The 70,459-nt window shown below is 46.6% G+C and overlaps 1 protein-coding gene and 2 long non-coding RNA genes across 3 annotated transcripts; 2 read left to right on the top strand and 1 right to left on the bottom strand.

Annotated features, from left to right (window-relative positions):
* Positions 1 to 25,923: 25,923 nt before the first annotated feature.
* Positions 25,924 to 46,784, top strand: LOC133259483 (uncharacterized). Its single transcript, XR_009740421.1, has 4 exons — positions 25,924 to 29,819; positions 30,302 to 30,386; positions 33,426 to 33,619; positions 42,323 to 46,784. It is a non-coding gene; the product is annotated as an uncharacterized LOC133259483 (long non-coding RNA).
* A 1,564-nt stretch (positions 46,785 to 48,348) lies between these two features.
* LOC133259484 (uncharacterized) lies at positions 48,349 to 50,895 on the bottom strand. Its single transcript, XR_009740422.1, has 2 exons — positions 50,259 to 50,895; positions 48,349 to 48,521 (listed from the first exon to the last, which is right to left on the bottom strand). It is a non-coding gene; the product is annotated as an uncharacterized LOC133259484 (long non-coding RNA).
* ANKRD60 (ankyrin repeat domain 60) lies at positions 49,054 to 60,361 on the top strand. Its single transcript, XM_061437053.1, has 4 exons — positions 49,054 to 49,780; positions 54,630 to 54,760; positions 56,485 to 56,650; positions 59,571 to 60,361. The coding sequence occupies exons 1-4, from the start codon at positions 49,348 to 49,350 to the stop codon at positions 59,870 to 59,872; spliced, it is 1,032 nt and encodes a 343-aa protein (XP_061293037.1). The 5' UTR covers positions 49,054 to 49,347; the 3' UTR covers positions 59,873 to 60,361.
* The last annotated feature ends 10,098 nt before the right edge of the window (positions 60,362 to 70,459 follow it).

A 70,459-nucleotide genomic window follows, 5' to 3' on the forward strand; every position in this document is an offset into this window, starting at 1 on the left:
GGTGATGCCATACAACCATCTCAGCCTCTGTCGTCCCCTTCTCTTAAATCTTTCCCAGCGTCAGGGTCTTTTCCAATGAGTTTGCTCTTTGTATCAGGTGGCCAAAGTATTGGAGCTTCAGCTTCAGCATCAGTCCTTCCAGTGAATACTCAGGGTTGATTTCCTTTAGGATTGACTGATTTGATCTCCTTGCAGTCCAAGGGACCCTTGAGAGTCTTCTCCAGCACCACAGTTCGAAAGCATCAATTGTTTTGTGACTTCTTTTCAGTCCACCTCTCATATCTGTATATGACTACTGGAAAAACCATAGCTTTGACTATATACTTTTGTCAGCAAAGTGATATCTCTGCTTTTTAATACACTTTTAAGGTTTGTTATAGCTTTCCTTCCAATGAGTAGCATCTTTTAATTTTATGGCTGCAATCACCGTCTGTGGTGATTCTGGAGCCGGAGAAAATAAAGTCTGTCACTGTTTATACTTTTCCCCCTTCTGTTTGCCATGAAGTGATGGCACCAGATGCCATGATCTTTAGTTTTTGAAAGTTGAGTTTTAAGCCAGCTTTTTCACTCTCCTCTTTCATCCTCCTCACGAAGCTCTTTGGTTCGTCTTAACTTGTCACAGTACCACTTTATACTTCCTCTCCCCGGTGCCACCTGTTATGATCCAGTGTCTGTTCATGACTGTCTGGACTGTCTCCTTTCCCAGTGGTCCATTTGTCTCCCCTGCAACCAGAACCACACCGTCTTGATTACTATAGATTTGTAGTAAGTCTTTATATTTGATAGAGAAAGAATTCTCACCTTGTCTTTCTTCTTTGACATAACTTGTTAATCTTGGTCCTTTGCATTTCCAAAATCAGCTCATCAGTTTCTAATAGAGCAAAACAAAAATAACACCTATTAGACTTTTGATTGGGTTCACATTGAATCTTTGTGGATTTGGGGAGAATTGCCCTCAATACAGTACAATATTTAGACTTCCAATCCATAAACATGTTATATCTTTCCATTTACTTAGGTTTGCTGTAAAAATTTGATCATTTTTCTGTAGAACTTTTATGTTCTTTTGCTAGTGGTTTAGTCACTATGCAGTGTCTGACTCTTGGGATTCCATGTATGGTAGCCCACCAGGCTCCTCTGTCCTTGGAATTTTTCAGTGTATTTTAAAGCAAATCTAAGATATTATATAATTTTATCCAATTAAAGACATAAATTTAACTTCAATATCATTATCTATCATTATCACAGTCCACAAAATTAACAATAATGCATCCCAATTTCCCCTGACTGTCTCAAAACGCCTTTTAATGGTTGGTTGATTTGAATCCTGATCCAAATAAAGTCCACACATTTCATTACATAGATGTCGTCTCTCAAGTCTTTTTTTTTGTTTATAGTTTTTTTTTTCCTTTTGATATTAAATCTCTTTTACCCTCTCATTGATTCTCCCTCTCATCTTCCCCCTACATCACTTATTTGTTGAAGGGATTATTGGTCTTGCAGAATTTTTCGCATTCTGGATTTGTGATCATTATTCTCATGGTGTAATTTAACGTGTTCCTTTGTTTTCTGTATTTTCTGTAAACCGAAAATTAAACCTGGAGACTTGATTAGATTCTGCTTCAATTTTTTTTTTTTAAACAATACTTCGTATGTTTTTTTGTGTACATCTTATTAGAAAACACCGTGAGACGGGGCCCCACTCTCAGAGCTGTTAATATTGAGCAGTGGGTGCAGGTGTCTGATTCTTTGTTACAAAATTCCCCACCAACCTTTCTTCTAATGATTTCAGTGGTCACAGATAATCATTGCTTACATCTGTTATTTCATTGTCTGTTGGAAATTGGTAATTTTCTTTCTATTGTCTAGGAAATCTGTAGTATAGCCCCATTTTCCATCCTGTTGTTGGCTCTTGTTGCCTTTTCTCTTTGCTTTTCCCAGATAATTCTTTCCAGAGGATTATCCATTTTATTAGTTGTTTTTAAGAATCAACTTTTGCCTTTGAATTTCTCTGTTGTATGTTCATTTTCTAGTTTTGTAATTTTTGCTCTAATCTGTGTTATTTTCTTCCTTGGAGTTTTTTTTTGATGGGGATTTAACTGCCATTCTTTTTCTTACTTCGTCTGAGGGATGCTTAACATTTTGCTTTTATGGTCTTTCTTTTATAGCATTTGCATTTTACATTAAGTACTATATTAAGTATTATGAATACTTAAGTATTGTATTAATTGTGTCCTCAAGTTCTTATAATATTTTCATTTCCTTTCAGTATAAAGTATTTTTAACATCCATAATGATTTCTCCTTTGACCAATGAGTTATTTAGAAATATGTTGATTAATTTTGAAATATTTGAGAATTTTTCAGGCGTCTTTCTGTTACTTGATTCTGAGTGTAAGTCTTTTGTGGTCAGAGAACAAACTTTGTGTGATTTCTGTTCTTTAAAACTGTTGAGACTTGTTTTATGGTTCAGTGTCTACTCTTACTTGTTGAATCCTTCACATGTGCCTGAAAAGAATGTGCAGTATTTTGAGGTAGAGTTATCCTATCAACGTCAACTGGGAAAGTTTGTTGAAAAGATTATTCAGGTCTTATATATCCTTATCTATTTTTGTTTTCTTGTCCTGTCAGTTACTGAGAGGGATCTTGGGATCTGTGACTTCCTGACGTTTCCTAAATGAGCGTATGTGTATGTGAGTGTTTTTGTGTACATGTGTTGTACATCTGGTGAATCCCATGGACAGAGGAGCCTGGTAGGCTACATTCCATGGGATCACAAAGAGCTGGACAAGACTGAGTGACTAACACATACACACACACACACACATTGCACGTTGATGTATAAACATTTTTTTGTTAATAAATGGGTTCATACTATATGTTATGAAAATAATATAGTTCATACTATATTATTTTTCTTGTTTTTTCTTTTTATATATCATGGGCAGCTTTCTAACTCAGTGCATTTCTATAGGTACCTTTAATAATGATTGTATAGTATGCCAGTGTATAGCCACATCCTAATTTATTTTAGCTTCCCTCTTCTGATAGGCACTTTGATTGCAATTCTTTGCTATATAATACTGATTGATGGCTGACTTGCTAGAGGGCTCAGCGAAAGCCAAATGCCAGACTGAGCTTCATGGACACAATCTCAAGATTTCATTTAAGCTTCCTCACACTTTTCTGAGGCATACAATTGTCCTGTGTTCTTTCAGGTCATCAGCACAACAAGCAGTGAGAAGTCTTGAGGTTTATGCCCATCCACTGTGACCTCGCTAGGTCATTCCAATATCGAGCAGCCAGGTTCTCCAAAGTGCTGGTGCCAGAGCACCGGTCTGTTTGTGTCTTTACTCACTCACATTCTGTATTCACCGCAAGGTCTGTGTCTCTGCTCCAGGGCCCTCTCTTACTGCTTTCCTGGCTCCCCTTAAGAGGGCAGGGCCCCTGGGACCACTTAAGGCTGGAGGCACTGCTGTATATCCATTCGGTGGCCCTACAAGCAGATTGGCGATCTTAGCTGCTTAATTTCCCAGGGGAGGCTGCCATCAATGTGGTCCAGTGGAATGTAATCAGGGGCTTGACTGTCTGTTTCGGCTTCCCCAAAAGTCCCAGCTTCCAGATCTTGGCCTTGCATCCTGGGGGCGGGGGATTGTGGGGGTGCTGTACACCTCTCCCTGGACAGGCCTATTCAGGTGAAATTTCCTCCCGGACTGCCTCTTTGCATTCCACATTTCCATCATCTTTTTCTGAATATTCTGGTGGGTTTTTGACTTTCCCTGTTCTCCAGTGCATGGCCGGAAATGAATCAGAGACAAGTATTATTTCTAGGCTGTCAGGGACCCAGAGGAGCAGGCAGAGACTCCTTTCCATTTGCTCAAAGACACCTCACAGGGAGTCCAGGCCCTCCTCTCAGGCATCCCATGGCCTCCGGGCCACCATTAGCCACTGCTGATTGCATTGACTTCTCTCATCAGTGTCTTTCTTTAAAATGCCTTTATCAAGGCATACTTTTCATGCAATAGAACCCACTCACTTAAAGCGTGCCCTGCAGTGAGTTTGGGGTAAATGTGTGCACTCACGTCGTGCGCACCCATGGTCAGGGGTGAATATTTCCATCCTCCCTGTGTCCTTGTTTGTTTCTGCTATCCATCTCCCCTGTCTCACCACCGCTGACCCAAACAACCACTGATCTGATTTTTGATGCTAAGGTTTTGCCAGGTTTTGCCTTTTTAAGAATTTCCTGTAAATGGAATCACGTGGTATGTAGTCTTCTCTGTCTGGCTTCTTTCACTTAACAGAATGCATTTGAGATTCTTTCTTGTTGTCCCCAGTAGTTCTCTCCTTTTTTTTACTGAGTTGTGTTCCATCGAATGGATACTCTGTGTTTTGACGGACATGGAGATTTTTTCATTCTGTGACTATTGTGAATGCTGCTAATGTGAACACTGGCATACAAGTCTTTGTGTGGACATATGTTTTCATTTCATTTGGGTAAATACCTAAGAGGGAATCTCTGTGTTGAATGATAAGTGTGTATTTAACTTTTTGAGAAACTGCCAGATTGTTTTCTGAATAACCTGTGCTGTTTTGCATTCCCACCAAATCTGTTTCTATGGTCCCTATCTTTGCCCAGCACTAGGTATTATTATTATAATTTTAGTTCTTCTCGAGGGAGTATTGTTACCTCATTGCGGCTTTTTCTGGTCTTTGTGTTTTGTCTTTAAACCTTCTTGTGAAGTATGTTTAGATTCATAGGATTGTTGTCAACGTCATAGAGAGCCAGCATCCTTTAACACGGTGGTTCTCAAACCAGGGTGGGATTTTGCCCCCGATAGGCATTTGACAATATCTAGATGCTGATGCTGGGAAAGACTGAGGGCAGGAGGGAGAAGGGGACAGCAGAGGATGAGATGGTTGGATGGCATCACCAAGTCAATGGACATGAATTTGAGCAAACTCTGGGAGAAGATGAAGGACCGGGGGGCCTCATGTGCTGCAGTTCATGGGATTGCAGAGTCAGACATGACTGAGAGAGTGAACAACAGCAACAATAGCCATTTTTGATTGTCACATCCTGGGGAGGGGCAGCCAGGGGGCAGTACTGACACTCAGGGGGAGGCCATTTGAGATTGAGGTGGCTATCAGATGTCCCTTTGGACCTTTTCCTTCTGCATTTGCTGGTCACCTAATTCCCTCCTGCTGTCATGGGACCTCTTTTCCAAGTCTATCTAGGCCTGAAGAATCTGTTGGAGAAGGAGAAAAAGGTTTTCTTTTGTGCACGTGGACAGTTTTGACCTCCAGAGACTGCCGGCCTGGAGGATATGGGTCCCCTTGCTAGAGGATGTGGACCCATGTTGAATGACCGCCTTCAGACATCCCTTGATGGGGTTTTCTCCCTCTGGATGTAGGTGCACCCTGATTGCTTTACCTGCTCGGAATACATGCCGGAGTGAGCACATGTAACTGTGTGGACCCTTTCTCATCTCCACTGACAGGTTATGGCCCAAGGGCTCCTTGATATCTTCATGGACTTCAGTAACAATGAAGAAGACTTCCTAACAGTAATGGGGATCATGGTCAGATTGTCAGAAGACTCAGGTTTGTACAAGGACTGGATGCGTCTACTTTTACCATGTGCTTTTCCAAGAAATTGTGTATGAGTTTTGGTAGCTAATTTAAAGTAAAACCTGTTTATTAATTGGGAAACTATACACAATGTCTAACCATGAGTAGATTTTTGTCACGAAGAATGGCCTCTTAGTTGGCATCAGATTATCCTTATTGAAAATCAGAATGACTAAGGACATGGAACAACAGACTGGTTCCAAATCAGGAAAGGAGTATGTAAGGCTGTATATTGTCACCCTGCTTATTTAACTTATATGCAGAGTACATCACGCAAAATGCCAGGCTGGATGAAGCACAAGCTGGAATCAGGATTGCTGGGAGAAATATCAGTAACCTCAGACTTGCAGATGACACCACCCTTATGGCAGAAAGTGAAGAACTTAAGAGCCTCTTGATGAAAGTGAAAGATGAGAGTGAAAAAGTTGGCTTAAAACTCAACATTCAGAAAACTAAGATCATGGCATCCAGTCCCATCACTTCATGGTAAATAGATGGAGAAACAGTGGAAAGAGTGGCAGACTTTATTTTTGGGGGCTCCAAAATCTCTGCAGATGGTGACTGCAGCCATGAAATTAAAAGACACTTGCTCCTTGGAAAAAAAGCTCTGACCAACCTAGACAGCATATTAAAAAGCAGAGACATTACTTTGCCAACAAAGGTCTGTCTAGTCAAAGATATGGTTTTTCCAGTGGTCATGTATGGATGTGAGAGTTGGACTATAAAGAAAGCTGAGCACTGAAGAATTGATGCTTTTGAACTGTGGTGTTGGAGAAGACTCTTGAGAGTCCCTTGGACTGCAAGGAGATCCAACCAGTCCATCCTAAAGGAAATCAGTCCTGAATATTCATTGGAAGGACTGATGCTGAAGCTGAAACTCCAGTACTTTGGCCACCTGATGGGAAGAACTAGCTCATTTGAAAAGACTCTGACACTGGGAAAGATTGAAGGCAGGAGGAGAAGGGGATGACAGAGGATGAGATGGTTGGATGGCATCACTGACTCGATGGGCATGAGTTTGAGCAAGCTCTGGGAGTTGGTGATGGACAGGGAAGCCTGGGGTGCTGCAGTCCATGGGGTCGCAAAGAGTCGGACACGACTGAGCGACTGAACTGAACTGAACTGAACTGAAGGACTCTGAATGCTGTTTATCCTGGCAGTTAGGACTTATTGTATTTTGTGAGTTTTGCCAGACTACCGGTTGCTAAGAAATACCAAGTCAAAAGAAGTCCTTTGGATTAGAACAATCCCAATCATTAGTTTCCCTCACGATCTTTGTAGGCTAATCTTGATTTTTCTTTCTCTTTGTACCTCTCCATAATTGCTAGCTTGGAAGAAAAGCACACTGCCTTATGGTAGATACTAAGACATTGTCCATCTACCCCGCCCCCCACCCCACCGCCTCAAACACACAGAGTTGCAATTAGTAAGATGAGCGACTAGTGGAGTTCTAGTCGCTCATCTTACTGCCAGTACTGACGAATGTTCTGTACCCCCACTTGTCCTCTGAATGGATAATGACCGGTGAACAGCTTCAGAAAGTTTCCAAAATCTTAGGCTTGCTCTAGATTTTGATCCTTTTACTAGAAAATAGAAAAATAAGCCTTTCATATAGCTCTCATATTAGTTTAAAATATTCATATATTTTAATGTGATACAATGCTTTTAAAAAGGCCCAAGTGGATGTTTTGAGTCCTTAAATGGATTCTCTTTGTAAATGAGTCACCATTTACAGTGCTGAAGCAATTATACATTTGTGTTAAATTTAATGTGTTATATTGGAGCTGGAGCTGCTCTTTTGTTTAATGCTGTGCCGCCGAAGTAATTGGGATGCGTGGATTGTGGGGGAGCACATTTATGAAAGGATTGTTTATAATGTATACATTCTGGCTAGAATTTAAATAAGCACAACCCATAGGTCTGGCGTATATGCCATTAGTTGTAATGGGTTTTGGACGCTGGCCCGGCACGCAGACCTCCTGTTCCCACCTCGATTTATATACGGCTTGTTATAATAGAGTTGTCATTCTCTCTTTTTATGTTTTTATATTGCCCTATAGCTTACTAGCTTTTTAAGCTTGTCTGTAGCATAAGCACTCTAAATGGGAAGTGATTTTTAAACTGCATTTGTCTAATTTCCTTGATGAAGTATTTTAGTAAGAAAAGCTTAGAAACTATCAGTATATACTGTATAAGATGCTTGGCTTATTCTTATATAATTCTTTTGCTCATTTTTTTTTTTTTATTGCTGCAGAGCCCACAGCGCGGACTGAGCTGATGGAGCAGATTCCTCCTCTTGCCATTTTTCTATAAGAAAACAGATCAGATTTTCCAGTTGTGCTCTCTGAATGCCTCATACCCATCATGGTGCGGTACCTCACAGATCCAGACAATCAGGTGTGAAAAATTACAACCTGAAGGTCTCTGCAGCAAATTCTCTTTCGTCTTACTTTAGCTGATATTCATAATTCAGAAAACAGCTACTTAGGATTTAGTGACTCTGGAACAAAAGGTCTGTTTTTGCTCAGTTTCTTTAATCACATAGGAAAATAGAAGGCATGCATTCTTATTATCATGAGCTATTTCTCTTTAAAAAAAAAACAAAAACTTTTTATTATGGAAAATTTCAACCACATCCAGTAGTCCGAGAGGTATTAAAATGAATGTCCACGTACTCTCCACCCAGCTCCAAATGTCATTAACATTTGACCAATTTTTCTTCATTTTTCTTACCCAGATAAAAGCAGTCCCCAGATGTTTCAACTATACATGCATTAGTATTGCTCCCTAAGAAATACAGACACTTAAAAAACTCCCATAATGACAGCAGCATTATCACAAGTACAAAAATTTTCAGTGGTTCCTTAATAATATCATCTAATATCTAGTCCTGTTCAGATTTTCCCAGTTTTCTCCTACAGCTGCTTTTTGCAGATATTCTGTTCAAATCGGAATCAGAAGTTTCATATGCTGTTGTTGTGTCTTTCAAATCTCCTTTAATCCGTAGTGGTTCTTCCTCCCCTGCTGTTTATTTGTTTAGGATACTAGGTTATCAGTCCTATAGGGCTTCCTGCATTTGGGATCTGGCTGATTGCATTTCCAGTGCCATTTGAGAAGTTCCTATATTCCCAGTGTTCCCTCCAAATTGGTGAAGTCTAGAGGCTCAGTCAGACTCAGATTTTTGTATAGGGTAGTGAGAACACTTTTTAGATGTTGCTGTGTTTTCTTGCTGCGTCAAATCAGGAAGCACAAAAGCCATGTGGTCACTGGATTAGGTTCTGTCAGCCTTAGCTGTTTATTATAAAGTTCCTCATCAGCCTCTAAGCAGCCACTAGTGAGCCTTGCCCAGATCTAGGATTCTGTTAGAGGTTGCAAAATTGCGATGCTCTAATTCCATCATTCCTTCTTTTATTTTTAATTTTTATTGAAGTCCAGTTGATTTACAATGTTGTGTTAGTTTCAGGCGTACAGCCAAGTGATTCGGTTATACGTGCATGTGTATATATATAAATGCATTATATATTCTTTTTCAGATTCTTTTCCCCTATAGGTTATTGCAGAATGTTGTGCGCAGTTCCCTGTGCTATACAGTAGGTCCTTGTTGGTTATCTATTTTATATATAGTACTGTGTATCTGTTACTATCATTCCTTCTTAATTTAATAGCTGGAATACTTCTGTAACGAACTTCCCCGCAGCTATTTGGTAACCCTAAAGAACTGTCTAGGGGAGACAAGTTAAATGCATCACTCTCCCCCTTTATCTGCCAGTTTTTAGAAGAATTAGTTGGTGTTCTTACAACCTTCAAGGTTACCAATTAGGTTTTGAAAATTTATTTTGAGCATTATTATGAACTCCTGTACCTTAACATATTGCTGCTGCTGCTGCTGCTAAGTTGCTTCAGTCATGTCCGACTCTGTGTGACCCCATAGATGGCAGCCCAACAGGCTCCCCCGTCCCTGGGATTCTCCAGGCAAGAATACTGGAGTGGGTTGCCATTTCCTTCTCCAATGCATGAAAGTGAAAAGTGAAAGTGAAGTCGCTCAGTCGTGTCTGACTCTGAGCGACCCCATGGACTGCAGCCTACCAGGCTTCTCTGTCCATGGGATTTTTCCAGGCAAGAGTACTGGAGTGGGGTGCCATTGCCTTCTCCATCTTAACGTATTAGGTATGTCTTAATCCACCGTAATTGTTATTCTTTTTGATAATCAAATTGTCTTAGTTTGACCAGTGGTGGAACCCTTCCAGGTGGCTCCTGAATCTTCTTAATGTGACCCAGTAGACTTTGCTACTAGCTCACTTCTACCTGGAATCAGCCATTTCTCCAAGGAACCCTGGTTCCTTTATGAGGGAAATGATAATACGAAGCCAGAATGTGGATACCAGAGGTACTCGCTATTACAAGATTGGTCATGGCTTTTAGTGACAGGGCGATTTATATTCTTAAAAAATAAAAATTCCTCATGAGTTTATATTGATATTTCCTACTCAAATTTAGGATTATAGGGCTTTTGTACATGTGTGCTAAGTTGCTTCAGTCATGTCCAACTCTTTGTGACCCCACGGACTGTAGCCTTCCAGGCTCCTCTGTCCATGGGATTCTCCAGGCAAGAATGCTGGAGTAGGGTGCTATGCCCTCCTCCAGGGGATCTTCTCGACCCAGGTATCGAACCTGGGTGTCCTCCATCTTCTGCATTGCAGTCAGATTCTTTACCACTAAGCCACCGAGGAAGCCCTATAAGGGCTTTTACTTACTTAATTTTATATTTGTATCTTTTTATTTGATTGTTTTTTTTACACAATATAAATCTGCCTTCTTAATGGTATTTATGTGTGTATGGTGTATGTGTATCTAAAATAAAAATAGCAGCATTATTACTAACAGCCTGGTAGAATTACCGAGTATAGTTTATGATTTCTTTGCAGTTCTTTTTGCTTTCAGGCTCTTTCCTGCTGGAGATGCACAGGCATATCAGCGTGCTTTAAAGTCACTTGCACTAACACTTCTTTTTGTGGTTAAGCTGCCATCTTGATACACAGTTAGGCTCATTTGTTTTCATTTATTTTTCATTTTTAGGGATTGCTTTGGCTTTTACATGTTGATTTAATTTAGATGTGTAATTATTTAAAATGTTTTTACATGATTCTAAAGTCAAAACTGTAAAAGAAAGTACATTTAGAGAAATCTGATTTCCACTCCTGCCTCCCTCACCATCCCCTCTCTCTCTCCCTGCCACGGACGGCCATTTTTATTAGGTTTTGGTTTATCCTCGCCTTTAAAAAAATTACCCCCCCACACAGCTCATAGCAAACGCGCATGCGTCCATGTGCCCTGTGCCGCCTCGCTCCTTTCTTAGGCGTGAGCAGGGTACTGTGCCTGGCACTCTGCCCATGGCCTTCCCCATTGTCGTGGGGTCCCGAGGTTAGCCCGGGTTCGGCTGGGGAAGGCGTCCCAACGCTTTCTCGTCATCACAGTGCTCCACTGTGCTTTACCCTAGACCTGCTGCTGCGCCTGCCCTTTGACATGTTAAAATTGTTGCAGCAAGTAACTTTGTGTCATTTCTATTTCTGTCAGTTTATTTGGGGGATGGATTTCCACAAAGGCTAAATGTATTTGCAGTTTTTTACATGCCAAGTTTTTTTTTTTTTTTGGTTACTGTCATCGCCAAGAAATTATGCATTAAAAAAAAAATTGGTTTTATTTATTTTATCTGGCTGCGCTGGGCATTCATTGCAGCCCATGGGCTTCTCCAGCTGCAAGGGTAGTGCTGAGTTGCCCTGAGGCACGTGGGATCTTAGTTCCCCGACCAGGGATCAAACCATGTCCCCTGCACTGTGGATTCTTAACCACTGGACCACCATCGAAGTCCCAAGAAATTCTGCAGTTTTGACTTGTATTTCTTCCTTTGATCCAAGCATTTTTAAAGAGCAAATAGTCCCCTCTAACTATTAGACAATGTGCTAGGATTAGGCATAGTTTTTAAATAAGTAAAGAAGTCATCCTGCCTGCACTCTCCTAACATCAGTATTTTGATTATTTTTGCATTTTCTCCTCCAAGGGCTTACTTTTTTTTTTTTTTAATCCTCCTGCATGGGTCTAATCATAATGGGATGCAGTTTCCTCCATCCGTTCATTTGTTCAGACAGCTTCTGAGTGCCTATTATGCGCCAAGCCTGGCGCTGCGTGCTGGGGATGAAGAGATGAGCAGGACAGGTTTTCTACCTGAGGAAGCTCATCTGCGTGTCACAGACATTATATGTCTTCATCATCTCCATATTTTTAATTTTGTTTTGAATGCTTAGCTTTCTTTCAGCTTTTTTCTTGTCCTGTAGATGCAGTGAGCCTCATAAAAGGTGCAGTTTCATTTTTCTCTTGTTTTCCCTTTGGATGCATTCTTAAAAACGAGGTTCTGCTGGGTTGGGGGGAGTTTGACAGTCTTGTTTGCCTTTATTCCGTGTCATGGTCACATATTTGACTCCAGAGCAGGGAGTCAGGGACTGTGTTTCGGTTGGTTTTTTTTTAAGATATTTATTTATTTTTGGCTGTGCTGGGCCTTCTCCAGTGCGGGCGAGCAGGGGCTGCTTTCTAGTTGCGGTGTATAGGCTTTTTGCAGAGTGCCTTTTCTCTTGTTGCAGAACATGGACTCTAGAGCGCAGGATCAGTGGCACAGGCTTATTCACCCCATGGTATGTGGGATCTTCCCGGACCAGGGGTCGAACCAGTGTTCCCTGCATTGGCAGGTGGGTTCTTAACGACTGGACCACCAGGGAAGCCCAGGGACTGTAGTTTTGATCCTAGGCTCGAGTGTGGTTCCTGACACTCAGCCTGTGTCTCCTGAGGAGTCATGTCCATGGCCAAGAGTGAGCACTACTTGCTGTCAGCCTGTGCTGCTCATACACCCTCACTGCCCTGGGTCACTGCCCCCGCCCTGCCCCAGGGGCCCCACAACTGCCTTCCCAAATGGAGATGCCATCCACTCTCTCACTGTGACTTCCCACCACCCTGAGCTTGCCCGCCCTGGAGACCTCTGTCTCCCGACTCCCTCCAACCCTGCCTTTACTTCCTGTTGTTCCTCAGCTGCTCCCTCTCTCAGCCCACCTGCCCTTTCGGCCTGTCTCCACCATCACTCTCCATTTTTTCCCTGTGGGCTCTGCTCCCATGCTCACAGCTCTGCCCGCCCCTCCCCAGCCCGTTGCTTCTTCCATCCCGGTTGCCGATGGTGCGTTGATTGGTGCCATTGCAAATATATGGGCTCCAGTTGGCACTGCAATTGCGGTGCTGCCCAGCAGCCTGCTTGTCCCTCCTCAGCTGCTTTCCACATCACTGTGGCAGCTCTTTCAGACCTTCACCACTTCCATCAAGCCTCCTCCACTCGCCCTGCCTCACCCCTGGCCCCTGACCTTGCCTTCCCCTTCCCAGAGAAGACAGTGGCCTATGGTCTTCATCCGCTTTCGTGAGGAAGGGAACCACTGTCCACTTTATTCAGTCCCCCAGAACCACACCTGGGGATCGTCCACATCCTTCCTCCTCTCTCCTCCCAGGTCTAGTCGGACCCAAGTCTCCTTTGTTTCTGTGACAAATACAAAACCCTGTGAGGACACCCCTCTGCTCCCGCCTGTCATCTTTAAACACAGAAATGAGATGCAGTCATAACTTACTAAATAGTCTTCAGCCTCCTTACAGCCCTGAGGCACAACCCCGCCTCCTCCATGGGCCATCCATCCCCAGCACACTGTGGACACCGCAGGCAGCCAGTCCCCCCCTTCTGCTCATGCTGACCTCCCTGCTCCTTCCACACCCCTCTCTGCTCCCCACAGCAGATACTACTCCCCGCCCCATGCCACAGCCACCCCGTGGGCAGGCCCGCAGGTCCCTGAGGAGGCAAAGACGCAGGTTTTGCTGCATGCGTCGGGGCGTGCCAGCTCCCATCCGGCCTCTGCGTTTTGGGCCTGCCTGCGGTTCTCTGTTCTTCATCAGGTACTTTTCATGGCCACTGAACATGCAGTGACTCCTGTGAGGTATGAAATTCACAAAATTGGGCATGATAGCAGTATTATCACCATGACTGCTGCGATTGCCAAGAGCTTCAATTTCTTGAGCTCTCACCGTGTGATGTACACGGTCTGGTTTCCCCTTCCTACCCACCCCAGGGAGAACGGGCCCTCTGGGAGTTCATCCTCGCTTTAGAGGTGAGGAGGCCAGGGTGCTGAAGTGCGCGCTCATGTGTGTTGGGAGTCTGGGCTCCTGAGGCCCATCTGGTGGAGGACGACTCTGGGATCTCCCATGGTACTGGATATCCTAACCAGTAGTTTCTTTCCCCGGAGAAGGCAATGGCACCCCACTCCAGTACTCTTGCCTGGAAAATCCCGTAGACAGAGGAGCCTGGTAGGCTGCAGCCCATGGGGTCGTTAAGAGTCGGACACGACTGAGCGACTTCACTTTCACTTTTCACTTTCATGCATTGGAGAAGGAAATGGCAACCCACTCCAGTGTTCTTGCCTGGAGAATCCCAGGGATGGGGAGCCTGTTGGGCTGCCGTCTATGGGGTCGCACAGAGTTGGACACGACTGAAGCGACTTAGCAGCAGCAGTAGCAGCAGTTTCTCTCCCATCCTAGGCTCTGAGCCCCTGATACCAGCATCTGGATCATCTTTATCTCTGTGACTGGGCACAGGGCCTAATAGCTGGTGGATTTTCAGAACTGTGTTGGCTACGAACTCTCCCTTTGGTGATGTAGCTGTCCTGGGCTACTTGTCTCTGCTCAGGGTAAGAGACGACCCACCCCCCTTTCCGGTCTGATGTCTTCCTTCCCCTCTTTGGTCCCGTCCCTTGTTCATAGCTTTTCAGTCTCTCCCGTTGACTTTTCTCTTCTGCTTATAATCATGCTTAAGGCTCCCTCCTTTTTGTGGTCTTGACTCCCGAGTGGGTGCACCATCACTCCTTTTCCAAGCGTCTGTGCTGCAGCCGGGCCCCCCAAGGGGGCTCCTGTTTAAGGCTCTGCTCTGTGGCTGGTGGTGCCGAAGCCAGTGAGAGGTCTCTTCCCATGGACTCAATGAATCTCATTCTGAAATCTAAGGTTTTTACTTTATTTCAAAAACAGTTTTAATTTTTTTTTTTAATGTTATAAAATATTTTAATCATGTGGGAGGATTATGTTGTAAACACCCATATACTCACTGCTCATATTCAGCAAATGTTAACATTTTGGAGTTTTGCTTTAGACCTTTTTGTTTTTGTTATAGGTCACAGATATGGTGAGAACCACAGTGGGCCCTCCTTCACCCCGGTCTCCCTCTAATGTAGGAGACGCTGCCCTGGCTTGGGGTGTCCCTCCCACGCAGGGCGTTATGGTCGCACCGCACGTGTCAGAATCCCTGAATAAGAGAGTGCATGTGGACACCTGGACGCTGCTTATCAGCAGGTCCCTGACCTTGCCCTTCCCAAGCTCAGTGACTGGCTTTCCCTAGACGTGCCCCGTACAATGTGGAACTCAAATGCTCCAGCGCCCAAACCTATTCTCTTCACCTTCGGTCTTATCTCTCCTGTTTTCTCCATCTTGGGCAGAGAGCCTGAGTCCTCTTTGGGTTTCTGGGACCACGTGCATACAGGGGCACCTTCTCCTCTCTGTCCACCACCCCTGAGTCCAGGCCTGGTCAGAGTTAGAAGCGTCACTGCCCAGCAGCCCCTCACCTGCTCTCAGCATCTAGAACCCTTGGGGTTTCTGCACTTTCACCCTCACTGAGGCTGAGAGGATCTTGTCACGCCTCTGCTTTTCCTCCCTGGACTCCCTGCCACACCTGAGTGACCACCACAAATACCAGTGGGACCCTGGAAACCTTATCCATCTGATTTCCCTGGCCCTTCAGCCTTCGCTTTGCCATCCGGCCGCCGCCCCCGTGCTGTTCTCCGGGACTTCTCTGCCGGGCTCATTTCTGCACATGAGTGTGCTGTCCTCCCCCCTCTTCTTGCTTGATGGTTTCCTGGGGCTACCTGAGGACTGTGTTGCAGACTGGGTGGCTTAGAACAACAGAAGTTTATCCTCTCACAGTCCTGGAGGCCAGAGACCAAGATCCTGGTGTGGTCCAGGTCATGCCTGCTCCGGAGGCTCCAGGGGCTCCATTTCTGCCTCTTCCAGCCCCCTGGCAGCTGCTGGCTTTCTTGGCTTGTGGCCGAGTCACTCCAGGCTTGGACTCCATCTTCACACAGCCTCTCTCCTCTTGCGTCTCTCTCCTCCCATCTTTCTCTTCTGGAAACACTTGCGGTTCAGGTGATGACATGCCCACCCTGATGACCTTGGGTGATAGCGGGATCATCAGCTTAGTCACATCAACAAAGAGCCTTTCCCCAAAGGTCACCTTCAGAGATTCCAAGGTTTGATAGGGACAGAACCTTGGGGGCATCACCCTTCACCCTGCCACCCTGGCAGGCTTCTCAGTGCCTTTGACGTGTGGCTCCACCCCTGCTTGGGGCCTCCCCCTGAGACCCCGGCTGCTGCCTCTGGCCTCTCTGCTGCCATGTGGGACTGTGGCGGGTCGGGTACTTCTGCTTTGTGGTCTCTCCTGTCCCCACTCTTGGCAGGTGCTAGACACTCAGTAACTGTGTGACACCTCAGAGTGATTGACGGCTTTCCGTGCCTGTAGTTAGATACTGAGTACTGTCACGGGTGCTGAGTAATACTGCTGGGGGTTCCCTCCCCGCCCCCACCCGCTCCCCCTGGCTTGTTGCAGTGGCCGCCTTGCTGACCTTCCCGCCCCAGCCTTTCATCGCCGCCACTGCTGGAATGATGTTTCTAAAACACTGTTTTCATCCTGTCACCTGCTCAGGAACTTGGATGTTGCAGCCTCCGGGGCTTCAGTCTCTCAGGCTCGCCCCGAACCCCCACCTTATAATCACCTGCGACTCTGCCTGGCATGTTTCTGGGTCCCGTTGCTGTTTTCCTGCTCTCTATCACTGCAATGAGCTGCCTGTTTCATTACTTGCTTCACAAATTGGAGCTTCCTGTGCTTTCACGTCTCCAAAAAATTCCCTCTCCAGCTCCTTAGGAACCCTCTGAGCTCTGGTGCCTGCTCACCTGGTGCAGAGGACAAGGGGCAGGTAGCACCCCCCCGCACCCCCAGGTTTCCCTTCTCTGGCCTGAGGAGCCTTTATGCTTGTGTCCTGCCCCAAGGGGCAGATCCTCCTGGCCCTCGCTTTACAGAGTGTCTGGGGACGGTGCTGCCTTTCCACCCCCTTGCCTGCATGGTACCCACCCCCAACCTACCCACTGCTGGTTCACTCTCTGTAGTGGGAAGACAGGCAGCAACGTGTCATCGTACAGGGAAAATGCGTGTGTGCGTGTGTGTAGAACTCTTGTGTAGGAGATGTGAAGGCGGAGTGGGGCCTGGTTAGGCCATTAGAGTACAGCTGGGGAACCTGACCCATACGGGGAGGTGACATGTGACCTGAGCGCTGAGGAGCAGCAGGCTGCCAATTAATTGGCAGCCTAATTAATCTAAGGCCTCAGGGAGGAAGGGGGACCGAAGGAGACCTGCGAGCTGCAGGGGAGCAAGAAGGGGCCGGCTCGGCACTCGGTTTAGGGAGTCTGGTCTTGATCCTGGAAGCGCTTGGGCTCACACTGTGCTGCTCCTTTTCATCTCTTCCAGGTTAGAAAGTCAAGGCAGGAGGTGCTGTTGATGCTGCTGGAGCAAGGGCTCATCTTTCACGACATTGAAAGCAAAGTGTGCCCAGTGCTGCTGGCGCTGTTGGCCCCCAGTGGTAACGATGAGTGCAAAGCAGAAGGCATGAACGTTAGTCTGTGTGGGAACAGCAGCCCCACGTCTCTGCCAACTGTCCCAGAACTTGGCATGAGTGCGACTTAGAGTGTCCTGTGCATACAGTGGTGACCAGCACTGTTCCCATAAACAAGGAAGCTGGCAATGCGGACTTGGTCAGAGAAAGTTCACAGTTCAGATCCAAGTGATTATCCTTATATCCAGTTGTTTCACGAAGGCAAAATTTGGGACTCAGCATGATTCTGGCAGAGGTAGGCAGCTGGCGAGGTGCTGAGGTTTCTAGGTAAATCCTTAAGCCACCTGGGATCATGGGCCCCTTTTCCCAAAGTGAGGACCCGAGGTGGTATGGGAGATGCTTTTAGGTGCTACTTGGACAATTTTTAAAAATGGAATAGATGTGGATATCTGTTTTATAAAGTAAGATGAGATTGAACTGGGCATGTCAGCAAATAAGAAAGAGTCTGGAGAAGGCAGGGTCCTGTTCATCTCAGTTTGGGAAACACCGTGATATCTGTGCTTTTACCAGTAAAGGTATACAATGAAAGGATGAGTATAAGCACTGACCGTCTTCTGCTTTTAGTAGCGAAGTTTATGGTATCCTTGGGTTTGTAGGATTCTACACCCATTATGAAGTGATTATATAAGCAAGGACTTTATCCTTGCTTCCAGAGCCCTTATTCACAAATGAGCTGCTGAGGAGGCAGTGCTGGCCTTCACTGGCCACCCTTGGACTAAGAGCCCAGCTTGTCCCTGCGCTTATCCTTCACGGCTCAGGGGAAGGTCATCCAAGGCCACCATGTGTTCTGTAGCTGCTGCTCCCTCCCCAGGGACTCTGGGGACTGCTGCACAGTTCACCCCTTTCTGTTGGCATCACAGAACTAAGGGTGGTGCTAGAGATAAAGAACCCACTTGCCAGTGCAGGAGAATCAAGAGATGTGGGTTCAGTCCCTGTGTTGGGAAGATCGCCTGGAAGAAAGCATGGCAACCTACTCCAATACTCTTGCCTGGAGCCCGGCGGGCTACAGTCCATAGGGTTGCAAAGAGTGGGACACAACTGAAGCATATACACACAGCATAGAAGTAAATAGCTCCAGGATTATTCCAGCATTTTGAGGGAAATGCACAAGGATTTTAAAAAATCTTAAGCCTTAATTATGAGTACAATAAGATACAGTTGTTTCCTTGGTGGCAAAAGAATGATGTTCAAGAAAGGAATTCTAGTGTGGAAACATTACACATCATGGAGCTAAAAATTTGTAATACAGCATTAGAACATTCGATCATTATTCTTCATTTATGTAAAAGTTGTTCTCAACTATGAGTTAAAGGTCCGGCTTTTTAAACTAATTTAATTTTTTGCATAATCCATATGTTTATAAGATGAATCAGGCTGAAGAATAATTGATTATTAAAATTCAAATTCTCCACGGTTCTTTTATAAATTTCAAGTTTCCCTGTAAGAAATTAAATTTATTTTGCAAAGTGAACCTAGATAATATCATTTAGTTGGGATATCTGGCAGCTGAGTGGTGAACTTTGCCAATTAGATCTTCGTTTTTGTTTGAAAGTTGGCTAGGCGAGTTTCCAAGGCTACAACTGACAACCAAATACCTTATCCCTAAAGACTGATAATAGCATGACAAATAATTCTAAAGGCATTTTTGCATGATTTTTATTTTGTTTTGTTTCCAGCCACTCCATTCTTGTCAGCAGTATTCTTCTATTTTTTTTTTATTTTTGGCGAAAATATTTGGAAAATATAATGTCTTCAAAAAGCTCTCTTCACATGTCACTTGCACAACAAATAGTTCACATAAATTGTATTTTTCATTCAAAGTGGATTGCCAATTTCATAACTTGAAATGTGCAGGCTTTTAAACGTGGCTGCAAAAAGCAAAAATGATCTTGACCTGTGCCCAGGTGGAGGCATATCTGCATTTTAGAGGACTTCTGGAAGGCTACCCCTTCTCTTCCCTTGGAGCCCCAAGGGAAGCAGGACCTGGGGTGCCTTGCCTGGCCTGTGTATACTCGGGTTGGACTCAGAAGCTCCCTCCCTTGTTCCTTGGAGGCCAAGAGTCTAGGAGCAGTCTCACTCCTTGGGACCCCAGAGCCCTGGAGCACAGAGATGCTGTTCTCTCTTTAGCGAGGAAATAACAGTAGGATAGGAGTGGATTTCATTCTTCAAGGAACAGAGACCACGTGTGTGATTGGCAGAGCTCCCTCGGGAAGACAGGTTCTCATTTAGCCAGTCTGAGTGACACCTTGAACACCATGGCTATCGATGGGTATTTGTGAGGAGGTGATAGGAGAGAAAAGAAGCAAATTGCAGTGCTCCGATGTTCTTGTGTTTTGGGCTTTCTTTGCAGCCACGTGGTGTGAATATTGCTACATCCGCGTGTTCACAAACACATGCACTCTTGGAACAGTGCTGTTTTGAAAAGATTGCTTCTGCTCCGAGGCACCTGCACGCCTCCATAGACAAAGGCGTGTGTCTATTCATTAGACTTTACATTCTCTCTGGAAGTTACAATGAGTTGATTCTGATGCCAGCAACCGTAGTGTACACATGACTGGGGGTATGAGAGCTCGCCAACGGGCCGCGTCCTGGGCATTTAAAACTGAGTTATGCACTGCAGATTATGTGTACTGTGCGGTGGTTTCCTATGTCCTGGTTTCTCGCATAAACGCGGTTTGTTTCGTGAAGTCTGTCTAATATGCCAAGTGACATTAGCTACTCCCTCCTTCACAGTCAGAAGACTGGGTTCCTATCTGTCTTGTGTCATTTAGCAATCGAATCGGAAACGTCATTTGTTTGTTTATTTCTCCTTCGAAATGGTGCACTTTAAACACAGGTAGCTTTCTATCACTGGCACCCAGCACAGTGCCAGGCCCAGAGTCAGCACTAAATAAATGTTAGTTGTTGAATGAATGAATTGGTAAAACCTGGAAGCGCCGTATCCTGTAATTATATCTCGACAGCATAAACAGGCCACCGGAGACCAATTACAATTCCTCTTGTTTGCAGGAAGGCCATTAGCATTCTGAGATTATAACTAATTGTCAGAAGCCTATTTTTCTCTCCCAACACGTTTTTGCATTAAGGCTTCCTCATTTTTTTGTTGTCATTCCTATTTTTAAGCTCATTTTTATTTGTGCATTCATTTAAAAGGAACGTTGTGGTTCCCTACTGTAAAGAATAGCTGGGTCCCAGCAAAAACGTGAAGGTGGTCATTCCACACACGTGGTTCCCAGGGCCAAGGGAATGTCATGGTTCGTCACGCGGTGTGCTGACTTTCTAATGATTGTGAATTTGTTTTGTACGGGCAGTAATAAGGTCCTGTGGGTGTGGCCAATGGAGAGAGTGGATGGAGATGCCAGCCTGTTGCCCGTTACCCTGGATACGGAGCCTCGTGTCTCATTTCTGTGGCTGTCACTCCGTGCAGCTCTGCCGAGCACCAGATCAGCAATACGTGTCTCCTCAGTCCTGAAGACACAGCCTTCTCCTTATTTGAGTTGTGGGGCGAGTTCCCTCTCCCCGCCTCCCTCCACCCCATTTGCTTCTCTTTTCCCTCTTGTCTGCTGGGTGCAGATTCCAAATAGAATAGCTGGTGAACTGCTAACCAGGAGCTTGCTTGGCTGTAAAATACATAAATAAATAAAGGCAGTGCTGTGCAGTGGGCAGAGCAAATGAGCGATGGGAAGCCCTTCCTTCTTTCTTCTTCCCCTTTTCTTTTCTTCTTTTATTTTGAGGAGGATGGGGGAGTTCTTTAAACATTTTTTGGAATAATTTTTCATTCTGTCTTAATTTCAAACTTGTAGAAGAGCTGCAGGAGTGAACTGCTGTATACCCTTTGTCCTACTTCACCCATGGTTTATATTTATCTCTGTTTGTTTAATCACATCCTCTTTCTTTACACATGTGCACACACACACACCTCTCTCTCTATATATGTATGTATATATATATATATACATATATACATGCGCATATGTGTGTATATTTTTCTGAGCCACTTGAGAGTAAATTGGAGACACTGTTGCCCCTTTACTCCTAAATACTTAAGTGGATGTTTCCTAAAAACAAGGAAATTTTCTCTTAAACATCCACAGTACATCGATCAAAATCAGGCAGTTTAACCCTGATGCAATACTAATACGTCATCCACGGTTCATGTTCCAGTGTTGCCGTTTGTCCAGGATCACCCCTGGTACTGAATGGCTGCACGTCTTTGTCTCCTTGGGCCTGGGATGGATGTGGAGTCCTTCTCTGAATTTTGTAACATGAACATGTGGGAAAGGGACAGGGCAGTGCTTCCAGTGAAAGAAGAAAAAGTGAAAGTGTTAGTCGCTCAGTGATGTCTGACTCTTTGCAACCCTATGGACTGTAGCCCGCTGGGCTCCTTTGTTCATGGGATTTTCCAGGCAAGAATACTGGAGTGGGTAGCCATTTCCTTCTCCAGGGAATCTGCCTGGCCCAGGGATCGAACCTGCATCACTCACGTTGCAGGCAGATTCTTTACCATCTGAGCCACCAGTCTCGCAGTTTAGGCTCATCTGACGTTTCCTGGTGACTGTGGAGTCCAGCTCGGCGTTCCTGGTGGGAAATGGAGGGTTGTGCTCTTGTGTGTCACATCAGGGGGCCCAGGACTTCGGTTTGACCTGATACTGGCGGTGTGAACTCTGGTGACTTAGAGGGAGGTGGTGTCTGCCCAGCTCCTCTGCACTTCTTTTCCCCTCTGAATATAATAAGGGGAGTTACTTTGCAGCCACACGAGTTTGTTGTTCATCAGACTTTTACCCACTCCTGTTAGCGCCCATCGATAATTCCAGCTAACATTGCTGTGAAGTGTCCTGTCTCCATTATTTGCTAACATTTTGTTGAGATTTTCACATCTATATTCAAGAAGACTATTGTAGGCAATTTTCTTTTCCCATTATGTTTTTGTCAGGTTTTAAAATCAGGGTTATTCCAGCTTCAAAAAAATGAGTTGGGAAGTATTCCCTGCTCTTCTATTTTCTGAAAGATTTTGTTTAAGATTGGTGTTATTTTTCCCTTAAATATTTGTTAGAATCCCCCCAGTAAAACTTCTGGCTCTAAGGTTTTCTGAGATGGTTTTTGATGACAGATTCAACACAGATATGGCCTGTTCACATCTGTTATTTCATCTGTGTCACTGGGTAAGTTGTATATTTTCAGGAACTTATTAATTTCATCTGAGTTGTTAATTTATTGGGATAAAGTTGCTTACAATATTCCCTTATTCCTTTACTCCCTGGGAAGATCTGCAGAATTATCCCTTCCATTTATGATAGTGGTAATTTCTGATGTTTATTATTTCCTTCCTTCTACTTACCTGAGTTCAGTTTGCTTGTAGTTTTCCGGTTTCTTAAGGATAAAGCTTAATTTTTCTCAATCTAGCTTCTTTTCTACTTGAAGGGTTTAAACCTACACATTTAACGTTAGTGTCTTTGTCATGTATTGGCTTTTACTAAAAAGTGACTTTCTCTATCACTGGTAGTAATCTGTATCTTGCAGTCCACTGAGATAGTACGATTAATAAATATAACCACTCCAGCATTCTCGTGCTTACTGCCCATCACAGTATATCAGTTTACATCTGTTTACTCATATGTCTGTATATGTCTTTACATTGAAAATGTTCTTCCTTTCGTTGGCACAGAGTTTGGTCTTGCTTTTATATCCAATCTGATAGTTTCTGCCTTTTAATTGGCGTGTTTATTGCACTTATGTTTAATGGAATTATTGATATATTTGAATTTAATTCTGCCACTTTGTTTGTTTTCTATTGGTCTCGTTTGTTCTTCTGTTAATTTTTTCCTGCCTTCCTTGGGCTAATTGACTATTTTTGTAGTATTGCATTTTAATTTCTCTATTGAGAATTTTCAAAAAATATAGTACCTTGCTGCAACACAGTTCCCTCAGCCCCCTCCTCTGTGCTGCTGTTTTCACATACATTATGACATGTACATTACATGACAATCCCAGTAATATGACATTACAATTTTTGATTTGAACAATTCTAAGTTTTAGAGCAAGTAAAAAAAGAGAAAAAAAAATGAATCTCCTTTTATACCCACATTTTTACCATTTTTGATGCTTTTGTTTCCTTTCCTTGGTCTGAGTGTCCATCTAATGTCATTTCCCTTCAGCCTGAAGAACTTACTTTAGTACTGTTTTTAGTTTGGTTGGCTGCTGATGAAATCTCTGTTTTCATCTGAAAATGTCTTTTTTTTTTTTGCCTTCAATTTTGAATGATGCTTTACTGGATATAGAATTGAGGTTTGTTCTTGTTTTTCCTTGCAGCACTTTAAAGATACCATCCTGCTGTCTTCTGGAGAGGTCAGCTGTCATTCATATCATAGCGCTGTGTAGAGTATCCTCTTTCCTCTGTCAGCTCTTGAGATTGTTCTCTGTGTCTTTGTAGAGTGGGTGTTTCTCCTGCTTTCTGTTTCTTAAACTCCTTGGATTTGTGTGTTGATGCCCTTCAGTTAACTTGGGCAGGTTTTGGCTGTTGTTCCTTTAAGTGCTTTTTAAAATCTCTTTTTCCTTTCAGTCCACGACTTGGATTACATAAAATTGGAACCCTTGATATTGTCCCGTTAGGTGTTTGGGTTTCTATTTTTGTTTACTTTTTTAAAGTAATTTTTCTGATGCTCAGATTTGGTGATTTTAATTGCTTTTTTTTAAGTTCAGTGACTTTTTGTCACCTCCAGTCTGCTGTTAGGCCTCTCCATTGCATTTTTTTTTTAACCAGAGTTATTATGGTTTTTAGTGCTGGAGCTTCCATTTTTTACCTTTTTTGTAGTTGACATATCTCTATGATGTAGATTCCCTGTATGTTCTTTATGCTTATATTTTATTTTAATCCTTGAATATATTTATAAAAGCTCCCTGAAAGTCCTTGTCTGGTGCTTGCAACATTTGGATCATCTTGGTGTTGATTTTTGTTGACTGTTTTTTTCTTTACTATGGGTCCCTTTTTCCTGTTAACACATAATTAGTTTTAATTGAATGTTGTTGTTGTTGTCTGACCAAGCTACTGTGTCTTGGTCAAAAGTCTTGATTCTTTTTTATAGTTCCCATTTCTTTGATGAGATTTCCTATCTCTTCATTTGTTATGAGTATTTTTCTTTTAGTTAATAGCTCTTTAAAGTCCTTTTAAAGTTCACTACTTCTAACATCTGGATCTTCTGTGGATTTGTTTCTACTGACTGAGGTTTTCCTTGAATGTAAGTCACATTTCCCCATTTGTTCTCATGTCTATAAATTTTTATTATCTAATGTGTCTTCTTGACGAAACAGTGCAGAAACTCTGGACTCTGTGTTTTTCCTCTGAAGAGTGTTGACTTTGTTCTAGAGTCTGCTCTCTCTTCAGCCCTCAGCAGCTGAAACCACATAGCTCCTTCTGCCTTCCAGCTATTGCTTCACTCTGTGAACCTTACCCCCTCCCCAGTGCCCACATGGTGCCGAGATCAGCTGAGAGTTAGAGTAAGGTTTAATCTCAGGCAGGTGGGGGCTTTCCCTTGTCTAGCTCTCTTCCAGGATTTCTTCCTCACTTTCCAGCTGCTCTGGTCACCTCTGTCTCTGTCCTTTGACTTCTCAAGCCAGTAAAACAGTAGCTTTTACTTTAAGTTCAGCTACCCTGCATGCTGGTGCAGAATGAGGGGTGCCCTGAGCAGAAAGACAGCAGCAGGGCATGTTGTATCCAAGGTCTGCTCCCTTTTAGTCTTGCCAGTGTTTGGTAAGTCTTTGGTGATGGCCTGCAAGCCAGCTATTCCTATATATCCCACTTCACCAATATTTGGTTTGGGTAACAGGAGTTCCCCTCTTTGAGTGTTAGTTTCCTCATCTGGAAAAATGAAGATGAATGATACTTATGTCGTAGGTTTTGAGGAACATGAAAGAGGGGATGTTCATAAGTGCTTCATGCATGTGTCGGGCACACAGTAGGCATCTGGTAAGTGGTAACTCTCAGGCTTTAGACCTTCTGATCATGTCTGTGCTCAGTCGTGTCCAACTCTTTGCGACCCTGTGGACTGTAGCCCACCAGGCTCCTCTGTCCATGGGATTCTCCAGGCAAGAATACTGGAGTGGATTGCTATTTCCTTCTCCACGGGATCTTCCCAACCCAGGGATCGAACCCAGGTCTCCCGCATTGCAGGCAGACGCTTTAACTTCTCAGCCACCAGGGAAGCCCTTCTGAGTAAGACGAAAACTGTTGGCCTTCTATTGATATAACTTGACAAAATGCAAAAGAAGGTGTTCTCTGTTTTGACTCCTGGGGTGTTCTGGCAATATTTTGAATATTAGCTTTCAGAATCTAGTTAGTGATCCATGTGAGATCTGTGCTGTGGTATCTCAAGTGACCTGGGTTTTTTCTTGTTATTTGTAATCTGCAAGCTGTCATCAGTGCTGAGCAAGAGCACAGTTGAACGCCTGCTGTTCCCTTGATTCTGTGAACTGTGTGGCTACGGGAAGCTCTTTCAAGTTCAGAAGGTGGGATCATGTGGTTTCAAAACTCAGAAAGTTAAAACATTCAAGATCGATTCCTTTAAAGTGCCTGGACTTCCTCAGTAGACACAGTCTGGATGAAAAGTGCGGCCAGAGTAAACTGTGTAAGACCCAGTGAATACCGCTGCCCTTTCTCCCTGCCACTCGGGCCGTGGAGATTCGGGGAGGCACAGGAGGGAGGGACCTGCTGAGACCTGTCGGCTTGTGCTTAGACACCGGGCCAGGTGTGCAGGGCCTCTCACTGTGTGGGCTGAGGGGCTCTAGGACCCTCTTAGCTTTGCCGTCCGTTCTGACTGCACTCCCTGCTCTGCCCTCCCCTTTTATGGCTGGTCACTTGGTTGTCAGAGTCTTCCTTCTGAAGGCCATTGCCTCCCCACCCCCTCCCCGTCCCCAGCAGCCTCCCCCTCCGCCTTGCTGTGCAACTGCTCATCTTCTCTATGGCCTCTCCTCATGACACGATGTGGAGCCAAGTAGACAGGGCTCATTTACCATGCAGAGAATATTAAGGGTCTCTTTTGCTCTATTGCTAACCAAATGCATTATGTATTGAGACAATTAGGAGCCAGAACGTCCTAGCATGTGGTGCTCAGCTGTAAATCTTCTGTTTCCAATGCAGCCAAGGCACCTGGGTGGTGCCGAGTGGGCGCCGGACTCGGTAAGTGCTTGTTAGCTGCCTGACCAGCGGAGTAATTGCTCTCAAGCTTCCTGCTTGTTGGTTTTCACAATTTGTTAAGACAAAAAGAAATCTGAGAATAATGAGCATGCGTTTTGCCTCTTTAAGGTGCGTGCTACAGATTTTGGTGATATTTGTCACGCTGTCAGACAAGAAGGCCCTGAACAATTTTTGGTACATGACATTTTGCAAATTGTAATTGCCGACGCACATCTTAGGGCACTTTTGAAATTAGTGGTAAAGTTTTGTCTTTATGAGCCTGTTACTTTGGAATGGCAGCTCAATTTTGCATTCATCAGTTTCAGGTTTCTTGACTCCAGGAGCTGAGGTTTCTCTTAAGCACCGGGTGGCTGGTTGCGGGGTTGAGCAGGAGCAGCCCCCGCCTCTTTCCTGGGGGCTCCTGCTGTAGCTTCCTCTCTGGTCACTTCCCCCAGTCTCTTCTTGTTGTCTAAGCCACCAGCTCTGTTCCTTCGTGACTACTCTTTCTGTAACACTGTTCCACCACCTCACTGCTGGGCTTCAGTACCTGTGGGACTTTTCTTGGTTTACAGATTAAAATCCAGACTCCCATTTGCTCCTCCTCTGCCCGGGTCCCTTCACAGGTGCCTTTCCTGTCTCACCTCCACCACCTCCCTCAGGTCTGATTGCTGCTCTAACCATTGGTCATGCATGTGAATCACGGGGAAGGCGAAAGGGGGTATTTTTGATAAAGACCCTGGTGATTCTTGGCACAGCAGGGTGGAGAACCATGTCACCCTTTGGCTGGGGGGCTTTTCAGGGCCTCAAGGCTTTCTGCTCTTGCATACCGCCTCTCTCCCCGACTTCCCTGCTCATTAGTACCCACCTCCCTCTAGAGGCTTCCCTGCCTGGGGGGACCCTGCTCACAGTTCACACCCAGCTTGCAGGTGCATTTGCTTTCTCCCTGTCTGGACTCACCTGCCGCTGTGTCAGAGTTAGTTTCTCCCTTCTTGGCATTCTGTAGCATTGTGTTCAGGGTGTGTCCCTCACACTTGTGTGTCCCTCACATGCCTCTTTACAGTGTCACTGATGGGGGACCTTCACCTAGTCATGTTGGTCTGCTTCTCCACTGCCCACTGAGCACCAGGTCCCCAGAGAACTGTGCTGAGTAAGCACTTGCCACTTTTATGTGACAGGGCATAATACCTGGATGGTTTGAATTAACCTCAAAAAGTATCATCTTTAAGTTGATTTTTAAATTTAAGTTTAGAAGCTCATTTTGTTCTATTTAAACTGTAGCCATTCAACATAATTCTGAAATAATTTTTAGTGGGCTGTTGCCATGAACACACAACGTTATCTCCTATAGCAGACAGGAGAAGAGCAGTGACCAACATACTAATCCTTCTGTAAGTGGAAATTTCCACGATCATATGTTTCTATTTGTGAAACATTTTGGCTAATTATTTTACCTAAGGATATTAAAAACAAAGCCTTATTTTTAAAGGGTAAATTTAAAAAGAGGTCATAATCATGACTGCCATACAGATATAAGATGAACACAGGTCAGAGCGTTTATTGAATACATCGATTAGTGAAGGAACCAGTAAGATCCAACAACTAGCTTAACTGAAGTGCCATATATTCACAGTCACACTGAGGAGGACCGACGTGAACTTGTAAATTGACTCACCACCATCCATATCCAGGGTGATGATAACCCATTGCATTCCATCACTCCCAGCTTGCCTTCTATGAACAGGAACAGTTTGCATTACTATCAGGTTTTAACAGTCTGCCCTCTATGACTAAAAGGAAGACTGTGGCTCAGACATAAAAAAAAAAAAAAAAAAAAAAAAACCTGCCTGCAATGCAGGTAAACCCGGGTTTGATCCTTGAGTGGGGAAGATCCCCTGGAGAAGGGAATGGCAACCCACTCCAGTATTCTTGCCTGTAAAATTCCATGGACAGAGGAGCTTGGTGGGCTATAGTCTATGGGGGTTGCAAGGAGTCGGACGTGACTGAGCGACTAACACTTTCACTTATGACTAAAGCATCCCCAAAGACCATCTTACCTTGGTGGATGTGCTGCTTGGGGAATCCAGAACTTCAAAGCCATCCACAATTGTTCTCTATAATTCATATAACAGATACCAGTCATTCAGCCTTTGGGAGCTTTTCTGTATTTATCTTGTTGGATTTAACCAGGTCATTTGCTAGAATTAAGGGGTAAAGGAAGTTACTTCTCATTATTTCTGTTTGTTTCAGATGCTTCCTTTTGGACTCATATCTGGTTCCCTTTTCTGCACCCTTAACTTACAGCTCTGCCTCCACGGCATCACTGAGTCAGGCCTGCCCTTGCTCAGGATGGCTGAGTCAGAGCAGCATGGTTCTGTTGGCTTTGGTAGCTCCCGAAGTTTTTTGAGCTCTGCACGGACAGCATGTGGGGGATGCGCAAAGCCTGTGCCGAGTGCTTCCTGGCCGTGGCCCACAACACGTCCCCTGAGGTCTGCAGGTCCAGACTCTGGCCCCTTTTCATCACACTGATCAGTGACCCCTGCCGATGGGTGAGTGTGGCCACTCTGAGGCCTCAGCATGGCCTCTGGACTTGTCACTGTGTCCTGTGTCTTTTCAGTAATGGACCAGCTTATTTAGACTTTGTGAGGATTATTAGGATACCTGACATCTCAGAAGGCTGGAGTGTTGGTAGCAAACAAATATTCCAGAAATGAAAATGAGGAGAAAACTGTAACCGCCAAGTTACCTTTTCTGTTACAGTCATAAACATGCCCACAGTGATTAATAAGTGCTGTTCACATGCTTTACAAAGTCTGGAATTATTTGATATGGAATTAATATTCTGGAAGCATACAAACTACATGATGGTACTACAGTTTTCCTGATTTTCTATTGAAAAATAGTTTATTTGGAACTGAGGGACTGCTTTTAGAAAGCAAAACACCTGCTGAGACATGATTTGGTGGACAGCGAGTTGTCTGGTGGTTAGCCATCTGTCCCACCTGGAATCAAGTGAATCAGACCCCGTACCCGCTGAGCCCTCTCTGGCTGCAGGTGCTCCAGGCTGCCTTCCAGTCCCTGGGCCCCTTCATGTCCACTTTGCCAAACAGCCCTCCAGGGCTGGCCTCTACATTCAGGAAGATGGTACCTTGAACATCTGACCACTGGCTCCGGGTTCGGACTCAGACATCAGCCTGGGCTACCAGGTGCAGGCGGCTGCGGGGACACAGCCTCCGCCTGGTGAGTTTCAGCCGGATAATTATCAGGGTCCCCGCTTCACCTCAAGCGTCCACCTAAAATTCTAGCAATTATCTCGTCTGGAATTTTAGTAACAGTGACCTTCTGGGCAAGATGGAATATTAGAGCTTTAATTATGTAAAGAAGCAAAAAGTAATTGCAATAATGATTTTGAAACATGACTACTGGGTTATAAATAATGAAGCTACTGTCTCCTAAATTTAGATAAAATATTCATTGAGAGTAGTGATTAAATAACCTATAAAGAAAATTTTCTTTTACCATTTGATTAATGAAGTTCTTTGGACAATTCACACAGGGAAAATGTGAAGTCTCCCAAATAGACTTTTGTGCCATAGGATTTTACATGCACATGAAGGGGACATTCCTGACCCTCTGTTTGTCGGCCCTACACTGTATTTCTTGTATATTCTAGTGATTGATCTTGGGTTTTGTTTTTTTTTTTTTTTGTCTTCCCTCTGAAGATGATGGATACACTCTAAGCAGACCATTCGAGATGGTTCACAAGCATCTCTCCAGTGTTAATGTTACTCAGCAGTGTGAGAGGAGGTAACTCACATCTCAGGTGGTATGGATGCTCTGTAGGGATGGTGGATCCTTCCCTCCACCTTTCTTCACCAAGATTCACTGAGTTCTTGCTGAAGGTCAGGCCTGGGGCGCCATGTCTTCCTCATCAAGACTTTCCAACTGGCTCATGAGTAGCCAGGTCTTACCAGCTCCCACACCTTTTATTTTCTAACGCCTGCCCCCTGGTGGAGGGACTGATGAGCAGTAAGTGCAAGAAGTCTTGCCATGCCAAGGGGTGCCAGCGCACCGAAGCCAGGGCTCATGTACCACTTGGGCACGGTGGAGGGGTTGGCTGCACCTTCCTGTGCCTTTTTCAGTGCACTAAGTACCCCCTGTGGATCTGAGGGTACTGACTGGGCCTCTTGTTCTCTGTGAGGTTAGTATCTTCTGGCCCTAGGAGACCTGAGAGGTTGGGTCTCCAGGTAGATGGGAGGACTGGCTTGTGAGGACGTGGGCCTCACCTTTTCCCAATTTCCTTCCAGTCTGTTGTTGTTTGTTGTTCAGTTGCTCAGTCGTGTCCAATTCTTCGCGTCCCCGTGGACTGCAGTGCACCAGGCTTCCCTGTCCCTCACTATCTCCCAGAGCTTGCTTAAACTCATGTCCATTAAGTCGATGATGCCATCCAACCATCTCATCCTCTGTCACCCCCTTCTCCTCATGCCCTCAATCTCCAGTCTGTTGTATGGCGCTAAAAACTTGCTTCCCTCAATTTAACGTACTTCAGCACAGCCAGGCCAGACAGAGCCAGCTCTGCCCAGAGAACTCTGTCTTTGCCTGTCCACAGACACCAACACCTTCCCACGTGTCAGTAGCTCCTCTGGTGGCCTGGTGGAGAACTCTGTCTTGGCTGGAGCCGAGCTGACCAGTCTTCCCCCAGAGGCCACAAAGCTCCCCAGTGTTAACGACCTCCCCATCCATGGCCCTCCTCGACCGGATTCCTGGGCCTACCCAGAGTGTCCTGAAGATGCTTTCAATAATTTCCTTTTATTGGCAAACTCCTCTCCCTGACACAAGCAAGGACTTAGAGCTGCTGCTGAGTGAGGCTGGCCACGGGAGGGAGGCGGGATTTCACCCGGGGCCATGCACAGGGGCTATGTGGCCAGGAGCGGAATCCAGAGAGTTCTGGATAGCTTGCAAGAGCACATGATGCATGATCCAGGCATTCAAGATAACTGTTGTCCATCGTGATGAGAGAAAACTGCATCTTTCTCTGTATGTGCGTTCCCTTATGTCCCCCCCAGGGAGGGTAGTGCAGGGGGAGCCTGGCTCAGTCTTTCCTCACTGCTGTCACCCCGGGGATCCCACTGTGCAGGTCCCAGCAGGGGTTTCACCTCCTTGCTTTTCAGCCATGCCTGCAAAACTGGAGCCGGCTTTCAGGTAAAAGCAGGCAGTTCTCAGGCACATCCTAAGCAGTGGAAATTTCATTAGCTCCTTGGACCCGGTTCTGTCACTTCCTGTGTGACAATGCCCTTTCTAGTTATGAACAGCTAAGGACAGTGCCCCTTTCAGAGCCTGTTAACTCAGCCCTCACCTAAAGCTGAAGATGTTTGCCTTTGTGCAGCCAGGAAAAGTACAACTTCTTCTCTGGGGTATTTTTCATGCCGTGACTAGTGTTCCCACAGAGTGTCTGATCTGGGAGCCAGGCCCTGCGGTCCATATCCATCATCACGCCTCTTCTTTCTCTAAACACGGCTAGATTTGTATTCTTCCCTGAGTTGGGGAAACTGGAAAAAAAAAAACAACACTTGCTGCTGTTGCCAGGCAAAGATTTGTGAAGCCTTTCGGGAAAGGAAATGTGAAAATCCAGTTAGCCCTGTGATTATTCTGTGTCTTTAAATTCATAAAGGAAATTAACTCAGCGTTTGCTGAAGGATCAAGCACATGTAACATATCGCTCCTAATAGTTATAGACAAAGGTCTGTTCTTGGAAAATGCATTTCTAAAGCTGAGTTATTCAGTGCCTGGACCTGGACTGGGTGCTGAGGCTGTGATGACAGACACACAAGGCCCTTATGGCCTGGTTGAGGGGATTGTGGATACAATCCCCTGCATAGGGAGTGTCAGGGGCTGGGGCAGGGGCGGGTGCGCAGGCCAGGAAGCCATCCGTCCTGGGGGCAGAGGAAGGGTCTGGGAGAAGACCTGGCAGAGCAGCTGACATGTGAGGCGGGCTGTAGGCAATGGCCAGGAGTCTATCATCTCGAGAAGTCAGGGATGAGTTCAGAGGTTTCCTCCAGTTTCCCCAAAGCATTTGTGAAATCCTGCATGCAGATGCGGACTTAATCTCTTTGTGAGAAAGGACCCACAACTTTCATCAGTGCTCAAAGGGATCTGGGACCCCAAAGATTCAGAAAGAAACCCCACGTTGAGGATTCGTGCCCTAGCCATGGCGGGGTGTGGTCTTTGCAAGCTCCAAATATTTCATTGACTGTCTGGGATTTGACTGGTGGAAAACAGGATGCAGGGAGTGCTATGTGTGTGGAGCCGGGGCCTTGGAAACATGAGTTGGTTTTTATAGAAAGGCACGTGAAATATGTCATCTTCACTGTTAGGATAGCCTCAGGTTGTCAAGTCGAGGATAGAAAGAGCGAGTAGCCCTGGGGGCTTGGGAGCGAGGTCTTCAGCCATCCATGAAGATCGCCTCAGCTCATGCATGTGCATGCGTGTGTGGCAGGGCCAGCAGCTGTCCACTTTATAAATGGGGGACCCCCGCCCACTGTGCTTCTGGGCCTCCCAGACAGCGGTGTTCAGGACACTGTGTTGTCTTTCTGTGAAAGATGATGAAGTTAAACTCTGATCTTCCCAGTTGAGGCTTTTCGACTTCAGGTTTGATGCTCTGTGCATGGCTGGTGTTTAGCTGGAATAAAGTTAATGTCTGTAAACCTCAGCATCTCAGCGAGAGCTCGTGCGGGGGCCGGGAGGCGGGGTGGGGGTGCTGTGCTTGTGCAGCACGTTTGCATCCAGCCTGTCTTATTGTAAAGCCAAATCCAGTTATTAAAATTCTCGAAACTTCTCTTCCTGCAGCTCAAGTTCAGGGATTATCAGCTGCACGGAGAGCTGCCCAGCCTGACTCTGTGAACAAGGCCTAGCACCAGCCAAGAGAAGGGCCAAGTGAAGTGTCCATGACAGGTCCCATCCCTGCCCCTGACAGCCAGGGCCCCCAGCTGACCTCACCACCGTGGGGCGAGCTTTCCGCAGCCAGGATATTAGCAAGCACGGTAAGTCTCTGCTCTGTCCCTCTGTCACTGAGGATGTGACAGAAATCACAAAGCCGCATTTTCTTTTATTAATATATCCTGGCAGAGATGATAAATGGCAAATTTAATTTTATTCTTAAGGTCATGTGTTGGATAACTAGACAACCAATCAATGGGGTGATTGATAACACTGACTCTCCTCCACAAAACAGAGGTGGGAGACCAAAAAGCGCCTTCCCCCCTCCCCAGAGATGACGAGACCTGCTTCTTTGGGGGGAATTAAATGCCTAAAGGCTCCATCTCACCGCTGACCGACATTCACATCTTTCAGTGATGAGAGGAAGTTGAGTTCATGCAGCTCCTAGAATGTAAAGTTGACAGCAGCCTTCAAGCTGTGTGTCACCTCCAGCCTGTCCTGTGGGCCTCCTCTCACACCTGGCTGCTCAGGATGGGTGGTGGATGCTGTTTTTGGGGGAGAGATTTTGAAAAGCCAGTAGCTCATCACTTTTTCTCCTCTAGTCTGAAGCCAGCACAGGTGAGACCTGGACTCCACGTCTAGGACAAGGAGGAAGCCCAGCACTTCTTTCTTTAAAAAAAAAAAAAAAAAATTATTGGCCTGGTAGCTCAGGTGGTAAAGAATCTGCCTGCAATGCAGGAGACCCAGGTTCGATTCCTGGGTTGTGAAGATCCCCTGGAGAAGGCAACCTACTCCAGTATTCTTGCCTAGAGAATTCCATGGACAGAGGAGTCTGGTGGGCTACAGTCCATGAGGGTCACAAAGAGTAGGAAATGAATGAGCAGCTAACATAGTTGCTGTGCAGTGTGTTAGTTTCAGATGTACAGCAAAGTGAATCGGTTTCACATATAGGCATATCCGCTAGTTTTTAGATTCTTTTCCCACGTAGGCCATTAGAGTACTGAGTCGAGCTCCCTGTGTTACACAGCGGATCATTGCTAGTTACCTATAGTAGTGTGTCTATATCAACCCCAGTCTCCCAGCTTACCCCTCCCCCTGCCTTGTCTCCTGGCCACCCTATGTTTGTTTTCTACATCCATGACTCTACTTCCGTTTTGTAAAGAGGTTCATTTGTACCTTTTTGTTTAAATTCTACACATAAACTATATCATATGATTTGGCGTTTATTTCTCACCTTAAGTTTCTCCAGCTTTCCAGCTTGCTTGTGGTTCGAGGCTCTGATGCCTTCCTAATTCCTACTAAGCTTGCACACGGACCCCCTTGAGCTGGGGTCCTTCCCAGGTAATGGTAAGCCTATCGAATTAAAATCAGCGAGGGATCTGTGCTCATAAAGTCATGGCGTGTTGGTACTCTTTCATTTGTATGGGCTGTGATGGGCAATCTTCAAAATTGTGGTCTCCAGGGCCAGAGTACCAATTGTTTATCCATTCTCACAGTTTATACTTTGGTTTTCATGATTAAACTAACTTATCACCTCCCTTTACCCCCATTGGTTCACTCCAGTAAAGCAAAACAAAAGACGAATGACAACGGTCCAAATCCTAAATGTTTAAGAATTCGTTAAGGTTGCCTTTGACTAGTAAGGGATGAGATGATATCCTGTTTTGCTGATTGGTTTCAAAAAATAGGCAAGAAAGCTCATATTGTTACCCTTGTTGCCTGGAGTATAAAAACCATCTGTGTTAAGTGGAAAGGTGTGGTCATGTATATCTTGGTGGGAGACGTGGTACTCTTTGGGCTTCTTTGTCATACATGGGCATGAAAACAGAAACGAAAGAACAGACACTTCCAAGCTGGTGTTCTTGAGTGATGGATCTTGAAGGGTCTGCATAGCTGGGCTTTTGGTTTATCCTGAGGTATGTCAGGCAGCTTGAACTTGACCCTTGGTTTCCTAAGGGGTCAGTCAGGATGCTTCTAGTTGCAAAAGAAGAAAAAACAAACAAACAAAAAAACCTCAAAGAGCTTAAGTAATGAGGCAGAAGAGGAGGTGAAGCTGGGAGACTGGTTCCCTCAGCCCTTGTGTTGACCCTGGTCCAGCTCCCCCTTCTACCATCTTTGTGCACCGACTCAATCCAGAGCTGTCCCGGGGAAAGAGGGTCTTGTTCTTCCCACTTGTCTCTTTTGACTGCCTGGTGATTTTCTGGGGAAATGACCTCCCAGCTCCTTCTGGGGTTGCTTTGACTTGGGGTGGTTTACTTAAACCTTAACTTGGCTCCAGGAGTAAGTTCTGTGTGTAATGATGGCACTGAAGACTTGGGAATAAAATTAATTCCTGGAGGAAGAGAAATGATCTATTATTTATTAATCTCTGTGAATTTATTAACTTGGAGAAATTGAGGTCTTAGGTTATCACATCAAAATATTTTCTGTTTTATCATGTCCCTCTATTAAGATGAGCGGTACATTTCAGTGAAAACCTTGGGAATTGAAGGTTCTGGTAGTATGCCTCAGAGCAAGCGAAGCATCTATCGGTGTATTAATCGACTTTCCCGGATCATATATTGAGCTGATTTGTCAGAATCCATTAAGCTAGTCGACAGTATGACATTTCAAGTGCAAGTAGGAAAATCCATGTTATGGTTGAAGGAGAAGGTCAGGTCCATCTCAGTTAATCAATGATCAGAGACCAATATGTCACCGCCGGACGGTCCTGCTCATTTTAATTGTTAACCTAATGTAAAGGTTCATCAGCAAACATTAGAGGTGTTTGTACATGTGAAAATTGAGAACAGTTTCCTAAGTAAATACTCTTTTATCAGCCGTGTCTTTTCACTCAGATTAAATGGGTCCTCCCCTTCACTGTCCACGCTCTCTCTCTGGAGTCCAGCCGGGAGGCACTCTCCCATTCCTGAGAAACGCTGGGGGTACTGATCACCATTTCCTACAAACCTTGTTCTGCCTTCTGGAGTGGTCTATGCTTTAAACGTGTGAGTGTTGATCAGTTAGCCATCCCGGGGATCCTGGGGCTTAAAGAAGGGTGAATGCAGACTCAGGTTGTTGGTACCCACCAACGGGAGCCTGTCTTTTGTAAGAGCCTCAAGCAGCCTTGAATGTAAGATGCACCTTCAGTGAGTGACCTGTGCGATATCAAATATAAGCTTGCAAATGTATTTTTTTGCATCTAGAGAAATGCCACTGACTTCAGGGGGAGCTCTGGCCTTGGTTTGCAGAAGTCATTTCTGGCCTTGAAAGAGGGTTCTTTGAAGGGGGAGCAGTAGGGCGGCTTCCTCCTTTGGACTGTGTTGCTAACCTGCCCACTCTGTCTGCAGGGTCCAGGCGGACCTGGCAGTGGGGTGATGGGCCCCAGTCCCTTCGAAGAGAATAAATCTAAATTACAGGTTTGTTCCTTGACAAGAAAAGCAACTCAAAATTTTACATTATCTGGAAGTTAAATTTAAGAATGGCTGTTGGAGCCAAATGTTTTTCTTCCATCAATATTAATGACATATCTTAGTTCATAATCTCTGTTGCTAATATTTCCTCTCCAACTGAAAAAAAAGTAAATTCTCAAGTAGTGTTTAAAGTATTCTGAACAATCTAGAATGGTATCTTAATAAAACAAAATGAAGTATGAGAAAAGAATTTGACACGTATACATTAATGTTTAATGTCTATTTATGCAAACCATTTAAGTCCTTTTTTTTTCGGTCTGAAAACTTTTTGACAACTTCCTTTGTTGAACCATGTTTGGTTTTGTTCTACCTCATGGCTAGTTTCTTGTGCTATGGAAGTTCTCTTAAAGGTTTGTAATCACTGAATCCCATTGTCCTTATAGAGAAAAGGTGAGTGGGTAATGTCTTAAGAAGGCAGCGTTCCATCCATTGGAAAAAGGTAGTAGTGAGCAGAGTGAGGGCCTCGAGCCATAGAGGCTGGGGCAGTTATAGGAGAAGAGGAGAGGGTTTGCATTCTCCGGAGCTTCCTGGACCAGTCTAACCAGACGTGGATGTTCTCGACTGTGCTCTGTGACATGGTGCTGGACCAGTTTGGAAACGACCCTGCTTTAACTTGCGTCCAGGTTGAAAACTCACCCCCCTGCAAAACCAGAAGTCGGTCCAGGCCTCTCCTCCCTCTTACGTCTCTGCTTGGCTGTTTTCACATTTAAGTTCCAACCACCTTGTCTTTCGTGAGTATTCTCCCTCTCTCCTACAACCATGATGGTTTCCTTTCTCTCCCATTTCCCAGGACATAAAACCTCAGCCCCTGCTAGATCAGTGTGTGTCCATGACCGACCCAGCAGCACAGACCGTCAATACCAACATAGCCTAACACTGCTCCTGCAGCCTGCCTGGGGGTGGCGCTCACCCTGGGCCGGCAGAACTGGCACTGCCTGAAAGGTACATATAAGACGCTGGCCTCCGACGTGCAGGTAAAAGGAGCCTTTGCAGAGGCTGGCACAGAACAGCTAATTAGGAGACGGGGAAGCTGCGGCCAGGCCCACTGACCTGTGCTTTTTGTGGCCGACGTTGGCGTGTTTACTGGCCTCTGATGAAATAGAGCCTTAAGTGGTCAGCACTTGGCAGTATCAGTTTTGCTCCAGAAATGCCACCTACTCTCTTGATAACACTGAGTTCTGCTTGCCTTCTGTGGTCCACCCCGTGGAAAGTCCAGTGCACCCTGGCCTTCTCTTTCCACGAGCTTGCTGTGATCTTTGGGGATCAGTTAACAGCAGCCCACCTGCTACCCGTCTTCAATGGATTTCTAAAGGACCTGGATGAAGTATGAATAGGAGTCCTCAAACACCTGTATGATTTTCTAAAGGTAGGGAGAAGGGTTAAAACAATAAACAAACCTCCCCTCTTCAATACAATTTTTTAAAACCCTGGGTAGGTATAGATTCAGTTAAAAAAAAAAAAAAAAAAGCAGCTGTCTGGGTTTCTTCAGTTGAAACGTATCATCCACAGTCTTAAAGTGGGCATTCTTTCAGTGGTGGGTAAATATTTTTCTGTCTTTCCTCCTAATCCCCCTGTCCCTTAGAGTTCTAATGCCATGGAGAATTACACTCCGGGAAAGGAGAAGCTGGGCTGCCGGGCGGCGTGTGCCTTGCCCGGGGTCATCTAAGGGAAGAGCCCGGCTGAAATCCAATCTCAGTTCTGCATGAAGAGGTTTTTCTTGCAAGATGGTGCTGATTGCCTCCTTGTCTTTTTTTTTCTCCCCTCCTAAAGGAATGATGAGTGTAAAACTGAGAGTTTAAAAATGACCTCAAGAAACTAATTAGTCGCATCCAGACGACCGGGAGCTGCCCTTGACAGAGCTGGGCGCCTGCTGCTTGGCTGGTGTGGGCACAGAGCGCGCGAGCAGCGCCTCCTCCCTGGGAAGCAGCGTGGCATTATCTCCCGAGCACACACAGGCCTGGGTTTTTTGTTGTTGTTTTTTTTCTTCCAGGCTGGAAATTGTGAAAGATGGAAGAGTGGAGGGCGTGTAGAAACACACAAGCACATACACGAAACAGGGGGGAAAGGTTGGAAGCAGTCAGGGAGGCACTGTCCGTGTGTTCACAGCAAAGCTAATTCACAGCCACTCTGGGTAATGGAGACACAGGCGTCAGGGAGACATACGGCTATGGCCAGGCACAGATGTATAACCTGAAGTTTATAAGAAAACAGAGTATTGGGGGGCGTTCTGGAGGATTATATATTCTTATTTATATGTAAATTTTTAAAAACTAGTTGCTTCATGAAGACAAGAGGAGAGAATATCTTTATCAGCTTCAAGAATTTGTAGTGACCGATAACAACAGGAATTGGAGGTTTCCATATGAACTAGCAGAGTAAGTAAAACCTGTTCGGGGATATGAGAAGGCAAATTAGATGGAATAATTCTTAATTTCCCTACCTTATAATTGATTTCTAAAGTAGCAGTAAGAGTCTTCTTCTGGATAAAGAGATTATGTTTTTATTAAGGGATAAACTGAATTCCAAAGCTCTAAGTTACAAATACCACAGTCTCCGGGGAGACATTCATTTTCAGAGGCAGACAGGGCGAGAGTCACTTTGGAATTAGAGTGTTCTGCTGTTCTATAAGGCAATTTATTCGAACCAAATAAAAGATGAATCACTCGCTCTTCAATATTCTCCTATTAATCGGAGCAGTTTTTGCCAAAGCTTTCTTGAACATTCTGAGTGTAACCCTCTGTTTAAGGACACAGCGTGGTTTATACACTTCAGCTCCTAAAGAAAATTATGCTACAGTGAGAGAGATGAGAAAGTCTAACCCAGATGAGGTGATTATTGAATAAAAACGTCCCCCAAGGTGGCTCATTTTGTGCGTGAAGGAGTTATTTAACTCCATTGTGTGCCGGCAAGAAGAATGTTCAAGGTCTTGGTGATTGCAGAAGAGTGAAATTGTCCCCTTAAATAATTCTCCTTCCTGGGGTGTAGAATGTGCTTTCCGCAGTATTGAGTAGATTTGTTTGTGGTCGTGTTGTTTGGGTGTTAGTTTTCACCTCCTCAAGATTTATTTCTGTAATCTCTTGTTTTCATTTTTCTTGCCCTCAACTAGAAATCTCTCAAATAATTGTCTTCCCTGTAGAAATCCATCAGGATTTTGCAGCTCTTCGGGATAAGATTTGGCCGATGCCAGGGGCAAACGAAAAGATTTTCTCTTCGCTGTGATCCTTAATCATTATGCTTAATTTGAGAGATTGAGGTTTGAGTCATTATGCCTTGTTCCCGGCGCATTTTCTGAGAAAAACAGGCCCACGTTTTTTTCCGTGAAGGCATCGCGCCCTCTAGCGGCCGATGCGGAAACTCGGCGCGGCCCGCCTCAGGCTGGGCTGAACCGTCTCCCCCGGGTCGGGGGCGCCGATGGGGATGCGAGGACCGAGACCCCGGGTGGGGTTGGGGCCGGAGGCCGGCAGGAACCGGGAACGGGGGGCCGGAGACCAAGGATGAAGTCGGGACGAGGGACCGGCTGATCCACCTCCCGGGGCCGGCGATCCAGGGAGGGCACGGTGTGGACCCGGTGCTGGTGCCGGTGCTGGCTGCGAGGACCCGTTTCCCGGGCCGGGCCGAGCCGACTAGCCTCGCCCGACGGCGTTATTGCCAACATCTGTGCGGTGGTTATTGAAGCCGAAGCCCACCGATATAAATTGTGTGTTCCGTGCCCACGATACTGGTATCATTTTTCTGAAAACAGTGCTTTTTTTAAAATTTTTGATATGAAAGTATTCATCGGCACCCCTGGCTTCTGGTTCTAACTTCCACGCAATCACTCTTTAATTTCGTTTCCTTTGCCAGGGTGGAAATCATGCCGTTTGTTTCTGTTCCCCTCTCCCCTTCCCCACTTGGAGAGAGCTCTCTGGCGGTGGCTTGTTCCCGCCGGCGGGTGATGGATTTTCCCGGGAGCGCGGAGCCCGGCTCGGTTCTCCCAAAGCGGACCTCGTGCGAGAGCGCGAGCCGAGAGCTCAGGCAGAGCAGTTAGTCTGCAGCGTCGGGGCTGCGGCGACCGGGAAACCTCGTTTGGTTTCCCCTTGATCTGCTGATCTTCGGGAACTTCAGCGTCCTGGCTATTTTTATGTTATCTGATATTTAAAAGTTTTATGTGTTTTCGAAATGATAACCTAAAGTTGAAAGATTAAAGCCCTTATTCATAAATTTCTCAACCTCTGTTTTACAAAGTCTAACTTATTTTCTTTTGGTTTGATTTGTGTGCGTGAGAGAGATGAAGAATTAAGATTTCTTTGTTTTTCTTCACTTTTCTTTGCGTAGCCATTTTCCCTCAGCTTCCGTTGATTTCACGCCCGGCTATTTTTGTCTGTAAGATGAAATGAGAGTAAAGAGATAAATAATGTTTTTCACATTTCATAATTTATTTTCTTTTTAATTTCAGACAGTTGATACTGATTTTGGAACTCCATAATCCCAATTATGTTTATGATCATTTAATGCACATTGCCTTAAAGTTGTGTGCAGATAAAGTTTCTGAGGTTCAGTGAATCTCCTTCAAATTAGTCAGGAATCATGGCCTTTTCTGTTTATGATTTTTAGAAAAAGGAATATTTATGTTTCTTCCATTTTAACTCCTGTATTTTATCTGGGCTTAATTTGTCCATTTACTCATGAAAGCAGCTTTTATTTTAAAATTAGAAACTGTATTATAGTTTTATTAATATAAAGTTAGCTCTTTGGTTTAACTGTGTGCCTGAGTATGAAAATCGTAGATAAATTACTTTATGTATCACACCCTTTAAACAGTGGCTTAGTGTTTTCTTCTAAACATAGATTGGGTTGATTCTCTAACACGGTTTTATTTAAAAAAGTAGTTAGTAAGTAGACTCCAGCGAAGAAAAGATGATCCTGTTTTATGTGAGCTTATACCAGCTGAACACTGAGAAAAAAAAAAAAACCCATTTGAAAATATCGATTTACTAAGGTACTCTGATGGTGTTAAAATGTTATAAAAATGGCATGTTCTGAAAGGTAATGATTTAGTTAGCAAGGGGACATTTTCTCAGATTTGGAATCTTAAGATTAATAATGTATTTTTCTAATGCCATTCCCTTTTTAAAATTCTGTTTTTTATGAAGGGTTTTATGTGTGTGTGTGTGTGTGTAAAATGCCATATATTTAAACATCTTTTTTCCTCTGTATTCTAATGATCACTGTGACAAAAATTACTTTCTCCCGTGCTTATAAATTCATTTTAAAAGTGGAACGGTGCATAAAAATGTCTCGTTTCCGTGTAGAGTAGTATTCATAATTCAAGTAGATGGCAGCATTTTAAATTTGCTCTTCTAATATTTTTCACAGGTTGTGGCAATTCTGCAGAAGTTCTGTTCAAACAGTGGAAGTGCACTGGGATTCAGTTTCATCGTGAACTCATCCCACGGTTCCGGCACTGTTCTAAGTGGGTCGGAAGGCAAGCATTTGCTTTCATTTGTCAGGTTGGCAGGGGCCCCAGGGGAGCATCCAGCACGAGCATACGTTTCCTGTGTGACATCAACGCACAGCACCAGGCGAAGGATCCCAGCCCTGGAGGACTGGCCAGAAGCTTGGGGATCAGCGGACCAGGCCCCCTCACGCCACAGCCTGGTCAGGCAAAGAACCTGCCCAGGGTTCTGCAGCCCCTCTGTGCAGTCCTCTGTGGGTAGCAGCCGGGCACCTGCTGTGTGCCCGGCGTGCTGATGCCGTAGCAGGGTGGGAACCACCTCCTGCTCTCCTGGCACCTGCTGCCCAGTGCGTGGGGGCTAGGTCCAGACCCTGCTCCGGTCATGTCCGGTCCTGCTTCTGGGGAAGTTGGGGGGTGGGGGCAGTGAGGAACAGAGTAGTGGGGCAGAGACAGCTTCATCTCTTTAAGGTGAAGTTCAGGTCCCCAGGGAGCCCTCTCTAATTGTTGCTCAGTCGTGTCATATTCTTTGCGACCCCATGGACTGTAGCCCACCAGGCTCCTCTGTCCATGGGATTCTCCAGGCAAGAGTACTGGAGTGGGTTCCCATTTCCTCCTCCAGAGGATATTCCCGACCCAGGGATGGAGCCCTCATCTCTGGCATCTCCTGCGTTGCCAGGCAGGTTCTTTAACACTGCGCCACGTGGGAAGCCCACCCTCTCTACCCAGCATCTCAGAAACACGGGCATGATTGTGTTTGGCTAGGGACGGTGGCTGCCACTTTTGATCGCCTGTGTGTGTCAGGCCTCTCATCCCACATCTAATGCCAACGCCTCTGATGCTGACAGGAAGGTCCCCCCGGTGTGGAGCTCGGTGTGCCCATACACTTCCAGTTTGTTTTTAGTTGGAGGAATTGAAGCCCAAAGAGGTTAAGTAACTTGCTCAGGATCACATAGGAAGTATAAAACCATGATTTTGTTTGTTTGTTTGTTTTCTGCTAAAGTGCTATTTTAACAGTTTTAACTTTTCCTCAGGCACATACCCTGTGGCACACAGAGGGAGCGGGAGGAGCATAGTGAACTCCTGTGTGCCTGTCACCCAGCTTTGCCAACAGTGTAGTAAAAGCTGGGATTGGCTTCCGCCTGACCCTGGCCCCAGACCCCCCTTTCTGTCTCTGGGAACCAGCCCCGCCTTCCCCACTGAAGAACTCACGAGGGGCTGCCGCAGGCCTGCAGGGGTTATCACAGGGGAACCATGGCCATTTACTTGTAGAAGGGCAAACTTGGGGCAGAGTTAGTGCCAAATTCACCAACCACAGGCCTGGTACTGCAGGCTTTTATCAAGAAGATAAGATAAAAAGATAAAATCCTATTTTGTGGAGAAAGGGTAAATGAGAGACATTTGCTTTTATTTTAAAATTCTTTTTTTTTTTTTCTGAGATTCAGACAGTCCACAATGAAATAAAGGGAAAAGGGACCAACTAATTTTGTCTAAGAAAAATCAATTTTCTTGTGTGTGCTTTCATTAAAGATTTAGAAAACCCTACAATAACACATACAGAAGGACAGAGGACTCAGCCAAGAGAACCTCCCAAGGGTCATGTGGATTATCATTTAAAGGTGGGGAGGGAGCATAACCTGGAGGTTAGCGGGGCCACCTTTGGAGTCAAAACCGGTTAGTCTGAAGGCCGAGTCTCCTGTCTCCCTGCCGAGTGGTCTTGGGCAAAGCCCCCTCTCTGCCTCTGCGCTGCCTCTCTGCCTTCTGTGAGACGGGGCTTCGGTGGCAGGGGTCTGCCTCCTGGCATGGTCCTGAGGCTTCAATGAGCAGATGCGCCCGCGTTACCCAGCAGAGCTCCAGGCACCTGGAAGGCACTCGTAGATGTCAGCTGCTGTTGCTCCCCTGTAGGCGGAGGAACTTCAGGATTTAGAACCCATTTTCCTGGTTTAGAACCCCCACCTCGCTCCTGGTTGCGGATTAGGAACCTTTGGGTGTCACCGTCACAGTGGACTCACCTGTAAAACTAGGCTTGCTCTGATTTCCACCACTGGCTATGAGAACGAGTTGGGAGCATACACGTGAGACTCTTTGTAAGCAGAGCAGCGGTGAATGCTGGTGGTTTTCACGGAAGCTGCATTTGTTACCTATGCACAGATGGCCGGGCGCTGGATTGGGGTCTGGGGTTTGATTGTCACGTGACAGGCGTGGCCCCTGTCCTCAGAGCCTGAGGCCTGGTGAATGCCGGGCGTGAAGGTTCCTCACCCTTACTTTGGCGCCATGCTAGACTCCTCAAGGATGTCTGCATTCTCGTTGCTGCTGCATTGTACAGATGAGGAAACTGAGGCCCAGAAAGGTAAAACCACTTACTCATGGCCACGAAGCCAGTAAGTGATCAGACTGGGTTTTGAACCAGGACTTGTCTGACTCCAAAGCCTTTGCCTTCTCCACCAGATGTTACGGGCAGTTGGACCCCAGTGCTTGGCAGTGAATTATAAAGTGGTAATAACCAAATTCAGTGGTTGAGATTTTGAAATTCACACACATACTTCTCAGACCAAACGATCCTGAAATTACTTCTTTGGAATCACAGAAGTGTATGTTTTTAGAAAAAGCATGCTGACCCCTAGTGAAAAATGTCCACTTTTTGGCTGTGACTTTCTTTTCATCAGAGGCAGTAGTGAGCAAAGAGTGTATCCCCATGGACCAGTCTGTCGAACACATACTGCCCAGCCTTTTAAGCCTCATATCAAATCCTGTGCCAAACGAGAGGGTTTTGCTTGCCAAAGCTCTGAGGCAGATACTATTGGAAAAGGGTACTTGGGCCAGTTTTCTGAGCTTACAGATTTTAAATTTCATCAGACAGCAGCTGGTTTTCCTCTTTCAGGAACTGTGGCAAATTGTGTGATATGGCATACTTCAGATTTATTATACAAATTGTTATGTCTTATGCATGTGTATGTGTCATATCCCACTCTTTGTAACCCCACGGACTGTAGCCTGCCAGGTTCCTCCGTCCATGGGGTTCGCCAGGTGAGAATTCTAGAGTGGGTGGCCATTTCCCACTCCAGGGAATCTTCCTGACCCAGGGATCAAACCCAAATTTTCTGCGTTTCCTGCATTGCAGGCAGATTCTTTACCTGCTGAGCCATCAGGGAAGCCCTACTTTATGCATAAAACGTTACTTATAAAATGGCTAGTAAAATTCGATAGCTATTTTATATTTAATAAACATATGCTAAAACACAAAACATTACATAGTCTTCTAGAAACGAGAGAAACTTTTATGAGTTTTAAGCTCTGACATAGAGATTATGAAAGGAAGTCAATTTAAGCATTAACTATGATTGGTTTTAATGATATTAATTTTGTCGTCAGTCAGAAATAGTTTATATCCCAACCTAGTCAGTTATTTTAAGCCTGAACAGGGCCTAACATAAGATAGTTCAATTCTGCACCAGGGGTACAGGCAAATGTCTTAAATCCTGCCCTGCATATACCCGTCTTGCCTCTTCTCTCCCATCCTGTACCCTAGCTTGCCAGCAACCTGACCCCCACTTCCTGTGTTCTAAGTTGCCGATTCTTTTGTATTGGAGGGAAGAAAAGATAATATTAAAAGATTTTTAGTCATAGTTTTAAAAATATGCCTACCTATTCTAAAAAGTTTGTGTTTACAAGTTAGGAGATACTCTTTGATTAAAGCAATTTTACTACTTTAAAGGGCTTTATGAAACACGGTGTATTGTCCTGAGACGTGGTTTTAAAAAAGAGAAAACCCAGCCCAAACCAGCGTGTGTTTTAGGACACAGTTCATGGCCCCTGTGATTCAGTTTCGTGTCTTGTCTTTTTAGCCTATTTTAGAAATGCCGGTAACCCTCATCTTGGAGTTTCTGAAGAGACTGTCCTGGCTTTGCTGTCCGACCAGAACCAAGATCTTACCTTTTTTGCTGCCCTAGAACCAAAGCGGGGGAATGTTACAGACCCTCGGCATGCTGCAAGAACAGAACTAACCCATCTGTGATCACTGCAAGCCGGTCACTTTGAGCTTGGCACGTGCTGCTTACCGTAACTTGAAGGGGAGCTGACGGTGTCATACCTGCCTGGGGAGGAAAAGTTTCTGAGACTTTGATATTGTGTCCTCCAGGGACCCCTTTTCCATCTGCGGTCACAGGGACTGCTCCTGGGACAGGCACTGGCAGGCACTGAGTTGCTTCTGTGCCCCTACATGCCAGATCAGGAAGTCTGTGCAAAGGTTGTAGAACCAGGTGGCTCCCTGAGTGTGGGAGCCTCCATGACATCAGACTGTCTGGTAGCAGTTTGTTTTGTCTATTACTGATGATATTATTTGACCCCCAGTTACCCCCTCTCCAAAAATAAAGTACTTTACTAGAAGCTTTTACGTCTTCAATAGATTTGCGTATTTGGCTTCCGTCATGCTTTCCCATAAAATATAGTTTATGGTTTTATATTTTATTTTTAACTGAAATATTGTGCATATGTAAATAACTCTTGACGGGAAGAAAATATATTAATGTAAGATTAGTCTCCTATCAGTGAACAGAACAAATACATCATTTAAATTTATGTTCTACTTGGAGTTGCTGCAAATATAGCCCCATTTTTTTTTTACTTGTGAGAGATGTGATAGTTAAAGAAATCTACTAAAGCATGATTTATGGCACTCTTTCTAATATTGTACTTTTGTTATAAATTGTACTCTGACCTTTTTCTCAGGCACTCACGCCTCCCCTTCTTGCAGGAACCGTTTCCATAAAGAGATATATTGGCTTTTGATAGAGACATAAAGCAGAAAGATTTTCATTCTTTTTTTTTTATTTTCATTCTTATATGGCTATATTATCATTTGTTTAAGAGATGGGAGGGAAATTGATCACTGAGATGCATGGATTTGAACTTTATATCTGATGCTTTAGAATCTTAAAAATAGGAAAGCACAGTTCTGATCAATCTATATAGTTGGCCACAAACACCAGTGATGTAGGGGCTTAAGTTATGATACACTTCAAATCTAAGTACATAAGACTTAAGAGTTTGTGCTTTTAAAATCTAGACCAAGAGAAAGATGCTCTAGAATTTAAAAGGTTTTTGATTAATTAATAACTCAAGGTTCTAGAAACATCTGATTAAGTTTTGCATGCATGTATGCTGATGTTATTTTTCTTTTTTCTATTTTTATCTTCTCAAAGGCCAACAGGCAGGGAGGAAGGAGCAGCCTGTTTGGGGTCCGAGAGTGGGCTGCAAAGGGCACATGAGTTATTTCCATTCTTCCCTGGGATCTTTTTCTTATCTTTCTTTTCTTTTTTTTTAAATAAAATTTCTTGAGCTAATATTGAGTTTCTGATGCTTTCCCCTCCCCCAAATTCCACTGGGCTGACTCTAAAAAGTAAGGAAGGAATCCATACCGTGCCAAAGAAAATAAGGCACATGTATGAGAACTTCAAATTGTATTGCTAACCCAGGAGATAGCATTTTGGCAACTTCAGGAAAGAGTGATTTAATACATTGGAGACTACATATTAAGAGAAAAAAAAATTATCTCATATTCAGTGCTTGCTTAGAGTAAATAGATGGAGCTATTGTTTTGCTTCGGTAACAAGCAAATTTTAATTTTTTTATTGCTTAGAAATTGAGATTGTCGTGTTGTTGAAATCTGTTGATCCAGCAGCAATGTAGACTTATTCAGCTGGAATCTTGTATTCTGTGCAGAGCTTCACTTTCCATTAAAGAAAACAAATTAAGTTTGTGTTGTGATGGGTAGGATTTGCCTGCTGAATCATCTGTGCTGGTAGAGACTGGTCAAGACTCTTTGATGAATAACCTAACCTTTAAATTTTCAGTTTATAAGTGTTAAAATTTTCTATAGTTTTATATGAATGCCTTTCCAGTGCAAAGTTTTTTTTTTTTTTTTTAATGACTGTCACTTCTCTGCAAAAAGTTATGTTTAAAGCTCACATTTTATTCTTCTTTTGTAACAACTGAGATTTTTTTCTAAAATTGTTCATGTTGCCCTTGCTGTTCTCTCCTGTAGGTTTCTCATCAGTTTAGGTCTTTACATGTTAGTTCATAGATGCAGCGTTGAGTGTCTGTGATCTGACTTGCACTCGGCCTCTGGCAATATAATGGAAAAGCACAAGCTGGTTTCTCACCAATAGGGCTGCTTTGAAAGGCATCTCAGCAACAGAACCGTCTCAGACTGTCCCTAAGTGGACGTGTCCTTCACTGTCCTTCTCATAGTGTTTTCTTTGGCACTTTCTCACTCCAAGAATCCCAGAGCGTTTTCAGCACTGATGGATTTCAGTGCAGATTTGCAAATTTTTGGGAAGGTCCATCTCCCACTTCCGGGGTAGCCCAGTATCTCCCCTCCCCTCCCCCGCCCCCCCCCCCCCCCCCCCCACCCCCCCCCTCACTGTCAGGTTGGATCCAGATCTGCTTGAAAGGAGTCATATTTCTGCAATGTTGCCTTTTTCATTTATGCTCGAAATACGATTTTAAAGCATGACTAAAGACTGCACTTTACAGCTCTCCATAGAGGATGCATGCAGAGATGATTTAGAGCGTTATTCAGGCATAATTCCTACAGGTAGTTGGCCCCGAATTGTGCAATGACTGTATTTTAAACAGACAAGAAGAGGCCACAGTTTTCCCGCTTAAAGGACCTGACGTTCAGCTGGGAAGGGGAGTTGGGGGTGTGGTGCGGGGGCGCACGCCTCGTGGTGATGCCTCTGTATTGATCTCAGTAAATCTCCCCACTGTTTTAGAAGCGCCCGTGCCCATTCCCCTTATTCAAGAAGCTGCACCAGGTCCACGTGAAGCCCGCTTTGGTTAACTGCGGCCCATCGGCCCACCGCGGGTAGGCGGGGCGGGTGGGGGGGGGTCACCTGTCCGGAGGAGGGGCGGGGGCGCCGGTGACGCGCGACCACTTCTTGGAGCGGGGATGACGCGCAAGACGGGTCAAGCGGCTGCGATGATGCGCGCAAGACGGGGTAAAGCGGCTGGGGCCGGGCTGCGGGCCATGAGGAGGGGGGCGGCGGAGGCAGCGACGCCGCCGGGGGGCACCATTCGCCGCGACCCCGCTGCGGCCTGGCCGCCCACGCCGGGGGCGGACTCTGCCGGCCCGCGGCCCCACTCCCCACAGCTGCGGTCCCGCACCCGCGGCTGGAACCACGTCGGGGACCCGCAGGCCGTGAACCAGGCGACTGACGTGGTCCCGGATGTCTTCGCCATGCGAGTGCTGCTGGAAGATTCCGGGGAGATGTTCCGCGTAACAAACTGCCGCAGCAACATGACGGTGCGGGAGCTCAAAGAGGAGCTGGACCTGACAGCCGGCATTCCCTTCAACCTGCAGCGGCTGCAGTACCTGGACCAAGGTGGCCCCTGCCCGACCCCTTTCCTGGCCACGTGCACTCCTCTCCACCCCGCTGCCAAGTCCCCTCTGAACCTACAATGGGGCAAGGGAAGCCCGCCCAGACCAGGACCCCCAGATGGGTCAAAACAAATCCCACACCATGAAACTCCAGGTGGAAAAGCCAATCCTGGCCACCTAGGGACTTCCCAATTCCAGAAAAGCTGGGTTCCTGTTAGACCTCAGATCTCCAGGCAAACCCTGTCCACAGCAAGACCCTGATCTGTAGCAAATCCTCCAGTCTCAAAGCCAGCTGTCTAGTCCATCCTGTCAACCCAGTCCAGGTCAGAGCCCCCAATCCCAAACCAGACGCTGCCCACCCCCCTAGGACCCTCAGACACCCAGACTGTCAGACTCCCATTCTCTCTTCATCAGGGACCCAAGTCCCAAAGCCACACAAGACCTCAAGCCTGAAACATTTGTCCTCAACAGACCCCACAAACCTGCTTATGTCAGGCCCCCAAATGGAGGCAAACTTCCAGTGTCTGTGCTACGCTGTGGGACACCAGGACCCCCAATCCACCATTCAGTTGTATCCACGCAAGGACCCCAAGCCCAGAACAAGCCTGCCTAAAACTTACCCCAAATCTCCAAGGTTACCGTGACTACTTCAGAACCCTGGATTCTTTGGCAAAGTGTCCACACACAGACACTAGAGCTTGGAACAAGCCCTGCTCATTTCAGGGCCCTCAAGCCAAGAACCAATCTGCCCAAGACTGAACCCCCTAATCCCTAGACTAAACCAAGTGACCATGAGAACCCTGAATCCTCCAGCAACCAAGTAGACTCCAGGACACTAGAGCCTTAAACAAACTCTGTGAGCCTCAGAACCCACATCTCTCCGCAAACCATACTCATGTTTGAACCTCAAATACAATCCCCAAGTGACCCCCTGCTCACAACAGAAACCTGAATCCCAGAGCAGATGGGCTCAATTCTGAGTCCCTCATCTCTGCCTAACCAATCACTCATCTGAACCCCATTCCATCAGCCGTCTCTGTCTACATAAGGATGTCAGACCCCAAAATGAACTCTGCCCACATCTGACAACTCAACTGTGACCACACCAGAAGCCCAGGCCAAGAGTCTTCAGAAGAGCTCTAAAGCATAAGACAGAGTCAGCCCACAATAGAACCCCAAAACTCAAGTCCAGTGTACTCATATCTGAACCCCAAACCTCCATGGAAATCATGTTTGCCCTCCGAGGTTTAAGCCAGCCATATGCGTGTAAGGAAGCCAAAGCTCAAAACAAGCCTTGCCTACATGAGGACCACCCCCCCCCCCCCAGACTCAAAGCAAACTCTGCCTGTGTTTGAAACCCAAATCCCACATCAGCCTCAGTCACATTTAAACCCCAAGTTCAAGACCAAACCCTGCCTATATCAGGACTCTGAATCTCATAGCAGAACCTGTTGCCACTGAATCCAGGGCAGACCTATCCGATTCCTCATCCCTATGCTATCCAGGACCCCCAAATGCCAAAACAAATCCTTCCCACAGAAGGACTCTACATCCCAGAACAGATCGTTCCCACACCAGGACCCCCAGGCAGAGTGCAAACCTTGCCTCCATCAGAATCCCAAATCTCAAAACAAACCCTGTCCACATTTGAACCCCAAATACTGGACACTGACCCAGTCCATATCAGGACCTCAAATCTCAAGCTGCCTCCTTGTCCATGTCAGGAGCTCAAAGCTAGCCCAACCGGAATCAGAACCCAGCACTCAAAGCTCCCTGTGACTGACTCAGGACCCCAAGGTCCCCTGTCCAGATAAACCCCACATAGGAGACATCCAGTGGACCCAGAGCACATCCTCTCCCCCTAGGGTCTCCTTCCTTCACCCCGTGGGTCTGGCTGTCCCCATCCCATCCCTATGATATGCAGAATATGAGAGCAGGATCAAAGCCCCCCAGCCTCTACCATCTCCCCACCTGCTTGAAATCAGCACAAAAACAAGAAAACAAAGGTAAAAAATAACTCTCTGGGCTGCTGCACAGAGAAAGTGAACAGCCGGTGGCGCAGAGAGACTGCAGTTATACTGCAGGGGCCGTGAAGTGATAGAGATGAAGACTTGAAGCAGCCTGTCTCCCCGAGCTCCAAGCTCCCAGACATTGCCCTTCTGGGGCTCAGTATCCTGATTTGTAAACCACAGCCCCATTAGCTCCGGAATCCTCAGTGCCGTTTCCTCCTTTAGGCAGAAACGACTCCAGAAACACAGAATGCATACTGAAGAGCAAAGTCCTTTCCTTTACCCTCTTGGAAATCGGTTAAGCATTTTTCATGATGTATTTGCTTTGCTAGAGCAGTATTTGGAAGAATGCTTAAGAGCATTTTCGAGATTTTATGTGGAAAGAAATGTACCTGGATTTAATGTGTTAAAAGTGAAGTGAGCTATGGAAGTGCTTAGAGTCCCAAAGCAAGTAATTTAAGAATTATGTGTCTTGAACTGCAGATGTCTGACACCCCTCCTGTTAATTTATTTTCACCCATGAGCTATGCCGAGCGATAGATTCAAGAAAGCTAAGAGGGAAAGAAAGAGACGAAGTGGCTTAACACTGATGTCACAATCCTGTTAGTCAGCAAGCACTTAGCAACTGTTAGAAGCTTGACCTCTCTTGTGGTTGCCATCCTTACTGTTGACGGCAAACAAGAAAGAAGGTATACCACGATGATGGAAGAAATTTGGGCTTCTTCCAATAAATAATCAGTCTGACGCCTCTTTACCCACCTCAAAGGTTGCCAGAGAGGATCAAATGAGATAATGTGTGTGAAAACCCTGAAAGACTTAACTCTAAAAGGGGGTGAAGCATTCTCCTGGAGGCGGGTCGCCTTCCCATGTTTGTTGTCAACTCTAATAATTTATTTAGGTGGTGATAATTAGTATTTGTCCAAGCCGAAGGCAGTTGCTGCCTGCCTGTAAAAGGAGAATGTGCTCTGATTTTCTCTAAGAGCTGTTTGCTGCTGCTGCTGCTGCTAAGTCGCTTCAGTCGTGTCCGACTCTGTGCGACCCTATAGACGGCAGCCCACCAAGGCTCCCTTGTCCCTGGGATTCTCCAGGCAAGAACACTGGAGTGGGTTGCCATGTCCTTCTCCTCTAAGAGCTGTTTAGCTGGTGTGAATCGTGCTCTTGTCTTTCTCGGAGAAACACCACCTTGCTCCAGTTTTTTCAAAGTTGTTAGGAAGTCATCGAGTTGTCTTATTTAGACTAATTACTGATTATCCTCAGTGTGAGAAGCACAAATAAGACCCTAATTAACAGATTTGCTAATCGCTGTTCCATGTTTCCATCCACCAACTGGAGTTGCTGGGAACCAAAGGGTGCCAACAAAGTCTAGAGTGAGTGGGCAGGGCATCGAGGAGAGGCAGGGCTGGTTGGAGTCCTGGTGTTGCTGTTCACTGGTCATGTGAGCCTCGGTCTGCTTCTGCGGCAAATGGACCAGCCAAACCTGGCTTGTCGTGAGGATTAAAGAATGTGGGTGCTGAGTACTGGCACTTAGTAATCAATCATGAAACCAAAAATGCTCACAAATTCTACTCGGAATAAATGATAATCCAACCTGGGCAGAGTTGAGACATTCCATTCCTAGGTCTGCTTATTGGAAAAGGCCGATTAATCCTTCAGCTAGATTACAGGTGGCCAGGTAGGAAGATGTGTGTGTGTATTTCCAAAGGTAAACTGAAATCAACTTCATTTTCTTAAAATGTTCTACAGTCCTCTTCTACTAATTCTGACCATCTTCCCCCAAGGGTATGAGTAAGGGGCAGTTTTGGGTGATGACACATAGACAGGATGTTCTTCCATACCAAGTCCAAATTATGGTGGGGGTCGACATGGAGATGCTCATATTACCATAGGGTCTCCACTGGGGCAGTTTTGTCCCCCTGGAGGCCATCTGGCAAAGTCTAGAGACATTTCAGTGGTCACACCTAGCTGAGCAGGCTGCCGCCACCTTGGGGGTAGAGGCCAGGAATTCTATAAAGACCCTGCAATGTCCAGGAAGACCACACAGCAGATAGTCATTCGGCCCCAAGGGTCACGAGTGCAGAGGTTGAGAAATGCTGCCATAGACTATAATTTGAAAGATCCAACATTTTTTTCTCATTATTACCTCTTTAAGCTAACTGATGACAACATTAACCAGAATCAGTATTTTAGTTTAGGGGTATATGACTTGTATAACCACTTTATTACCTGTCTGTAATTTACAGTTACTTCAAGTAGTTCTACTTAGAGTTGGCCTCCTGAAATGATTTTTGTTCACTTCATGTATTTTTTGTGTGTGATGGGTTAAATTATAATTGGGGCTTCCCAGTTGGCACTAGTGGTAAAGAACCTGCCTGTCAATGCAAGAGACATAAGAGGTGTGGTGTGATCCCTGGGTTGGGAAGATCCCCTTGCAGAAGGGCATGGCAATCCACTCCAGCATTCTTGCCTGGAGAATCCCATGGACAGAGGAGCCTGGCAGGCTACAGTCCATAGGGTGGCAAGAAGTTGGACATTACTGAAGTGACTTAGCATGCACACACGCAAGTTATACTTACAGAATTTTATGATTTATTGCTTTTTTTTTTTTTTTTGGTGGGGAAAGGTTTGGCTTCTCTTTGAGTTAAGCCAAATTCATTTTCTAAAAAATATTAGCTACTACAAACAGACATACGTGGTTTTATCAAATGAGACTAGTGCTCAAGTGTCTCAAAGTATTTTTGTGATACCCAAATATCACAAATAAGATAATCTCTTCACTAAACCAGGGTAACAATTTATCTTTAATGCCTGATTTTTCTTTTTAAAGATAAAAATTGTTCCCCATAGGAATTTTGATGGATGATGCTACGCTGAAGTTCCACGACGTTATTCCGGGTGGAATTATTTCATTATGTATCTGGCACTATGATGGATGGACGGAACTGGTTTTGGCGGCTGTGGAAGGGGATTCCAGTAAGGTGTTTTCATGCTTCTTTAAATGGATATTATACTTTATGAAGCAACTGTAGATTGTGTGTGGGTATGTGTGTAGGGGGAAGTTGCTTGTTCTTTAATGTGAATATTTATTGAAAGTTGCAGAGTAGAGAGAATAACAATGACTTGTCATCATGATCAAATCGTGTGTTTCCATTTGCTGTTTGGCTTTGCGGTTTCTCCCTGTCCACGGACTTGTGATTTGTAACCCAGTCACTCTACCCCGAAAGGAACCAGGGCAGCCCTTTTTCTATTCACGTGTATATTTGCATGCATTCTAAGTCTCTTCAGTCGTGTCCGACTCTTTGCCACCCCATGGACTGTAGCCCACCAGGCTCCACTGTCCATGGGATTCTCCAGGCAAGAATACTGGAGTGGGTTGCCTTTCTTTTCTCCAAGGGAGCTTCCCAACACAGGGATCGAACCTGGGTCTCCTGCATTGCAAGCAAATTCTTTACCACTAGCAACCACAAGTATATTTGGTAAAGTTGAAAACCTGATTTAACAGCTGAGGACGCCAGATAAGTTGGAACTGTGCAGTCCAGAGCTTTCGTCGCTGCAAAAAAACCAAAAAAAGTCCCAGGGGTCTGCCCCTACCTGACAGGTAGAGGCTTGGAAACACAGAAGCCCTGACCCTTGGCCAGGCCTTGAGCAGGGCTCTGGTGTGGGGCGGGGGTGGGGGCAGGCGGGGGCGGGAGTGAGACTGGAGGAGGAAATGTCTACCCAACAGTGAAGGTGAATCGCTCAGACACAGGGGGCAAGTGCAAGTTCTTTGTGGAAAATAAATTCGATGACAAGCGAGGAACTTGTGGAGGAGACAGTTCACTTCTGGCTGGGATGCGGATCATGGGGAGGGGGGTGGTTGGGATGGGGTTCTGGGGAGCGGCGGTGGTTCTAGGACGTCAGGGCAGGGACCCAGCAACCCTGCTGCCCTGGAGCAAGAGCCTTAGAGCCCATCCCCCCAATATTTGCACAACTCTCTGGTTCCTTCTCTGCGTTTCTCCCCCTCCTCTGCCTTCCCTGGATTCCTCTCGGGCTGTGTCCATTCTGGGTTCTCTGACTCTTGCTTTGAATGTGGGGTGGGTCTCCCCCAACTCATCTTGGGCCAGAACTGTCATCACCCCCCTGCATCAGGAACTGGGCTCCTCTCCGTTGGAACCGTAGCCTTCCTCCAGGGCTCAGATCTTTAATTCTCCATGAGAAGATTCTGTCCCAGGGCTGTTATTCACCTGACAGCAGAGTTCAGAGTGTCCCAAACGTTAACGGAGACAATGGGCCTAAGAATAGACCGGAAGGCCAAGGTTCATCAACTCTCCCTAGGAGTGCGTGCTCCCTTGGAGGTGGGGGGGTGTTCGGTGTTGGCGGGGGTCTTCCTTCAGGGCTGCAGCCCCCTTCCTCTGGACACCCAGAAAAGCTATTTTTCTCTCTTCAAAACATGGACAGGAAGAATTTCCTGCCTCCCAAGCCTGTCTGGTGGTAAATTTGTGTTTCCTGGACGTGCAGAGAGAGATACCCCTGGCTGGTTTCCAGCTTCTCCCTCCCCTAGGGGCTGCTACCACCACCCCCCAACCCGGCCTGTCCCATCCACCTCCTGCACGTGGCGTCCAAGCTGACTTCCCCGCCAGGGTGTCCCGGGACCCACCAGCCAGGTGCCTCTGTGTTCCCGAGGTCACTGAGACTCACGCATGTAACTGTGTGTCTCATCCAGCTGGCTTGCCTCGGCGTTGCCGAAGACACTTTCTACCGAACTGCAAATTCGGGGCGTTTTGACGACAGGCAGTGGAAGAAGTGGATTTCCCAGAGAGCGTTCGTGGCCTTGTATGTTGCCTCACACAGGGGCCACTCAGAGGCTGTGCAATACCTTCTAGAACACGGTAAATCTCATAGCGGCTGGGTATGTTCACGTGGCTGGTGTTCAGTCACTGAGTCATGTCTGACTCTTTGCAACCTCATGGACTGCAGCATGCCAGGCTTCCCTGTCCTTCACCATCTCCCAGAATCAGCTCAAACTCATGTCCATTGAGGGGCTTTCCTGGTGGCTCAGACAGTAAAGCGTCTGTCTGCAATACGGGAGACCTGGGTTCAATCCCTGAGTCGGGAAGATCCCCTGGAGAAGGAAATGGCAACCCACTCCAGTATTCTAGCCTGGAAAATCCCATGGACGGAGGAGCCTGGTAGACAACAGTCTATGGGGTCACAAAGAATCAGACACGACTGAGTGGATCAGTTTCTTCTTCATGTCCACTGAGTATGTTCAAGAGTAGGGTCTTTTGCAGGCAAGGGGGTCACAGTGGCTTGTCCTCCTGGTTCGCTCAGTAGTGGTTTCCTGGACCTAAGTTTGTCAACCACCAATTAAGGTCCCCGCTGGGCCACTCGTTCACTGTCTGAGGGGGCTGAGGACATGCTAACTGAGGCCAAGAGAGGCAATACAGCCTCTCTTGGCCAGGGCTCAGGAAGACAGAATTTTTCAGGATACCACGTCACAGGGCTTCCTGGTTCATAGTGTCCAACCAGACCCCGCTGGGGATATTCCCAGACCATCCTGTTATTTCCTTCCCACCTGGGGTCCCTTTTCTGCCCAAGGAGTCTAGCCCCATGCTGACATCCCTCCCTTGGTGGCTGGCAAGCTGGCCAGTCTCCTTTCTCCAAGCCTTTGAATTATTTGTCCCACACCCTTGTTTTCATCTCTCCTCCACCAAAGGGCAATTACTCTCTCTGTCCACAGACACAGAAGCCTTAGCCTGGCTTGTCTCCCAATTAAAGGGCTTTGCCTGAGGTTCTTTGAGAGTATGTTTTATCTTTCCTGAATGTAGAGCGTTTGGGGGAAAAGAGGCCTGGGACTGAGGTGCAGACCATTCAAAAACATGAGAAAACCGTGTCAGACATCCCAGGCCACCAGCTTCCTCCAGAAAAAGCACAGAGTATTTGATCACTGGTTTCCCAGGTGGTTCAATGATAAAAGAACCTGCCTGCCAATGCAGGAGGTGCCTGTTTGATCCTTGGGTCAGGAAGATCCCCTGGAGAAGGGAATGGCAACCCACTCCAGTATTCTTGTCTGGAGACTCCCAAGGACAGAGGAGCCTGGTAGATTACAATCCATGGGGTTGCAAAGAGTCAGACATGACTGGGCATGCACACACTCTTGGGGCTCAGGAGGGGGCTTCATCTGAGGATCTCCCACATCAACTTGGCTCCAGATTAGACCCCCTCTTCCCAGCCTTTGGCCTTGATCCCAGGCTCTCTGTGCTATTTCCCCCACTTTCACCAACCAAGCTGGGAAAACATCTCCAATGCTTGGGCAGGATGACAGGCTGTATGTCTGTGATGGGTAGGGGTTTTTGTGACGGTCCTCCCCTCTTTCTGCACTTCTCCTGTTGTAGGATGAAATATGGGCTTTTCACGGCCCAGCAGTCCTTTAAGCTCATAAAAAGTCATTTTCACTCTGATGGAACTGTGATGTATTTGAAAGCACCAGTTAAAAAATTACAGCCAGCTTGGCAAAGTTTTCTGTCCTTTGCAGACAGCAGCTGTAAAGAGGTACTGGGGCCAAGGAAGGGTGTTGTGAGAACCCATTTAAAACTTTACCTCACTGACCAGTCATAGCTCATAAAAACTGGCTACCAAAATGTCAGCTGCGTATAATTGAATTGCCTTGTTCTCTCTGTCATGGTATTTGTTACCCAGAATTTGATTCAATTCAACAAGTCTATATTGGACACCTGTCATTAGCCCACCCATCTGTGGGAGGCAGTGAGGGATTCAATCCAAGTGAAGTCCGTCCATGAGTCAGGCTGCTCAGCCTCTGACATCTTCCAGGGGCCTGTCTTCTCCAGGCATCACCCAGGCTACGTGCCGGGGATGAAAACAGCAATGATCAAAACAAGCATGTTTTCTGCCCATGTGGAGTTTATGAAGGCAAGTCAGCAAATTATTACAAATAATTAATTCCATGGTCAGTCATGCGTGGAATGTTCTGGAGACACAGAAGATCTACTGAACAAAATGCAGGGGCTCCCCAGATGGCTCAGTGGTAAAGAACCTTCTTACCAACACAGGTAGATGTGAGAGATGTGGGTTCAATCGTTGGGGTGGGAAGATCCCCTGGAGGAGGGCATGGCAACCCACTCCAGTATTCTTGCCTGGAGAATCCCATGGACAGCGGAGCCTGGCGGGGTGCAGTCTGTGGGGTCACAAAGAGTCAGACTTGACTAAACTATGCACAGGGGGATTCTTGGGGAGGAGGACTAAGGAGCGTTTTCCTGAGGAAGTGAATGAAACCTCAAGAAACATAAGGTTATCCCAAGGGAGGGGCGGAAGGATGAGAGTGTTTTTAGCAAAGGAAACAGCATGTGCAAAGATCCTGAGGCAAGGTAAGGGAGCAGGTGTGTTGAAAGGATAAAGCTAGAAGGCTGGTTAAGTGAAGCATGGAATGGTGGGGGAGGAAGATCGCTGAGTCGGGGGGTGGGTAATGCTAGAGTGATAAGGCGAGGTGGGTAGGACAGAGCGGTGAAGACTGAGAACATTGCCCCAAGGATTTGAGCGAGGATTGTAGAAAGGTCTTTGTCTGCCACAAGAGGAGCCTGAGGGTGAAGCAGGGCTGGATGCTGGGTCGGGGGGATACAGGAGTGATCCCTTCGTGGCACTGGTACCAGGGTGGGGAGCAGTTATTCATTCTCCAAAGCATTCCTTTCCAAACCTCGGCCCCTCCCTGTGAGTTTCTTCTTGAACAGGTTTCTGAAGGTTGGCTCTGGCCAGCAGGATGGCCCTCCCTGAGCCAACTCTTTTATTTCCCAGGTGCCAACTGTCAGGGAAGATCCCCTGTGGGCAGGACGCCCCTGCATGTGGCTGCAGCCATGAGCCGGCTGGACTGTATCAGCCTCCTGCTCAACTATGGGGCCTCCATCAATGACAAGGATGCCAAGGGGGAGACGCCCATGTCCGTCGCCCGCCGCCTGAACCGTACCCAGAGCGAGCGACGGATGTTCCTCTTCTACTGGCTGGTGAAGATGGGGACTAAGGACCCGCTGGACCCTGTGGTGAACAAGGCTTTTCGGAGAGTCAAGTCCGGGTTCGGCACCAAGGACAGCAAAGTGTAGGAACGTTTGCATGTTGACACCGACTCGGGGTAACTTTCCTGAGTTCAGGTCCACGGTGAACAGTGGCCGTGGTGAGCAGAAATTCAGGGAAACATGGCAATTAATCTGAATCAGACACAAAATGATCTGTCCTGTTTGCAAATGACGTGGGGAGAATATTGATAGAAGTGGGTGACTTTGTGTTCATTTCCTAACCCATTATGGATCTAACAGACTCCCACGCCAGCCTTTAATTTCGAGCTATTTGTTCATCATACCCAGGAACGCTGCTTGGGGTGATGGGGACCAATTACCTCCTCTCCCGTCTGGACACCATCTAATGCATCCGCATAGCAGGGGTAATGGACACAATGAGAGTAGCTCTTGTTATGGTACAAAACCAGGGCGGGCGGTTGTCGCCGGCTGGTGGGCAGTGTCACCTGTGAATTCCAGCTCGTTAAATTCATGGAACAAGATGCTCCCTGAGCTCGCAATGTTCCAGAAGTTTTCCTGAGCCTTCCTGGAGGGGTCTGCTGTCTGAGTCAGAGGTAGGGTTGGGGTGGGAAGCGAGGCTGGCCAGAAGACATCCGAGCTTGGTTGCCCACAAGGGGCCCCTGGTTACTCTTGGTGAAAAGGGGTGAGTTGACATTGGATTTAAAGGAGACCAGTGCAAAAGATGACGATAGCTCGTAAAGGAGAGAGTTTGAACTGGCAGCTTCTTATTGTCCTCTTGTCCCATCCCCAAAGGTCCAAGCACTCTCCTCCCCGACACTAGCTTTCTCCTGTCCTTCTAGAACTGGGGGAGCTCCAGCATCCTTACTAGGGGGCAGCGTCTATGCTGGGCTCTGGGCTCGACAGCCCATGAAAGCTGCCATGTGAGTGATGAGCTGAGTGTAGGAGACCAGACGGAGGGGTGAGGACTGGAGCAGACTGACATGTACCCCGCCCACACCTTGCCTGAAGAAGATGCTGCCACTCAGCAGTAAGTGAGCCAAAGGCAGCTAGAGCTTTCCAGAGCCAGGAACCTGGCTTTTTAATCTAAATCTTGATTTTTAAGTGTTGGCTTGAATTATCCCCTGGAGAAGGGAAAGGCTACCCACTCCAGTATCCTGGCCTAGAGAGTTCCATGGACTGTATAATCCATGGGGTTGCAAAGAGTCGGACACGACTGAGCGACTTTCACTTTCTTTTCTTTTGAATTATTTTAAAACCAGCGTATGGTACAAAAGGAGAAGATTTGGGGCACACGGATGGGCCTGCCAAACATCATCAAACTAACTTGTTTCACCTGGGAGATGGTGGGCACACTCTAGGACTCCTCGGACTGCTCCCTGACTCCGAAACCTCAGGGTGGGAATGGCCGTGGTTGTTCCTGGGCGATGCTGTCCAACCTCGCCCCCACAGCCACACGTGTTTCTCTGAAGCCCTTCCAGGGCTAGTCTGTGTGGCAGTGGTCCCTCTACTGGTGCAGATTCTTTTTTTCTTTTTTTTTGGTCTCAGACCTGAACTTAGTCATTTTCCAAGGAACCCTGGTTCTGAAGTTCTGATTTTTAAGGAGCTGGAAAATGGCACTGCATCCCAGCTGCCCTTCTCTCCAACTTAGATCCCAAGAACTGGAACTGGATTCAGCTTTTACATCAATGGGCCGCATTTCCTGCTGTCTTTGCAAGGAAGATCCGCGTTGATGATGTGGCTTTACGCTTGGTGGACGTGGCTGGACCCAGCTCAGCAATCTGTTTGACAAATAATAGTCGGGGAAAAAGAAAATACAGCTCGGCATCAACTATGTCAAAACAGAGATCTTGTTTTGGCAGATGTTCCCTAAAGTCAATAGGCAGATATTAAATAGCCTCACCCAGTGGGGTCAGTTCATTTAGCTGATGAGGTGTGTTGGCAGGGGGACCTGGGCACCCTTTTAACTTAACAAGTGGTGTGACTCACAGTCATGGGTTTTCCGGGAGTTCTGCTCTCCTGTCTTTATTGTTAGGAGAGTCACCTGCCTGACACTTGTCCCCAAAACTTTGGAGGGAAGCCCTCTGTCTTCATCACCCCCAGTTCAGCTAAACACTTGGCCAGGAACTGAACAAGTTCCAAACTGTGATGACATTTTGCTTGGTCTGTGGCAGGGTCATTAAAACCCTCCTGTAGGTCCTGGGGACTCTTCCTTTCAGACAATCTTAACATCCGAGTTGTTCTAGTCAAATAACCTTGCATTGCCTTGTCAATAAAATTTGTCCACAGCCTCAGAAGAGTTGATTTGCAATTGGTTGCAATCATGTTATGCTTTGCAGATAATTTTATTCAACATTTGAAGTTTTGTGGGGTCATACTTTGGAGCCAACAGAATTTTTTTTTTAAAGGGGTTGATCTCAAACATTTGTATAGGATCCTGAAATCCTTTTAGGCCCAAGGTATTGAGGGTGGTCTTTAGTGGTGGTCTGCTTTTGCCCAGGTGGGCCTCACCTCTGTGTGGAGAGTGACTGGCTTCCTCGGAGTTACAGTCAATTGTCTGGGTATAATATCCGTCTCCCTGCTCTGTACTTTGTATCTCCTGAGAGGCTGAACTCGATTGCCAGAGTGGGACTGCTACCAGGGTAGTGTGGATGTAAGGGCTGGGTCAGAGTGGACCCCAGGTTGCATCTTGGTGGCTCTGCCCTATGGCCTTGGGGTACTGGAGGATGGAGGGTGGTTATGGTGTCTGGGCCCCCAGGTTGTTGGGAGGGGGCACCCAGTACATGCCGGCTCTTGTCAGCTGAGAGCTTGGTGCAGACTGGCTAAAGTGGGCTCCATTATTGATGATCGAGGAGGGGGAAGAGAGGAGAAACATTTAAGACCATTTAGAACCCTTTCTTGGGCTCTCAAGTTCTGATCAGCAAGAGACAGATGATTTCTGAGCTCAGGAGTCCACAGAAGAGCTGTCCAATGTCCTCGGATCCCTCAGCGCCTCCTGGCCATCGGGGGCCCTGCTCACCAGGGTGCCTTATGTCAGCCAGGAAAACAGCTGTTGGAACCAGGGGAGCCTCTCTGGAGAGGTGGATGGCTCACGCTAAGCACAGCTGTGCCCCCACCACATGGCCACTCGCCTTGGTCACCCCTCTGGACCCCTGGCCGCCGGGTCACTGCCCAGGTCTTGGGCATGTGGCCATCTCTCTCCAAAGACTCGGCTGAGAGGCTGCATGCTTGAGTTCTGCCCATCGGGTCCTCCCTCCGTCTCTGGTCTGAACACTCCCTTCTCTGCAGCATAGACACTGACTAGACCTTCCCAGAGAAGCGGAAGGGCACCCACTGGTGGCGCCTCGCTGCAGTGAGTGCCATCAAAACACAGGGTGAGAAAGTTATTCCCTTTTCAAATTGCTCTCAATCCTTTAAATTCTGACAAGAGGAAAGTCTCCCCTTGGTGTTAGAGGGTCAGGTCCCCCCGCCGACCCCCCAAATACCCTTTTTATAAGATACACAAACAGGGCCACCTTCTGCAGCTAGCACTAGGATTTAATGACATCGTCTGTTTTCAGTGTATCTGTGAGCCGGGATTCTGTTTTTATTTCCACTCCTAACTAGTGCATGACCTCAGGGCAGACTGTCAACTCTCCAGGGACCCTCATCATCTCCATCCCAACCTAGTCGAGATGACCAATGTGGGTGGTCCTCAGAAAGGGCCTGGGCCGGCGGGCTACCCTGCAGGTCCCACTTAGGATTTCCCTCTGCCATTGGATGGGTGGCCTTGGGCCAGGCAACTGCGTGTCTCAGAGCCTCTGCTGCTTCTTCCATAGCGTTCGGGAAATAAAACCTGCCCCTGCCATCATGGGAGGGGTGCAATGCCTGACACAGAGCAGATGCTTGAAAAATAGTATCCATTATTATTAATATTGCTACCACCACTTAATTTGCTTAAAATGTTTACTCACTGGGGAATCAATACACTTCCCATGTGCAGAAAGCTTCATAAATTTTCAGCAAACCTTATACCATGAGAGTCTCTATCCAGAACTAATCATTCCCAGGGTGGGAGAGATCATTTCTCTCCAACTTTGCTGATTTTAGTACTAAGTACAAGGCTTCCGCAGCAACTTCTAGAAAATCTTTCTGAACTTAAAACTTCAGGGCCAGTTCTGCAGGAGAGAGAGAGAGAGAAAAAAAAAAAAAAAAAGCGCTCTAGCGCGAGAGGAAAATTCCAGCCTCTCAGCTCAGCCTCCGCAGTGCGTCCTGACTAAGCCAGCACCCAGCAGAGGGCACAGAAGCCCATTAACATTTAGAAAAACGTGGCTGTTTGTGCTCATCGGAAATGTCAGAGCTGCGGCAGCCTGTGCCCCACTGGAAACTTGAGAGTGGGGCTCAGCCACGGGGACTCTCAGACGGCTTCTCAGCCTGAACCCCTGAAATTGCCCATCAAACACACATTTTCTGAGAACATTCATTGTGTCCAGTGAGGGTCCGTGGATCCCCCAAACCTGGGCGCGTAACAAGGGAGGCCAGCAGCAGAGGCCCCAGTTGTCGAGTCAAATCAGTACCTCCATGCAACATCCTTTCTACCCCTTGGGTGGGTGCGCACTGCCAATTTGCAATTTGGAAAAAATTATAAAACACTGGTCCCATCTGGTGGTGCCGTGTGCGTGTGCCCGCGTGTATGCCAGTGTTTGGGTCACAGCTCCCTCTAGTGTTGTAGAGGGGAACTTGCAGCGTCCCACAGCCCTGCCAGATTGCAAGGTAGGTATTCAGAAGGCCCATCTACCCCACTGGGTAAATCTCCCCTACAGAGACGAGAAGACCCTGATGGTGGGCAAGGTTGAGGGCAGGAGGAGAAGGGGGCAATAGAGAATGAGATGGCTGGATGGCATCACCGACTTGATGGAGACGAGTTTGAGCAAACTCTGGGAGATGGTGAAGGACAGGGAAGCCTGGTGTGTTGCAGTCCATGGGGATGCAAAGAGTTGGACACGACTGAGCAACTGAATACCGACATAGACGAAGCCCCCCCGGCCATGATGAGATGCGTGTGTCAATGTTCATGGCAGCTGTTTCTGGTGGTGAGTGCCTGGAAACCCTCCAGGTGCCCACCACGGGGGAAGGATGGTGCCACATTTTGCAGCTATTAAAAAAAACAACAACAAATGATTTGATGTCCAGGCCAAGGCGTGGCCATGAGGGTTGTCTGTGACGTGTCATTACGTGAAAAGCAGCAAGTTGCCCAGGAGATGTGTATGAGCTCATGGACTTAGAATCCTAAAAAGGAGGCGAATCCAATAAACGTGGACATAAGTTTATTTGAGCAAAAAGGATGATGTCAAAGGTCCTTAAACTCTTAGCATTGCTTACTTCGGGGTCGCAGGGTTGCTCTGCACAACTCTGAAGGATCACAGCAGGCCTGTCTTGTCTTTTATGGTGGCAAAAGACACATAATATAAAACTTGCCATTAATGATTAGGGCATTCACTGTGTTGTGTAACCGTCACTCCTATCCAGTTTCAGAACATTTTCATCAACCCTAAAAAAAAAACAAACAACAAAACCCAGACCCAGTAACAGTCCCCACCCCTCGACAAACACTAATCCATTTTCTGGCTCTGTGGATCTGCCCATTTTTGGATAGTGCACACAAACAGAATCCTACAATGTGTGACGTTAGGTGATCGCTTCTCTGAAATGTTTTCAGGGTTCATCCGTGTTGCAGCGTGGACCAGTGGTGTCTTCCTTTTTGTGGCTGAATAATATCCTATCGTGAATCCATTAGTCAGTTGATGAACATTTGGGTTGTTTCCATCTTTTGACCATTGTGAATAATGCTGCTATGAACATGGGTGTATAAGATTTGTTTGAATACCTGTTTCTTTTGAGTATATACCCAGGAGGGGAAATCTCTGGGTCATAAGATAATTCTATGTTTAACAGAATATGTTACATCTGTAACTAAAAAAATATGAAAAAGGAAAAGAAGAGAACCCCCTTCCACCTGAACTCTCCAAACTTTGAGGACCACAGTAGTCATTTATTGAGCAATTATCCTGGGCCAGACATTCCACATGGCTTCCCTGGTGGCTCCAACGGTAAAGAATCTGACTTCAATGCAGGAGACTCGAGGTCGATTCCTGGGTGGGGAAGATCCCCAGGTGAAGGAAATGGCTACCCACTCCAGTATCCTTGCCTGGAGAATTTCATGAACAGAGGAGCCTGGCAGGCTACAGTCCATGGGGTTGCAAAGAGTCAGACATGATTGAGTGACCAACAGACATTCTGAATGCTTTGTCTCATTTAGCGGTTTCAGAGATGCTGAGAGTCACAGGTTCTCAACCCTGAGTGCAAATTGGTCCTAGGAAGGGCTTGTTAAGACACAGATTGCTGGGCCTCCCTTTTTGATCTGGATTCAGTACATCAGGAGCAGAGCCTGAGATTTCTAACAGATTCCCAGGGATGCTAGTGCTGAGCAGCACTGAGCATGATCTAGTCCATCCAGGCCTGGTTTTCATTGAGGAAACTGAAGCTCAGAGAAGTCAGCAAGTTGCCCAGAGTCACACAGCACGTAAATGGCAGAGTGAGGATGTCTGACTTTAAACCACGGTTCTAGCAAGCACGGGCCAGTACTGAACTGTGCCTGATCACAGACCATGATCCTTCTCCAGGCGTGAACCAGCCGGTCTGGGAGGACTTCCCGGCTGAGACCTCGGTCACCTCTCTAAGGGCCTCTTTCCCTGCTTGTGAAACGCATAAAATACTAGCATCTCTCAAAGGGGTGCCTACCCAGAGCCTTCTTGCCAGGACAGACCCCTGGACTGGGCACCACCAGGCAGTGCAGAACACAGGATGGAGAGCAGGTAATCACACCCCACTGACACCTTCTTGTATCAGAGCCAGAGCAGGACAGGCCAACGGGGCCCCTGACCATTTTCTTCCTATCTCAGCCTTGAATTCAGGGAAAAGACCCTTCCCAAGTCTCCCGGGGTCAACTCGAGGCTGCCCGCCAGGTGGCGCTGCTGAGCACTGCTGCCGCTGATGGCCACCAGGTGGCGCAGCGAGACCGCAGATGGGCTGCTGCTGCTAAGTCACTTCAGTCGTGTCCGACTCTGTGTGACCCCATAGATGGCAGCCACCAGGCTCCCCCTTCCCTGAGATTCTCCGGGCAAGAACACTGGAGTGGGTTGCCATCCCAAAATGTCCCTCCAGACGTCTGGAACCAGCTGTACAGGATGTAGACCCTGTTGCGTTTAATTTCTTCCTCTCCCTTCGTTTATTCATTTTATTTTTAAAATTTATTTTAAATTGGCGGATAATTGATTTACAGTATGTGTTGATTTCTACCATACATCAACATGAATGTATACGTTCCCTCTCTCTTGAACCTTCCTCCCACCTCCCACCCCGTCCCACCCCTCTAGGTTGTCCCAGAGTAATAGGTGGAGCCCCCTGTGTTGTTCAGCGAGTTCCCACTGGCTGTCTCACGTATGGTAATGTATACTTTTCAGTGTACTCTCTCAATTTGCCTCACTCTCTCCTTCCCCACTCTGTGTCCACAAGTCTGTTCCCTACGTCTGTGTCTCCATCGCTGCCCTCTCCTCTCCCTTCAGATGTTATACCCCCAAGGACTTTCCATTCTATTATTTCATGCTGTTTTGATCTTTGCATAGCATAGGGGCTTCCCTGGTGGCTCAGGTGGTAAAGAATCTGCCTGCCAATGTAAAAGACCCAGATTCCATCCATTGGTCAGGAAGATCCCCTGGAGGAGGGAATTGCATAGTATAGAATATCTTTTAAACTATCTAACTTTATGTGGATCTTTTCACATAAAATTAATGGGACAAGACTTGTAAAAAGAAATATGGGCTTCCAAAGATTCTTCCTCCAGGGGATCACCAATGGTCTTAGGATGAGGAATAAAAGCCAGCAGCTTTAGAAATCAGAGAAGGCAATGGCACCCCACTCCAGTGTTCTTGCCTGGAGAATCTCAGGGACAGGGGAGCCTGGTGGGCTGCCGTCTATGGGGTCGCATAGAGTTGGACACGACTGAAGCGACTTAGCAGCAGCAGCAGCAGCTTTAGAAATAAACTTTATTTAAACCCCCCACCCCAAAGGGAGGAAAAGTCTAGGACCTTCCTTGCAACTCTCATGAATGTTTAAATTAATGTCTTATCACCCGGGAGGGTCTGCAACAAAAAAAGCAAAGAATTTTGCCAGGTAGATCCTACATATTTTTCCCAAGCAAAGTATTGATATAGCACATGGAGAAGGGCTGAGATTAAAAATAAGCACACATCAGAATTGCTATTTTTTTTTTTAACCAAATTACACCTTCAAAGAACTTCGTGATTTATCTCCACCCTTCAGCAGACTGAAGTACATTTCATACCTGGTTCTTCTCATGCATGGTTTAGGAATTCTATTTAAATGATGAAAAAAATGTATATGATCTGCGTTTGCCAGCGCTATCAAGTATCTTATTTCTGTCTTGTAAAGACCCCATGATGTCTTATTCCTGGCTCACAGTGGCAGAGGCTTGGGGAGCAAAGCCACTTCCTTTGAAAGGAAATGAATGGGTCCCCTGAAGCTCGGAGCCCTGGACTTTTAGATGGACAAACGTACTGACGATGAGCTGAGGCGTCAGAGCCGCTACCCACCCTACATCCCACGGATGCTGGGACTGAGCCTCACAGGTGACAGAGTTCTGCCAGGCTCCCGGCTCCGCGGACTGCGGGCTGTTGGGAACTGTCTCATGGATGCTCCATAGTTGCCCTGCACGCCCACCCTTTTTGGCCTCCTCTTCCTGCCTCAGGGAGTTACTAGATTCTTCAGCTGTCTTTTGCAAATCTTAAGAAGTCCAGCCTGGCCCCAGTAGAAATGCCATCTCCTCCACTGCCGCTCCCCTATCTCAGGGCTGGCCCAGGCAGGCTGGTGGTCCTGTGGCTCCAGCCCCCACGTTCTGCCACCCGTGGCTTGGCACTGGCCCAGCTGTTCCTGTGTCTCTGGGGTGGGCCCGGGATGCTGGGGGAGTGAGAAAGGCTGCATGGCCCCCTGGCCCCCAAAGACCCTCCATCAGGGGGAGCCAGGCACTTGTGGGTTTGGGGGACCCCCACGTGACCTCTCGCAGTGGCGAACCTGCCCCCTGGCCTCTGTGCTCTTGGGGACGAGGCGACTGCACCTGCACCCCGCCCCCACCCGCCTCCCGGCCTGCCTTCCGTGTGTCCACTTGGCCTGCCGGAAGAGGGTCCTTGCCGTTGTCCTTCGGGGGCAGGAATGGGACCATCCGATCACTGGAGGCCTGGCTGGTGGCCGGAGCCCACGCTGACGGCTGGGAGGGTGGCATGGATGTGAGATGCAGGCATGGGAGAAGGGGTGTGGAGACCCTTTCCCCAAGTAAGGTCACGTTCACAGGCCCCACCCAGGTGGACACGTCTTTTTGCGGGCACCGTTTCACCTCTCCGGTGGTTTTGTTCGAGGTGTCCACACACCTGAGTGGGACGGGTTCACAGGAGTGGGACTCACCCGACACACGGTGAGTGTGGCAGTTGTCAGCAAGTGGGTGGAATCAGAGGGTGCCAGGACGGGGAGGGGAGGGTGGAACAGAGGAGGCGGCCGGGACTGAGCCCTGAGGCTCGCCTGTATTTAGAGTTCAGGTCAAGGGGGTCTGGCAGGTCAGGAGAGAAGGGGCGCGGGGGTGGGGGACGGAGGGAAACGCTGAGGTGGTGGTGGGCGTGGCTATGAGAACTGGAAGCTGCTGAGCAGCCAGCCGGCTATGGATGGAGAGACCAGTTTCAGTGATCTCTTTTCACTTGTCTCCTGCCCCTGCCTTCCTGTGAACTGTGACCTCCAGAGGGGTCAGCTTCAGGCTGGTCCCACCATCAGGAGGAGAGACTCAAGCCTGGGTTGAGGTCCTGCTGGCTGCCCCTCACTGGGAAGTTAGTTCTGCTTCCTCCTGTGGACTAGCAAGTAATTTTGAGATGACCCTTCTCACCCTGTGAACACCCGGTCCCTGGCTACCTTTTTTTGTTTGTTTGTTTTTTATGGTAAAGCAAGCAAAACATGGAAGTTACCATTTGGACTGTTTTCAAGTGTGTAGTTCAGTGGAATTCAGCACATTCACACTGTAACCGTCAGCCTCATCCAACTCCATAACTTTTTCATCTTCCCAGACTGGAACTCTGTCCCCAAGAAACTCCCATTTTCTCCTCCCCCAGCTCCTAGCAACCACCATTCCTTTTTCTGTTGCTATGAACTTGACTCCTCTAAGTCTCTCAGGTGAGTGGAATCACCCCAAATTTGTCCTCCCATCTGCCTTTGCAAAAAGCAGCTTTACTGAGATTGAGTTTTAATTCACAACCTGTACACTTCACCCGTGTAAAGGAAGGATGCAATTCAACAGTCTTCAGAATGCTATTATTCAGTATATAACCACCTTTTCTGTGTAGTTCCAAAGCATCATCATCACTCCCAAGGGAGACCCCATGTCCATGAAATACTCTCTTCCCATCCCCGGTCACCCCAGGCCCTGACAACCGCTAATCTTTCTGTTGCTACGGATTTATCTGTTCTGGACGTTTCATATTCATGGAATCAATACATGGCTCTTTGTGTCTGGCTTCTTAGCATGACCTCAGTTGTCAAGGTTCATTCATGTAGCTCTCT

Source organism: Bos javanicus, chromosome 13, assembly GCF_032452875.1.
Source record: "Bos javanicus breed banteng chromosome 13, ARS-OSU_banteng_1.0, whole genome shotgun sequence".
NCBI classification, from domain to species: domain Eukaryota; kingdom Metazoa; phylum Chordata; class Mammalia; order Artiodactyla; family Bovidae; genus Bos; species Bos javanicus.

Excerpts from the sequence above, each read along its gene's own strand:
- ANKRD60 (XM_061437053.1), top strand. The coding sequence starts at position 49,348 with ATGACGCGCAAGACGGGTCAAGCGGCTGCGATGATGCGCGCAAGACGG. Across the intron at positions 54,761-56,484 it reads TGGAAGGGGATTCCAGTAAG|CTGGCTTGCCTCGGCGTTGC; the intron begins GTGTTTTCATGC and ends TGTCTCATCCAG. Across the intron at positions 56,651-59,570 it reads GCAATACCTTCTAGAACACG|GTGCCAACTGTCAGGGAAGA; the intron begins GTAAATCTCATA and ends TTTATTTCCCAG.